Source organism: Leiobunum rupestre, chromosome 2 (assembly GCF_980474605.1).
Source record: "Leiobunum rupestre chromosome 2, qqLeiRupe1.1.hap1, whole genome shotgun sequence".
Lineage (NCBI taxonomy): Eukaryota > Metazoa > Arthropoda > Arachnida > Opiliones > Sclerosomatidae > Leiobunum > Leiobunum rupestre.
The window spans coordinates 78,078,148-78,139,095 of NC_143385.1; the positions used below are offsets into that span (position 1 = coordinate 78,078,148).

Consider the following 60,948-nt stretch of genomic DNA (forward strand, 5'->3'; position numbering starts at 1 on the left):
AGGCTGCTTAGCCTACCCTGCCTCAGGATTCAAGCATATTCTTTAGAAATTTCTTCATGTTTTCAATGTTAAAACTAAAAAAAAAAGGGTAATTGAACCACGCATCTTCCAAATGATGCATGATCGAGTTAATTTGTTCTAATGTTAAATTGACGAAATAGAGCCGAATTATATTATTGCTTCACTTTTTCAGCTATATGCTTATCATGGGTTGGCATACGGTGGGCTGGGTGGCCCAGATGCAGCAATATTTACGGTTTTAGGAGCAAAGGACCACTTCATAGCGATGATGCGCGAAGATGCTGAACATAATGTCATCGCTGAGCCACCAAAATATGTCTGTCACGAAATACCATTTCGTTATGCTCTCTCTGATGAATATCCAAGGAACAATGATTGGGAAGATATCCTTAAAACACTCGAAGAGAAATTTCATTATGCTAACAGTTTTATGGATTTACTAAAAAGTTTTTCAAAATTAGCAACTGATGAAGACTTTGTACAAGAACTATCTCGCATAAATATCATGTGGTCATCCAAAATCGAAACCTCATTCGATTCATAATTCTTGAATTTACTGCTAGTATTTAAGTCATAAAACTGTCATTTGATTGATTAAAATTTAATTTATAACTCTTGATTTCTAAATAACTTACTATGAAATATCTCCATTACTTCTCATGGTGGAATTTGTGCTGCTGAATAACTTGGCTGAAAATCAATTATTTGCAAAGATCTGAAATTTAAAACATGTATTTCCAAATCTATATTGATCAAAAACTGATAGGGATCTAACTTCATAAAATTTTTTACGAATTGATGTGATCGGAGACAACAACTACACAGAGAAGCATTTTCCATTAAGGTCTCAAGGAGCTTCATGGAAATGGTTTTCTACCATTCTCTATGGTAACTATGGAAATTTAGTAATTTGTATTAATTGGAATGAATGGAATGGTGTTGGCTTTTCCCTTGTTTTTTGGGTAAGTATGGTATGTTGAGGAAAAAATTATGAATAATTTTTTTTATTTAAAAAATTCGGAAAAATACATACTCCATAGTCATCCATGGCTTATATATACATACATGATAGGTAGTAATTTTAGTTGAATATAATTTTGTTTGTGCCAAATTAATCCTAATTATAAGTATAACTTCACACTTATAGTGCAAAAGTGTAATTAATATATTAGTTGCATTACTCCGACAAATGCCCACTATGATGATTGAAATTTGTTTAACCAAATCAAAGTGTGACTACATTATAACTCTATATGAACCGATCTTTGTTCTAAAACAGAAAGAGGTAGAAGGAATTATATGTGAAAAGGCTTGTTAATGCTTTTTGTTTAATTTTATTCAGAATTTTATTAAGGGTAGAAATCCATTGCCTTGGGAAATGAAATGAGAAAAATTATGTATGGACTAGGAATGGATGGAAATGGGAAGTCATGTACTGGTAATTAATGGAAGGCCAATATTTTAATGCGAATGGAAATTTTTATGGCTTCAAATGCAGCTCTAGTTCACTAGTCAAAAAAAACTAATTGCTTGAACCAGTTTAATAATTAAAAATATTTTAAACTATGGTGAAGATGGCTCTTTAATGTTAGTTTGCTATCAATTGTTAAAATGGCAGGAAACTCGCGCCCATTCCCCTGTAGCACAAAGAATCATTTTAGGGTCGGGCTTTGTTCGAAAAGTCGTTTTTTTGCCCCAGCCTAAATGCTGTCGCTAAAAGCCTTAAAAAGTTTGAGATCATTCCGCGTAAATATGTTTATCTCTTTTAAAGTCGATACAGTGACCTTACATTTTGGACCACTTGCCGACTAAAAAAAGACCTTACAATGTTTAACATTAATTTATAAGAGTAACGAAATTCTGATAATGAATGAGCACAAAAGAAAAGGCACCGTTTTAATTTATCAATAAAATTGAAGATATCATTGTCTCTATCATATTTCGTTTTTTCATGTAATTGTAAGAATTAAATAATTGTATGTATATGATACGTGAACTAGAAATAAAACAGCCCTCTGTTGAAAATTCAGTCTGTTTTATTTGTTATTCATGTATTATATGCTATTTAATCACTATTATATAATAGTCAGTTTTAAGTCGTAAATACGCAATTTTATACTACAGTCGGCCCGACAACGTTTAGGAGGAGGTTAACCATCACATTTATAGTCAGTATAGAGTCCCGTTTTGAAATTGGGCTGACTGTGGCTCAATGTCATAGGACATTTTGACTGTAAAACCCGAAGGTCAGCCGGCCTTGCCATTTGAGGGCTTTGGCCGTTGTCGGCCCAACTCCAATGTAGTACAGGGGTTTTCTCTATCCAGTGAATATATGTTTCATTTGTATAGCCTAGATGAATACTTCACTCGAAGGAGATAAATTATATACTTCTGCTTGTATGTAATTTAGTGTCAGGACCAAATTCTTAACAGTATATGAACTGAACAGTTATTTGTAGCCATCAATTATTTGAATCTTAGTATGTACAATACAGTATTAAAAAGTGTTAAAGTATTAAAAAAATTAGAGAAAATGAAGGACTACATCTTTTAATGGTTAACATACCCTAAATAACCAAAGACATATCCAATATTTAGGTATGGAAAAATTACACACTAGCGTGCAGTTACATTTACAAATGATGTCATATAAGATTATGACAAAAACTTCATTTAAAAATGAAAAATAATGATATAATGTACAGCAGTCACAAATGAGTCACCAAGAGAATGACTGAAATTGCATTGCTTCCAGATGGTAAACTGAAGCGGTATGATTTATATTAATACCCTGCATATTCAAATAGATGACTTATTGCCTTGGTTCAACTTCACTCAATAATTGCTTGCAAAACTAAAACAATACACTGCTGGTATACAATTAGTTTTCAAAGAACTATTTAAAAAAATTAGAAACAAAATTATGAAACCTAAATGTTAAATATTTGAATTGAATCAACTAAACTACATGAGGAAATAGAAAATATTTGTCTCAAATATAAATTTCAAAATATTTGTGCTTGTGCATCCTGCCAAGTTTTAAGTCACAAAATAATACATTATTTTTTAAAAGAAATGACACTATACACTATTTAATTTCATGTTCTTTGTGAATCTGGAATAATAATTTCAAACTGCCCAGCATCAAAACCAACTTCTGGTTCGCAGTGCATAAGTTCTACAACTTCAGTTACTGCTTGCTCATCTTCATTTTTATCACCTTCCTCATCATCTTCCCCTATCTCATCTTCATCTAAATCCTCGTCGTCATCAACCATTTCATCACCAAGGTCATCTTGCTCTTCCAAGAATTCTTCGTCTCCATTTTCACCTCCAATTACAACTTCTTCTTCTTCAACTTGATTTAATACATCCATATTTTCTGATGCACCACTAGATGATGGTTTATCAGATATAGTTCTGGTTTTTCTCATAAGACCATGAGGTGTTGGCAGTTTGAAGACAGACTGGCATACCCTATATGCAGTTTTACTGCAGCAGTACAGAGACAAAGCGAAATCTTTTGTGCAGTCCGCATATCTAGTGCATGTACTGCTTTTTCCAGGCTCTGAGCACAAAAGTAGTCTAAAGAGATCGTGGGCAGTTTCTGATAAATATGGTTTTGACGCCTTAATGACATTTTCTATGGTTTTTATAGGTTTTCCCCCTGCTTTAACTTGTTTCTGGAGAGAATCCACTTTTCCTTCTAATCTTTTTATTTTGGCTTTAAATGCTCTTGCAGCTTGGTTATACTTTTTACACCTCTGCTGCATAGCACTTATAAGAGGTGCGGTGTTATTGCTTCTAAATGTTTGACTTGGTGTTTGGGTTTGGGAATCTTTTTTCTTTTGTGCTGGTACCACTTTTGCCTGACCACTTAACGGTGCCTTACACTTTTCGCAAAGAGTACCTACCGCATTTGAGCAAGTAGTAGGGGCCACAGCTCTTACTTTACTGGAATAAGTTGTTCGGACAGGTTTAATTTGATTTGGCACAGGGATTGATCCCTGTATCAAAGCCGAACGAATATGAGTTCCACTATTTCTTATTTGGGTCTGAGTAACGTTAGGTCTAAGGCAGCTTGTCATAATTAATGGGGCACCTCCAAGAGCTGGAACAGTAGTCATATTTTGAACTTGAGGTAAACCTAAAAAACAAAAAATCAAATGACAGTACTAAAATGTAAATAAAAAGCAGCTACAAAACCTGTGGATGTAGTAGCATTGGGAATAAATATCAGCTGTGGAATTTGCATTCCTGATTGAGCTAAAATACAAAATAAATAATATTATTAAAATAAAAATAAAATTTTGAAGTAATATATAACTGTTCATATATAGTCATGCACTCAAAAAAGAAGAATGCCCATGTGACTGCAATTACAATTCGGCACAATAAACTTAAACCCCAATATGTAGCACAAAACTACCCTTCAATTCCTTTCATGGGTTTGATTTTCTACTTACGTCTTATTATGCACCTTTGAATGGAATTTGGAGAGAAATTTTGCGCATTTGGCGGAGGCAGTATGACAATTTTCTTTGGACCAGCTCCTTCAATAAAACGGGATAATAAAATTAATTTTTAAGTAATAAAACAGTGCAAAATCTAAAAAATGTTGATGAAAATCTTTTAAGTTAGTACTCACCCAAAAGGAATAAAGTGTTAAGTTAAGGGGTAAAACTAGTGGCTGGGGACATGGGATGCAAAACGTTGTTGGTGGAAGAAAATGTGCCTGCGAGGTAAGCGATTTTCTGAATTAACTAATTTCACCCCTTCCATGGAGAAAGCAAGAAATAAGCTAAAAAACAAGACAAAATTATGTTTGTGCTTAGTTATTGGGAACCTTCCGATCTATTGGCAGTGTTGACCTACTAACATTCTCCTGCCACCATGTGCCCAGGCACTTGCGTTGCCTTTTAACATTTGTGATAAAGAGATAATTTTAGGCATTTATTATTTATTATAATTTCTTGAAAAGTTACAAACGCACTGAATTTTATTTTTAAACTGTCTTTGAATTATGCTGCAGAACTGGCAAATTTATAACTTATTCCTCCGTTCTCACTCCTCATCATAAGGGGTGCTAGTGTGTTTCTCCCCTCACAAGGCTGGTGAATCCCTTTGAGCAAGTGCAAATTTCCTTACTTGACATAGCAATAATTTAGGATACTAATTGCAGTGATTTATTTAAACTAATTATTAGTGCTGAAAATTCTGTTAAACTTAAAATATACTCGCCCACCACTACCCAAAAATGCAGTTTAAAAAAAATGCCAAGCTCTACACATATATTAAATGAATTACAATTTTTTTTTAAACAGAGTTCTTTTCTGTTTGGAAATAAAAATTTCACACAAAAGAACATAACACAATGTTTATATTAAAAAAAACGTGTTTTGAAGCAGCCAGGAATACCAAAGACGTCTTTTTGATTTGAAAGAAACTAGATCTTAGAATCTAATACGCTGAACACTAAGGCCCAACACCAACAGTCATCGTGCAAGATAATCGACTGGCACACTCTATAATGAAGGGATAGAAATGCCTACCCAAGCCTGTAGCCAGACGTTTTGCGTTGTAGAATTTTTTTATTAATCTTTCATGCGCCTGAAGTTATTTTAATTCACGATCATTTTTATTTCCTTATTTGGGTGAATATCAACACACCAATGCATGTCTGATTTAAAAAAAAAATTTGAATACTTTAGACGATACTGAACATTTCTGTGTCGAAATTATTTTGCAAGAAATAAAATAAAGGAGTTACTAATTTTTGAAAGTATCATATTCAAAATTCGACTTAGAACTTATGAAATAATACGACGGAATTTTTACTATTGTTTAAATTTTAATTTAATACCGGACTCCCTTGTAAACCAGATCTTTTTAAGATAAGATCTGAACTGGAATATCCAATAAAAGCTTTTTTCTATTATTATTATAATTAAAATTAACGTTTTCTAGCGTTACTATTACGTTTGTGGTATAATAGGGTAATGCTAAAAAACGTTATTTTAAAAAATTAATATCACAGCGAATTGTAATTTCCGCAAAATAATTTTGACACTGAAATGTTCAGTATCGTCTAAAGTTTAAAAAAAATTAGACATGCGTTGGTGTGTTGATATTGTGCCCCTTATTTAAATCCTCATAAATATATTTTTTAGGTTTTTTTTCATCTAGAGTACTCTGACTTTTAATTATTCAATTGAAATTTATATTTATTGAACCATCTAAAGTTCCAAGATTCTTAAATCTGGCAAAGCAATTCATAATTTTCTGTTATTTCAATATACGCCATCTAAGTACAAACCATAGGAAGAAGGGGGATGCGGCCGAGATTTTACACAATGTATTCTCCAACCAAAAATTTATCCATGAGCTTGACATTTTTGGTTGGAGACAAGAAAATATGCTTTAACCCCTTTACTGGAAATATCTTTTAAAACACCTAAATTGCTACACATCTTCCCTAATGAATGTTTGGAGCATTCCCGGAATATTTATCTTGATGTACCTGTAACTCTTTTTCCTAGATGACTCACAAACTGGTACCCTGAAAGGTTCCGCCAGCGCCCCTCCCCCTATAATATCAAAAAAGTAGAAGCTACGAATACACTCCCTGAACTAAAGCAAGCAAGCACCTAATTTAATACCAATACACCAATGTGCAAAAGTGGTAAGACCAACAAAGAAACTTTATTCGAAAACAAAGTGAGAGAGTTTTTACAACCCATCCTCCTAAGAAACGGCTTGCCAGCTCTACCTTGAAGACCTGGATCTGGCTATGGCCCTACGTCTACTCAAACTTCAATGAAAGAGTGCTGTACATTTCTACACTTCAGCATACCAGTAGTTACTTTTTAATAAAATCATGGGCCAAATAATGATAAATCCAGGACATGACTATGCGAAAAACCCGTCCAACAGCGCTAACACCCGATCACTATTGCCCCCTATTGGGAAAAACGCGCGATCGCGGACCTACGTCATTTTGGGGGCAAATTTTTTAGGGACAGTTTTCAAAAATAATACACGTGGTCGTCGTAGTAAATATCCTGGAATATTTATTCACAGTTATCATATATAGTGTGGTTATTAAAGTAAGTACTTATTTTTATACGTACTAAGTTCATAATTAGTATAATATACATGTATATAATTATTTAATATTAAACATATACTTTCCTAGAATCGTTAAAATTTATCAAAAAATGAGGGGCCAAATATGGCAGGATTTTCGAATTACAACCGCCACTTATTTTCGAATTCCGACTCAGTCATGGAAACTTGCTTGATTTTACCCCCAATTTTTTTTTATTTTTCCTCCTTTTCCCCCCTACTAAAATGGCCGCCTGTGTCTTTTAGTGGACGGCCGATTTAGTACGCGTTAAGGTACCAGAGTCATGTCCTGGATTTATCATTATTTGGCCCATGATAAAATCACATTTCTTAGTTAAAAAGTCTTGAAAAGAAGTTCTTTGGAACCCACTTTATATGTTCAGATATTGAAAACTAAATCACTTACCTTTAGTTTGTGGAATAGCAACCATTGTTGCACCAGTCAACTGGTTAGGTAAAGTCACTGTTGGAATTTGCTGTCGTGTTCCTATGTTAATTGGTTTATTTCCTATAAAAAGTAAAACAAAAACATTTTAGATTACTTGTACGAATAATGATTAATAGTGAAATCTTTAACACTGAAATGGAAATAATTTTGAAGAGATTATATAAAAGACCATAGCACTTTAATACAAAAGGTTTCACTCTAACTCTCTTTCATACCTTTAGAAATGCTTGTTATGACATTTCTTGAGTAGATTACACCTTCAGCAATAAGAACAACGAATTGTGGTTTATAATAAAAGTAGTGAAGTCCGAAAGGTAGGAAGCACTAGCTGGTACTAAACTGGCTTTACATACTTGGAAATGAACATACCAGGAAATTAATTAAAGAACAGTCATTCTCTCATTTTATTTTTTGAAAATTAAAAAATTGGTTTACTAAATTTATTTAATTGCTTGTTAACTCAAGTGCTTAAGTGGGCAAAGAGGAAGGTCATCTTTATTGGAACCAAGCTAGCCAAGGCTTAATGATTTCAGTAATCAATGCTTACCAGGGGGGCACCATGTTCCCAATATGAGAGCCAGAGCAAGACTTTTCTATGAAGTCCAATAGACTTTTGTACATTTTTGGAAGTTAAATAATAAAACACAGATAATGTGATATTTAAAATAGCAAAATTATCCAAAGTTAAAGCTCTCCTGATCCACACAAAGCCCATTTATCTCTTTGACCTGTTAGTTTCCCAAAAGGTTGTGAGTATCTAAACCTACCAAAACTTCATTTTAAAATGGTCACCAGCAAACAAGTTCACTCAAATTGTTTACAGACAGTTTTTTCATTTCATGTTAGAACCAAATAGTATGTATGTTGATGTTAGAACCAAATAGTATGTATGTTGTTTACTCAATAGTGGACATACGTTCACAAATGCCTCACTCACTTGTCAGTGGCGCTGAAGTGGTGAATATTTACAATTTTGATGATTCTTTTCACTTTTTTCATTATACAATAATTTTCTTGGAAAGGAAATAATATCACAAAAAGAAAATCTAAATGTGAAAGGAGACAGGGTTGCCAGTTTTTTCACAATTAAATTCCCTGACTTTTCCAGGTTTTCCCTGACCAACATACGAAGATTTTCCCTGACTTATTTTGTGCCAAGATTTTGCATTTTTTTACCTATATAAAAGTAAAAGTTTCCTATTTGCAACGGAAATTAAATTCCCTGACTTTTGTCTGATTTTTTCCGGAATTCCAGGTACCGTGTCAACCCTGGGAGAGGAGAAAAGATTTGAATTTTAAGGAATGAAATCAGGATGAGCGAGAGAAAAGTGATTTTTATCAAAATTGCCCATCACTGGGTCACTATAGTAGTTTTTTTTTTTTAATTGTTATTGAACAGTAGCTGGTTATGATCTAGATGTGTCCCTACCTTTATTCTGATGATTCAATATGTAAGATTGGAGAATAGTTGTATTTGCTTGTTTAGGTTTGTGTTGTCCTCCAGTTTCTGACACTATCTGAATTTCAGGTTCATCCATTTTCTCTGCTGTAACAATTTCCTCAGATTCTTCTGGTACACTAAGCAAAGCATCTGCAGCATTATCATCATGAAGAGGAACTGCTACTTCATGTTCCATGATGGACACATTTTCCGAGACAGTTTCAGATTTTTTTTCAGATTCACTTTGATTCATATCAGAAACTGATACTTCAGAAGAATCAACATACGTTATAGTAACCATTTGTTCCTCTGCAGGCTGTGTATCTCCTACAGTTGTTACGATGATGGGTTCTGCAGTTGTACTACTGACAGTTGACTGTTCCTCAAATATTTTGTTTGTTACATTTTCTTCATTGGATGAGGAAATTCCTCCACCATCAAATATATTTTCTTTAATATCATTGGTGCTGTCAATGGTGATAGAATTGGCGCTAGTTATAGCTTCCATAAGAATCTCATTCGTGCTCGGCATTGCGCTGCTTATTTCTGTTTTTACTTCTTCCACTGGTAACAAAGATAAAGGCTATTAAAATAATTGTTTCTCCTAAACCAAATTTAAGGTAAGATGTGCGATCTATAAGGAGGTGCCAAGTTTAAAGTTTTAATTAACCTCTGTTTCACACCCTGTGCCAGGCCACTAGAGTTCCTATTGCCCTTTAAACCAAAATTTCCAATATTTTCAAAAAAAGAAAAAAAATTTGTAACAGTTAAAATCTTTTGTTTAAAAAATTTCAAATAGTGTAAGTATAAAAATGTAATTATACAAATTTAATAGTAAATATAATGTTTAAAAACAGTGATATTAAAAAATAGTTTCCAGAATTTTAGTCGAACTAAAATATATCAGTTTTGCAGCCTACCAATGGTGCTACACGCAGATAACTTTTGTGAAAAGTTAGAGCTTTTTTCCAGCCTTTCCATGGTTAAATCTTAGGGAAATAACTCCTTTTATTTTCCATGTACACAAGTTTAAGTTTTTCTCCCTGCGATGATAGGTAGGTAGCAACATTACTCATAGCTAAACTGACCCCCTTTACAGTACCAAAAAGATGGCGCTAGTTGCTTTGGAAAATCACTCCCAGAAATTAGATCATAGATTGTAGTTCGTTATGATTTCCATATTTCACATAGCGCATTAAACTTTATTTTACTATAGTTATTTTTTATTTTATTAAAAACAGTAACGGAACTATGAACTCCCCCCCCCCCCCCCCGTGAAAAACGACTTGGGGACCTTTTAATTAGCACCAATTTTATTCATAAAAGTTTGGGGGCCCCCCCGCGCCGCGGGGTCTGCGGGGCCGCTATTTACGCCACTGATTAAAAAGTTTTTCTAATTTTAAACATTTTCTCTGTTTTCCTGTCTACTTATATTCGTAACAAACTAAAACCATTCGCTCTTATAGCAATTTTTAAAATTATATGAAGTATATTTTTGACATTTTTATTAATAACCCTTTAAAGAATATTAGATAATATAAATTTTAGTTAAAGTCATAACATTTTCGGAAACTAATACTCTCTTTATATGCTTATATACGGTCCCATAAGATGATATAGCATGTTTTTAAGGAAAGATCACATCATTCAACATTTTAATTATCATAATCATGCTATGCTGCTTTTAACAAAACCACCGTGAAGCAAAGACAACATAACAAATATTGTAGGGATTAAAAAATGTCTGAAATTTTGAATTTTTAATTTATCCTCCATATATATTTATATCCTAGTTTTAGAAAGCTATCATTGATCCTCCTTGGCTTAGATGCTTAACAACAATAAACCACACCACATCACATCACATCACTAGGAAATTACAACGTTCTATATATATTTTTTTACATATTTTGAATTATATTTAATTTTAAACAAACATGTACTTACTGTTTCGATAAAACTTTTCCGCAATCAAAAATTACACACGAATGAAATTTAAAATAAACTCGTTATGCCTACTTTACAGCTTTCAAGAATTAGAAGTTCTGATAAATTTTTATCGAATGTGATTGGTTGATAGAAAAAAGACAATACTAAACAGGGCCTGAAAAAGACATGGAATACAGCCCTGTAAACTTTAACAATTATGTATTTTTTGCCTTTGATTCATTTTACATACAATCAAAGAGTAAGATAACCTGTGCTAGTACAATTGAAAACTGATTTTGGTTGATTAGTTGAATTTACTTACGTCTGATTAACGAAAAGTAAAGTTAGGGTCCATTAACCAAGGTACCAACATAGAATGAAAAAAAAAAGTGTCGTCTGCTACCTAACGTTTCCATTGAATTTTAAATTCTGGCAGATTTACGCAAGTGCCCACAAGCATGGTTTATGAAGCGTGGTTTTTTTAATTTTGCAGTTTAGAATTAGAAAGTTAAGTTTTTATTTAAAAATGCACACTCGAAATAAGTACAAAGAGCAACCTAATTTTGAGTTACTAGCCCTGCAAAATCCCGAATTTCGTAAATTTGTAATTAAAGATATTTCTGGCAGAGTAAAAGTGAATTTCAAGGATCCACATGCTTTGAGAAGTTTAACTAAGTGTTTGTTAAAAACAGATTTTGATCTTGAAGTTGACATTCCAGAAAACCATCTTGTGCCAACTGTGCCCCAAAGACTGAACTATTTACTATGGGTTGAGGATCTTATTAACTTATTGCCTTCAAGACAAGAAGCTGTACATCCTGTGGTTATTGATCTAGGTACGATTGTTGATCAGTCATAGATTTTTCACTTTTCATCTTCATTTAAAATTCCTGCTATTAAATTTCCTTTCTTTAGTGTTGTGTTTTTTGTCTTTAGTAGTAACATTGTAATTTTTACCTAAATTGAAAAGCTTAAAGCAACTGTCGGCTTGATCATTGTCACCTGTATTTTGAATAGGCCCTTGTTATTAGAGATGGCCAAAAATCAACCCTATTCTTCGGAAAAAAAAGCGACTTTAATGGAGACCATGGTGCTATCTATTAATGGCCAAGGAAGTTAAATTAAAAATAGCCAAATGATAACGTCTTCAGATAGCCATTGTAGAGTATTATAATTAGACAACTTATACCCTACTTAGTAGACTTTAACCTAAATTATATATCCCACATGAACTATATTGTTACCAATTGCTTTAATTTAAGTTATCGTCGTATTTGCAAACGAGCTAGGGTTACCTATAATTATTGCTTTTTGGGCCAAAATGTAGCTTAACTATCTTGTTTTGATGTTGACGATAGGACGTCAGTTAAAAAAACAGCTACTTCACGTCAAGCCGCGATCAGTTTCCGGAAATGAAGTTGAGCAAACCGTATTCAAGTGCAATAAAAAAGTGAAAGAGTTCAAAATATTACAGGATGTAATACCCATTACTTTGTCCCTTGTTATAGATAAAATATAAATTATTTGTTGTCACTTGTCAAACTTTTGCGGCCCCCTAATACGAGAAAATAACACTTAAAATATTTACAAATAAAATTGATTTTATACAATTTATTTTATAACATTTTAATATTTCTACTTTTTGGTCAATTCCTGTGCAAAATATGGTAGTAGGTAATCATAGTACGTCATACAAAGTTAAGCAAGCAAGATAGGCACAATAAAAGCAGCTTCTACATGTAAGTTTGCGAGCTTCGCGCCAAATTGGTGTGAAGAGACATCTCGATCGCAAAAATAACAGGAAAGCGCTCTGTTTATTTTGCGAGAGGTCTATGGCAGTCACTAGCCGCCGAAAAGCTTGCTAAAACAATGGCGGAGTGTAGTACGCAAAGAGCTCGGGGAAATAAATTGAGAAGTAAACGCTTTTTACCTACTTTAATAAGATAAATAATACAACATGATAGGACAGAATTTTTAAAATTATTAAAATTTTAGGTTCTAGCTCATTATCGCTATGTTTTTGTCAAATTATTACCAGAGCAAAGGCCTAACCACAATCACAATTTACGAAATACTGAAATAAGCCAGCCACTCTTAGCAACTTTGCAGGTAAGAGTAAATTATAAAAGGGAATCTTATAAATTACTACTTTGTGTGTGTTCTAAGCCTTGGTTTATTTATAGATCCTTATTTGCTGTTAGTGTATGCAGTGGGTTTATTTATTTAGTAAAGAAATCGGTAACGAAGCTAGCGTATGCTTATATGTGGCTGTACAGTGTATCACAATGGACGTATAGTTACAGGGTATTAATTTGAACAACAAAAACTTACAGAACAGAAATAAAAAGGGTATTTACGGTACGACGAGTTAAAAGGGTCATTCGAGACTAGAGTAAAACAGAAAGCACAGATTAGAGCATTATTATTATTATTATTATTGAGTGGGGTGGCAAGCCAAACACTTCGACCTAAGGTCCATTGTGCATCCCCAAACTGGTTGACTTAAGTAAGTCCTATTGCCGACATAAAGCTTAAAATCTGCCCGGCCGTGATATTAGAGACGTCATACGTCTCCAACCGATGCATACCCAAATGCTCAAACCTCTGGGCTGCATAGTAATCGCAGCTACAGAGTACATGTGAGGCAGTTTCCTCCTCAGCTAGACAAGATCTGCAAATCGGGTCATCACTGACCCCAATAAGCGTTAAATGTCTGTTAAGATGGCAGTGACCTGTAAGTAGGCCAGTAACAATCCTAATACTGGACCTAGAGAGCGAGAGTAATTCTCTAGCTCTCTCCCTAGATGGGCCAAGAGTGAACTCTTTGGCCTGCCTTTGACCCTCAATTTCAGACCATTGTCCATTGTCTGAGTTGACGATCCGACATAAACTTGGAGATTAAGCCGCGTACAAGTCCTCGGGAGATGGGGAGAGCAGGTTCTGGACCAATGAACCCAGCCCTCGCACCTTCCTTGGCCAAGGCGTCGGCCCTTTCGTTCCCAAGATGCCCCTTATGCCCAGGTACCCAACAAAGTTGAACTTTATTGAGCAACCCAAGAGCGCAGAGGAGATCTAAGCAGCTAAAAACCAGTTTAGAAATAATACTATACTGGCTGAGAGCTCTAAGAGCAGCCTGGCTATCTGAATAAATCTGGATAACCTTCCCATGATACCCCTGATTAGAGCATAAATAATGATATAATGGGGAAAACGTAAAAAAAAGGGAGTAAAAAGATAAAAGTTAAACTAGTTGGTCAAGTTTAGGTCGCACAATCTTGCGAAAAGAGTGTCGGAGAGCATAACGAGTGTCACAAGAGAGAACATCAGCTGGTAGAGTTCCACAGATCAATTGTTCGGTGGGAGAAATGCCATTGGCGCTGGGATGTGCTAGTCCTAGATTTAAAGATTTTAGCATCGTGCCCCCGGGTTCGACGTAGCAAGTCAAATCGAAAGAAGGAGTTTGGGTCAACTGATGAGGTACCATGCCACAGACTCCAAAGCTGTATGATATCGTTCACGACATGTCTGAGTTTGGGGGTATCAAGATGGAGTGCAGCGTTGTGGTCTTCTGGTGATAATTGTTCAAGGCTGCGAGTCAGTTTGGTAAATCGATTGTAAGCTTTCCTAAGGCTATCTTGATCGCCAAGTAGAGAAGGCCTCCACACTTCTGAGGCGAAGTTTATATGGGGAAGATCCAGCGACGTATATGTAGTGCGAATAAGTCATGGGGACTGAAAGAAGTTCAGTCTGGTGAGGCCCATGAGGGAATTGATCTTTTTTACAAACCTTGGAAGAATGGTAGCTATAGTTCAGGCTAGTGTACATCCAGATTCCTAGGTCCCGAACAGGAGAGTCAACCTTAGGAAGCGGGATACCATTTAGTGTAAAGGTGGTAGAGGGATTGGGTTTACTGAGATAGAGCACGCAACTCTTCTGGATGTTAAATAGCATGTGATGGTTAATAGTCCAAGTGGATATGGCATTAAGGTCTTCTTGGAGGAGAAGGTCATCTTGAGCCGTATCCGCCGGATGGGCTACTTTGGAGTCATCCGCAAAGAGGTACATACGAGAGTGTGCAACAACATCGGGCAAAGAATTGAGAAAAGAATTGGTCCTAAGACACTCCCTTGAGGAACCCCACTCATGGGAGTTAAGGCACATGACTAATGAGTCAGTAAGGACATGGTGAATTGGTTCAGTGTATCAAAGATCTTTAGCTATCAACCAGCGTTTATACCAATTTATCTACCAAGAAGAAACATTACCTCCGGTAGACTAGGAGTTGCGATAAAAGATGTATTGGAATATTCAAGTTTATTTGGCATGCATCAAGAGTTTACCGAGCCAATTTGTGAAGTGTTTGTCAGTTAATTGTACATGCTTATATCATTTGTTACAATTTATACCTTGTCTAGGCTATGTAAATGCCAGACAATTAGGTAGAACAACAACTTCTATCAAAAAGCAGGACCATGTAAATGCCAGACAATTAGGTAGAACAACAACTTCTATCAAAAAGCAGGACCATGTTTTTACGTGTGATCAATATAGGATATTCAGCTAGAAATTGCTTTAGACAATTAGCAATTTTTGTACACTCGTGAAATGGCTGTTTTTTATTTATTTTGTTAAGATATAAAGTTTAATTAACTTTGACAAATTAATGATAACGATTAACAAACTAATATGATGTTATTTATTCTATAGAAGATGTAAGATATTAGGTGTTGCTGGATTATGGTGGCATATAATGTAGTTGGAGTAATGTGTATAAGCTAATGGACCCATGTAGATTTTAGAGAACAGCTGAGTTAGTTAATGCGCACCCACTGAGGCATGAGCATGTTTAGTTCCCTTCTCCGCATGGAGTGTTTAGCAAGTTTAGCCTAACATAAGCCTGTTCTTTGTATATGATGTATTTATATTTTTAACTAGTTTTTAATTAAAACAATTAATTAATTCTTAGTCAAGCATCTTTTATAATTTCCCCAACATATTTATTTTATAACTAGATTTATTTTAATTGCTATCAGCTAAGTTTTGAAATAAATATTTTCCCAAAAGCCAAATGATATGGCTCATTTTCTAACAGAGAACTCTTTTCGGAAAATGTTGGCTTAAAACAGTAATGAATCTTATTTTCATTCGTTATTTTATTGGTGTACAAACCATATTATAAAAATTTATTTTTAAAATAACAAAACCATTAAAGTGTGTAATAAATGCAACCAATCTAATAAATAATAAGAGTAAGAAAATGATATAATTAGAGGGAACAAATTTTCATGCACTATTTTATTGCTTTAAAAAAGATTTTGGATAAACTCATTCCTCAGAAACTGATTTGCTGCCTTTCGTGACTATATTATATAATATTATTTTAATAAAATAACGAATTTATCTATAAAAATTATAAAACCTAATAATTAAATTAGAGTAAGAAAATTATTAATTAGAAGAGCCAGGCTTTCATCGTCAAAATGCAAGCTAACCATAACCATGTGATAGCTTTTTGCGTCAAAATCGAGCTCTCTTATAGGTCCGTGACTTTGGTATAAAAATTTGGAAAAATAACAGCGTCGATTGTGAGGATCGCAAAATAAACAGCTCGCTAAACTGAATCGCTAAATTGCGATCCTGTTAAAATTAACAGGAATCGCAAAACGTCTCTGCACCAGGCGCTAAGATTGTGCACTCATGAACCATGGCCTTTCTTCAAAAAGAGTACCAATTATCAAATACAAATTTTATACATTTGGAATGTATAATATAGTTTTACATACCTTGAATTTGAGTTGAGTAACATATTTACTGTCATCTAGTCTTACTAAAGCTGGTTACACAAACGCAGCCCATCCAAGTTTCTCCCACAACCTAGAATATTATTATATGTTTGCACTTTTAGATGGTTTATTTTAATATAATTTTCCCAATACCGTAATAATTATTGTTTCCTCTGTATACTTTTCAACACTTGGGTCAAAACTGTCAAATTACACCTTAATTTGAAGCCATGGGACTGTTGAATAAATATTTCTAAGTAATTATAGACTAGAAAAATGTTGGTTATTATTATTTATTATTATTATTATTATTATCTTTTTAAATACCTTAAGCACTTGACAATAATTTTTCTCTTGAAAATAACATAACTTGTGAATACACGATAACAAACAAGTTTCCGGAATTTCCGGTGTTGTACTAGATATGACAGATTAGTTTTTTCCCATTACTCTTCCCCATCATCTGGCAATATGTCTAACTTAATTCCACCGATAGGGAATAAGGTGGATTTGGTCTAGCCACGTACTGCTGATACCCTTATGATGTAAAAAAAATATTTTTGTAAGCCTAGTATCAAAAAAGTGGTTGGTCTTGCTTTATGATTTATGTTTGTAATTCATTAAATTGATGGAAGTTTGAGGATTTACATAAATTATTTTTTTATGGTAATAGTTACAGTACATGTAATTTTCTGAATCAAAATTTATTTCTATAAGTTGTAATAAAGTAGAAAGCTGTAGTTATTGCCAAGTTTACAGCAAAAGTTTTTGTTAGTAATAAAATCCCTGTTCACTAAGGAGGATTGCAAATTTATCGCCTTACACTGTTCTTAGATATATTTCTGTCATCTTGTGAGGCCCTAAATGGGTTAGAGTGTGCAATAAGTGGTGGCTTTACCAGGTATTCGGGGTCCGGCTCTTGTAACGCATAGGGGCGGTGGAGCACTGGGAGATATTAGCTCTGATCAAATGGTCTTATCTCCACCTCCAACTGGAAACTGAGTCTCTGCTCAGGCTAACGGAGAGGGTCCAGGCAAACTGGTCACCTCTGAGGATTGGGTAGCGTGCTGTGGGGGGGGGGGGGGCTCGCTATAAGGCACAGTGGTCCTGTTTCACGGCCTTTTGGAGCACACTGGGATCTCCGGTGCCAACTCTGCCAGATTATGTGGACCGCTGTGTGCCCTTTAGGAACCCTTTCTGAAGGGTATGACTCTTAACCTATGTAAGTAGGGTGTCAGCTGGAACTGCTATAGCATCCATTCTTAAACCCACTGCTGTATGCGAAGTGTGGGGGATGGTCGTCCCATTGTTGCACCTTCTGCTGGGTTGAGTGGCTTGCATCAAAGGTGTGACCATCAGTAGTAGGGTACTACTACCCATGCTGGATTTGTCACCTGTATGGGCTTGTGGACACTGGAATATGGCACTATGATGATAGACCTCCAGTGGTGTGACTTTCATCTTACCAGGTACACTGGGCTATAAATTCTGACACTAAGAAATTTTAGTCTCTATGGTTAATGAATAACATTTATTGCTGAATATTCCATGGGCAACTGCCTTTCAATTATTTTGTATTGAATGTTTTCTCATACATATATCTTCATGCATGACACGTACTATACATTCAATAAATTTCAATTCCAAGTTTGTGCTAGGGTAAGTCAGTTGGGTTGGTATACATACTAGTATAACATCACCTTTTTTTTCTTGTTCCAATTGCAAGACGAACTTTGACTGTATCCATTAGCCTTCCAACTAAAAAGCTTCTAAATTCATCCATTCGGGCAAATGGATAAAATTATATTTAATTGCTGATTTTTTTAGTCATCAGTAGTCTAGCTACTTTTTAACCTACCTGAATAATTATAATTTTCCAGCTGTAACAAACCAACCTAAAACTTCTCCAATCATCCTAGTCCTTATATAATTTTAGGGACTGGCCCTTGTTGCATATTTCCGTTACTAGGATGTAAAACTCAACACTGGGATTTTATAGCAACCGAAAGTAATGATGAAGGATACGAATGGGCCAAGAAAAATGTGGAAAAAAATGGATTAAATGAAAAAATCAGAGGTAAATATTAGATTTGTAAAAAGATAGCTGATTCTATAGAGGTAACTAAGTATAGCACCATCTTTCTTGGCTTTGCCCTTTAACCACAATAGCATATGTAACATAATTACTCATAAGTATGCCACTGTACCTTTATTCCATTCAAAAATATTATCTAACGGTTTGTTTCACCACGAACCAGTAAAAAGGTGGACTACGTTAGATTTAACCTTTTTATTCATCCTAGTAATTTTGGGAGTCACACTATTGGCTACTAACATAATTATTGAAGCCAATGGAAAACCTCTAAATTGAGAATTAATTTTTGCGTCGGAATTTTAGTCAGCCCAATGTAGCTTTATTGAAATTTATAAACTCGCTCGGTTTGTGCGAATGAAGTTAAATAAAGAGTAGTTCAGAAAAGAAAAGGTTGGGGAAAATGACCAATACGGTTCAGTTCAGAGATCGCTTTCCGAAAATGGAACAAGTCGTTGAAGTGGGATATTCTACCAGCGTTATTAAAACCCATACCAAGGAAGCCTAGAAGAATTAGGCCTAGGCTCAAAAGAATCTGCAAAGACTCCAACCTTGTAGATGCCCCAGAATAGCTCAACCTGAATTTCAACTATTTTTATTTAATTTAATTGCATTAACAGCACTTAATAGTAAATTTGTAGTTCATTTTAGTTCCTTAGCGTTGGTTATTCAAACCGGTTTGTTTACTAAAATAATGGAGATCTCTTAATCAGAAGTAGAGCTAATTGTGCGTTTGCAAAATTGGCATTTGAGATTTGATGACGTCAAATATTACGTAGGGTATGGATGATGCAATATCTGTGAAACAAACCGCTAGTGAAGAAATAGAGCTAGTGGCATACTTATGAGTAATTATGTTACATATGATAATAGTATTAAACTATTTAAATTTTTGTACACATCTTTTATCCTGTGAGGTAGGGGCTCAAAATGAACCTCATCGTAGAGCATGTCAGATGGATACTGAATCAAAAATAACTTTTAAAAATGATTACATTTAATATGGTGATAAAAAACATGAGCATATTTAATATTAGAGTATTACAAATTGGTGATTTTAAAAACTCCAATTACGAAATCTTAGTGCTCTCTCCTTCAAAACTGACCAAAATAGAAAGTTTACTGTGTATTTTAGAAGTACATAATTCAAGATGCGTAAAGGAAGTTTATAGTCCCTTTGAAAGACCAGTAGCGGCGCTAAGGTTTTTTCACAGGTGGGCTTATTATTTTGTGGCCCTTAGCGGGAACCTTGGATTGGCCATATTTCGCAAAAGTGGTGAAATCGAAAAAACCCAATATTTTCCAGCAAGCGACAAGTGCAAGGTCATTTTATTGTTGCGGCTCTCGTAGCGTTTACTGGACTCCTACTGACCTTGTATCTGACCTGGAGGTGCAACAAAATTTTTGAATTAAATAGAGTTATTGAAATAAGAGTCCTAATTTTATACGGGGAGGTAAAATAGTAGAATAACCCCTCCCTACGTTTGAGATAAAGTTGTGTGGGGCCCATTTCTTGGAACCCGCTCGGTCGGCGAAGATAAGAATCGCCTTTGTTGGTCGCCGTCCTAAGTGCTCCCCTTTCCCCCACGTAATTGCCATCAGGGAGCCCCCAACCTTTCTTTTTAATCCTTTCTTCCAAAAAAATACCGTGCCGATGGTCAAATCGCCAAATGTCTAAGTTTCTCGGGAAAAATATTTCACCTTGTGTGTTGACGAATTTATGACTTTGTTTTGAAAGTGTACGCTTAGGTTTTTGTGGGAATATTTTTGCTTGTCAGGGGATTTTACTTTTGATATAATTTATTAGTGTATTTTGGTGGGTTAGTAATTGGGGTAATTGCCAAGCCAACTGCCAAGCCATGATGAATAAGCCATAAAGCCATCTTCCGAATAACTTTTAAAATTTCTTAGTATCAGTTGTAAATCACAAATAATTGTAGAACTCTATTGTAACAACTCGTAATTTTTGGATTGGGTAGTATAAACTCCACCCATGGTCAGCGATTGGGTCACCCACACGTGACCCAAGATTCCCGGATGAACCTTGACATCAAAACCAGGGAACTCTGTGGAAAATGATGATTATTACCTTTACTTGTCTCTCAGTCCGGAATCTCAACTAAAGCTCAATTTACAGTGTTCCTGAAAATTAAAACCCTAGTATGGGGCTTGGACCTTAGGGTCAAATGTTCGTTTAAAAAGAGTTCGTAGTTGAACCATATAAATATCAGTTTTCGCTCGTAAGTCGCGCTATGCACAAACACCACCTGTCTCGTTGTCAGAGCCATTGTTCGTCGCTGCTATCTTCAATCGTCTAGTCTTCCTCTGTGGCCAACTGTACTCAACTCTTCAAATTCCGTTTCCGAAGGTGACGCATCGGCGGTCGGTACCAACAATTGTGATAAGTACAATTATAAGTTTTACATGGCTGGCTTGGCAAATAGTTTTTATAAGATTTTACTAGTATCGGTTTAATGGTTTTGTATAGTAGTAGTGTCGGGGTTTATTTTAATGAGGGTTTGGAATGATGATGCATGTGGGTTGGGATTGTCTGGGATTTGCACGTTATTTGTCAATATTGATTGAAATTGTTTAGGTGCTTAATATTGTATTTGTTTAAGAGTTTAATTTGTGTAATAAATGACCATTGGCATGGTAATTTCTCGCAAGTCATTTACCTCTTAACATTAGATAATTCGTGGTCGTCGATTAAATGACAGCGGTTAGCTTGGCGCACCAAGAGAGGTGAGTTTAAACCGTTGCAGAGGGGACACGTGCATGCCCGGGGTATTTCCCTAAATTCCCTTTTCTTTCTATTGGCCATTCAACTTTCTCTCAATTTCCGCTCCCTTCCTCCCGAATCTGTTTGTTAATGGTCTACTATCTTCTTGAGTAAACAAATTGATTTTGAAAGATTTGTTTTCCAGAAATACGTTTCTTAGCAATAATACAAATTTCTAGAGATAAAAAAAATTCATAAATTCAAATATGTGGCCCTTTTAATATAAATATGTGGCCCCTCTCAGAAATGCAGGGGGGCTAAAGCCCACTTCAGCCCACCCTTAGCGCCGCTACTGTGTAAGACACTTGTAGTTTCTCTTTCTACAATTGCTGACTCACGCTTCATTTTCTTTTACAGTTATTAAAGTTAATAAAGATTCTACCCTATTGCAATTGTTAGAAACGGAAGATGGAAATTTTGATGCTACAATGTGTAACCCACCTTTTTTCTGTGATGAAATTGATGCAAATTGGGAAAAAAAGTCCAGGTCAAAGAAACGCCCACCCCCAAACAGTGTTAATCCTGCTCATATTGAGGAAATTGTGTATGAAGGTGGAGAGGTGGCATTTGTTAAAAAAATAATTTCTGACAGTCAAGTTCTCAGAGATAAAGTTAGGTGAGTTTACTAATTAATTGTCATTTGATACAAAAATAATGTAATATTTTGACTTAAAGGCCCACATGGCACATACGTGAAGTCAGTCTACTTCCAGTTAAAATACAGAGTAAATCTAAAATCATGAACTTGTACTTGAAAGTTTTTAAAGATAATACAAGACTGCATTTATTTAGGGAGAATAACTATGTTGAGACGATTTTTAGCATTGTTTCCAATCTCCCACAGGCTCAAAAAAAAGGTAAGCTGCTTCCACTTCAAAAAATAAAATTAGGCTATTATCTCATTAGTTCCACAGAACTGATGTCTTCTGATATGCTTAAAAACACATGCCATTGATGTTTTAACTACCTCGTGCCATGCGTCTCTACATAGTCATCCTCCCTAAGTATAAATAAATGACTGATAAAGAATTGAGTGTATTACATATTTTCATAAAATATTTCGGTTTCTGAAGTTTTTGCATACAGTTTGTTAAATAAATAATTATTTCCCTTTTTTGAGCATTACCAAATATCATAAATATCTTACTTATTGTTAATGCATCACTTTGTTGCTATTCCATGAAAAGCCAAAGTGGTGCTTTCAGGAAACTACCCTAGCTTCAAGTGTTAAGTTTTTCAACAATGAAATGTTACCATGGTTTCAATCTTTTAGAATCTACACGACTATGCTGGGAAAGAAAAGTAGCATGAAGGAAATAAAGAAGTGCTTGTCTGAACAAAAGGTAATTATCTAGCATACTGTACTGTTGAGTATTGTAGTTATTTTACTCTTAAGCAGTAAGAGCCTTTGCAACGGTTGGCTTGATTCATAGTGCAAGCATTACATTATCACTCATGTCTTGGGACGTTAGGGGTGCTGCTCTTTGAAATTTCATATTTTAAATTATTTAGAGACAGATTTTGCTGCATAAGTATTAACGGGCTACAAAAGTGGTGGTTGGAATGGAGAAGACTATGTGGCAGAACTTTCTCAAACCGTACAGTGACACTGAAGCCTAATTCTTTTTCTATAACATGTTATGAAAAGCTAGTTCAATGAGTGTAATTTATCAATCTAGATCCTGCTCAAACCACTTTATAGTTCTTTTAATAAGCTGATTGAAAAAGTTTTGTTCAGTTTCAAATTTTACATTCAAGGTAATATTAAATATTGGTGTCATATAGTGTGACTATCACTTACATGATCTCTGAAAAATTGAATTGAGTCTATTCTTGTAGTATGTAACTTCCTCATCTGCTTATTAGACCAAATCATGTGTAACATAATCCCTCATAAGTATGCCTGTATAACATTTCCATAGAAAAAATTTCAATGAGACCTTGTTTCACATGGAACATGCAATAAGTGCAGGGTTGGCTGGTTTAAATCATGGTTTAAACTAAGTAATTTTTTTAAAAAGACCAATTGTTTTTTTAATTAACTAAAAATTATTCCAAAATGTTTGTACATTTCCTATATTTTAAATACCTTCCTATAAATTCAAAGAACAATCCGTACCCTTCTTCATCCTATATTTCACTTCATTTTAGCTACTGATTTTCGATTAGAATCCTTATTTTTGCTTATGGGTTTTCCTATATTTTCCTTAAAATTTTTTTCTTTAATATTTTAAAGGCATTTTCCTGGTCACCCTGCATTTATACAAATGTAAAAAAACGGTTTTTTACCCCAACCCTGAATAAGTGGATTGCAAGACACTAGCTTTAGATTGGCCAAGCCAGGCATACGCAAGCAGTTTTCACTAACTACCATTCCATCAGCAAACTCAATGACCCGTATTTTGTTCCAAATTTGGAAGTGATGTAATTTACGTCATACTTATGTTACATCTTGGCCAATATATAACACATTAACTGAACATTTTTTTTTAATTACAACAAAACTCAATGGTTTGCATCAAAATATACTTTTACTAAAAATGTGTTGGTTTTCCCATGCCTGACGAGAAATGGGAAAGCAAGTACAAACGCCTGAAGCTTAAGTAGCTGGGTGTGAACCTGTCCATAACTTTATCTTCATAAATGTATAATTTATCTCCATTAATAATTACCCTATTGGTGTCTGATGGACATCACCTTTCCATGCACGCTATTATTAGACTACCGGTGATAGGGGATGATATGATATCCTAGGTGCACTGGTATATAAAATATTGACGCAAAAGTTTGTGGCATACTTCCGGAAGGAGATCTGACTGGCGACCAGCGTAGCGAAATACGCTCACAGTTTTTCTGAAACTAATTATTAAAATTACATCATTAATTACTGCAAAAGACCTCGAAATAAGAACAAAACAATTAAATTTAGTACACTGTTCATTACTTTCTACACTAACTATGCCTGGCAATGATAAGCTAGTAACGGTGAGAAAAAGGCCTACAAACTAACAACATAATAAATCAAAACCATTTCTCGGAAATGAAGTAGACATACTGCGTCATGACAAGTACAAAGTCAAATGATTAACACTCGCTTTGAGTATGTATGAAATAATTTTCTTTTATTGACACTAAATTGTGTTATCTTTGGCATTGTTGTTTGTAAATTTTGAGGAATATCCCTCTGTAAAGTTTATTTATAATTAAATAGACTTGAACAGATTATTATTATTATTAAAGTAGTTACTGTCTTACCATTTATAATACGTTTCTCATTCTTTTTTATTTCTGTAGGTTTCCAATTTTACATTTACAGAATTTCATCAAGGAAAAACAATGAGGTGGGGTGTAGCCTGGTCATACATTCCCAACTTATCATTTCATAAAGTAAAGTATTTAAATGCATTTCTGTGAACAAAACTTAACTATCAAATAAAATTGTAGATTCTTAAAGCTGAACTTAAAGTAAAAAAGTCACTTCCAATATCATTTTTCATACCTACCAATGTGGCTAGTGTTGATTATTCTATTGATGCTGTTTCACAAAAACTTTCAACATATTTTGATGATTTAAAGGTTTGTGTAATTCAGTTTCAATTTACTCTTTAAGACATTTTGCATTTCATGGTTCTCAGAGTACATTCCAAAAGTAGTGCTTACCATGTAGGTGTGCAAAAAGAAATTACTTTTTAGTAAATTATATTTTCAATGTGTTTTTATAAAATATGGAAGGTCACTAGCTATAGTTATTGAAGATATAGAGCACACGCTGCAAGTCGATAAAGATTTTGGAATTTGAAGTTTACATGTGAAAAGTGCGTGCCAATGAAGTACTATAAAGCTTAAGCTCGTGGCGCAGAGAAAAACATTTTAAAGTTGAAATTTTTTGTTTTATTTTATGCAAACACCTATTCAACCATTGTTAAGAAAAAAGATACAATAGGTTGAACATCACTTCAATTAGATATAGTTAATACAATTATGAGTCATTTATTTTTAATTTTAATCCTATCATGAGAAAAAATAAGCTAATCCCAAGATTTCCCACTTACAAATTTTTAGTAATAACCCTAGAGGTTCATTGTATAATGAAAAGAAATTGTTAGTTGAAGTTAAATTCATCTTGAATTTCAAAATGTAGTTGAACTATGCCACTGTAAGTGTAAGTGAAGTTCAGAAAACATGGGAGTTAAGAGCGAATGAAAATACTTGGTCACATCAAAGAAGAAAGAGGAGAGAAATGGCGAGACTTGAACAAATTGCACAGACAGAAAAAGTTACATCTCTGTTCGAACAAGCTGGTACACCTCAGTCTAGCAGTGGAACTGGTGGAATTGAAACTTCTTGTGCCAATGGTTTAGAGTCAATTAAGAAGAGAAAGTTAAACATGCAGGATCAAATCACTAATTCTAAAAGAAATTGTTTAGATAAACCTCAAATGTCAAAAGACACAAATTTTTTACATTGTAAATTAACTTTAAAATTTGTTGCAAAAAATTTGGTTATTGAACTATTGGCAGAACCCGATATGTCAAACAAAGAAGTATTACAACAGATAATGCAATATTTTAAAAATAAACTTTCTTAAATGTTTTTCATTGCAATTATTTATTTCCTAATAAATCACAAGCATGTTGTTGCAATGAAGTGCAACATTGTATATTTACATTTGGAAAATTAGTTTGATTATCATCTTTGGGTGAAAACAATATTCCCAATAGTTAAGTGTTGCACGTACCCCTCCAGAACATATGGAATTATATTGAATTTTTTTATACAGACCTTCCACAAGCTCCTGAATAGTCACCACCAGATAAATCTTCCTCTAAGATAAAATTAGAGTTATTTATTAAAGCACAGTTTCAATGAGCGTTAATGAAAAACTCGTCAATGACAGATACAATAGGGATTTAGCTTCTTGGAATTTTTTGGCTTCTAACATAAACCAATGATGTGCAAAAATATTACTTATAAATAAAAAAAAATTCTGAAAGACTTGTTTTAAAGAATTTTTGCTTAAGGTTATTATTACTTTAATTGTATATTGATATAAAAATTAGATAAGCAATACCAATACTTTAAGATAGCGTACTGGCAGAACAGGATGTTTTTACCCCAAGAAGATTTATTACCTGACTTTAATCTGGATTATTTCTTAATACATAAATTCAATTTAATTGATAAGGTTCAAAAATTTAAAAAAATGGAAAGATAGACAAAAATAACAATTTTTTTTTTAAATTTATATCTGTAAATAATTTAAAAACAATAAAGCTAGTACACAGCTATCTTTTCTGTTTTGTGAAGTACAGTAGTGAGAGATCTGTTAAATTTTGGAGAAGCGAAAGAGTTCCTGTGATTTCAAAGCTTGACTATACACTATGCTTTTAAACGCCATTATATATCTAGTCAATTATCCCTGCCATGGTAGCAATGCTGCAGAAGTTGAAGTACAAAAGATCCATACCAAAATCAAGGGGCAGGCGGAGGCAGGGCTCCCACCAGGTCCCTAAAATACCTAAAAGCCCCTACTTTTTTTCGAAGTCCCTAAACCACCCTAAAATCTGAATTTGGTCCCTAAATCCCCCTATTTCTAGTAAATTTCCTGAAAAGTACCATCGGCTTATAATATTAAACCATAATTTTATCGATTCACGTTTATAGCTATAATTAACTAAATTAGGTGGCACCACGAGCTCTGCTAAATTGAAATATTCGGTAAAATTCATAATGAGCCTCCCTGTCTTAAAGTTGAACTATATCTGAGTATATCATTTTGAGTAAATAAATATTAACTGTATAAATTAACTAACTAATCTAACCTAACTAAAAAACCTATTGAAAAACTCATCTAACCTAACCCTAACACTAAAGCTAGCCGTGCCAGTGGCCCCTACGATTCATAAGTAATTACCCTGCAAAGCCTAAATCACACGTCATTCCTCTCGACAGGGGCATACGCGAGACCGTTAAAACAAGTTGTCCCAAGGTATGAAAATGGCCTATTAAAACTAAGTAAGTTTTAGAAATATCCTATTTTAAAAGTAATTTTTGTAAAAATTTAAGTTTAAATAATTCTCCATTTTTTTAATAAAATGGTCCCTATTTGGTTCCTACTTTTCAAAATTTTGTTCGTATTTCACCCTATTTCTGACCTGAAAAATCCCCTATTTCTCAATTTGTTTTCAGATTTTGGTGGGAGCCCTGCGGAGGATACCCTTGGAAATCCAGTGGTAATTATCAACAATGTTGTGAAATAAATGTAATCAGAATGTTCAAATTGGCTGAGATCAAGACTACAAAGAATTTGTTTGAGGATAAAAACACCCCTAAAAGCGTAGTAAATATCTTAAAGCGGATGACGGAATTCTTAAAAATGTTCTTAAATTTGAAAACTGGACGAATCTTGAATATTTGCCCATTAGTTTTTAATACATTAAAAAAAATTTTAATTTTATTGAAATAAAAAAACTTTTATAATTGAACTGACTCCAATAAGATTTAAATGTCTTAAGTTGGCTATGGCCTGTAAGTAGGTCTGTGACCAATCCAAAATAGCATTTTGCCCTTGATAATATATACAACATGAAGTTTCCATGTTAATAGGCGTCTCAATAAAAGCAGATCAGCGAGTCCCCAAGGAATAATCTTGCTAATCTTCAGAAAGTCCTAAACAGCGCTACGAAATTAATTGCCGGATTCCCAAAATTTTCGTCATTAACTGAAGCTCGTATTAATTCTATTGATTTTACCTATTGGCATAATCTCTTAATTTTTATGTATAAAATTAAAAAGAATCAAGTCCCTCGATATATCTTAGATAGATTCCTCCCCCCTCCCCATAATATTAATACAAGAGGAGCTAATGATAACTTCTATATAGAAAAAATTCTCAAAACATTTCGGACAAAAACTTCTAAAAGTGTTAAAATAGTAGGCTCCCAAAATTGGAACAAACTTCCAAATCTCTTAAAAAACGTTGAGAGCATTAATCTCTTCAAAAACCTAATCACCACCCATTATTTGACTTATATTAATTCGTCATTATGGTGATTTTAGTGACACTTGTTGGAAATTTCTCCTTCTTCTTAATTTTAATTTAATTTAATTAATGTGTAACTGGACTCTTATGTAAAGAAGTTGTAAACTTATTATTATTATTAATAGCACTGAGAGCGTAGAATGGAAAGCTGGGTTTTATTTAGTCCTTGTCTCTTGGTTTTGAAGCGGTGCCGAAACTAAGGCCACATTTTAGACGGTAAAAGTTGTATAAAAGTTAAAAAAAGATAATTTTACCTTTATATCATATAAAATTTATCATTTACTTCGACTAGGACGAACATGTGTGCCAAGGCTTGTCTCTTTTGTGAAAGCATGGTGAAAGTGAAACGCAAAATCTATTTTACAAGTCAGATTGAAGTTAGTTAGTTTTGTTGGTAACCAGTTGAATTGGCAACCCTGTTACCGCCCGACCGAAAATATTTCAGATCAGTGACTACGTCATGGGAAAAGCGAAAGGAGAGCGGCATTTATTGAGACAACCATTAGCCGTCAAGGATAACACTGAGGTATTTCAGCTCGGTGCTTTCCACTAGGTTAGTTCCAAAAAAGGAAATAACGTTAAATGATCCCCGAATCCTTTTACGAGTAATTCGAATCAGGACCGTCTAGCTAGGATTAAGCGTGAGTGGGACCTCCTTGCACCAGCAATCGACTGATGCTAGAGCTCTCCTCATTACATTCTTAATTGCCGTTGGGAATTTTCCTGTGACTATGATGGCAGTATCATCAGCGTAACAGATACAGCAACATCCCCCCCCCCCCCCTGTTCAGCCTCCGTAAGAGCTCATCCACCAATAGGCACAACCGCAGGGGAGAGATAACCCTGTGGACAGCCACAGCGGGTGGAGACCATAAGGGAGTCACCGAGCAGGGAGGATTTCACTATCTGGTCTGTCAACATGTATCTGATCCAAAGACACAATGCCTTCATTATGACTATGCTAGAGAGCTTATCAAAGGCCCCCCTCAATATCAAGAAAAACTGCTAATGAGATTTCCTTTGGATGCGTTTTTGCTTCGTCATCAGGGGTATAACCGGTTTACAAAATTCACAGACCTATATATAACCTACGTACTTTTTTATTTTAAAAAGTTTGTGCAAGTAACCAGTAATCTAACTTTATTAGTAACCTCTATCTCTATGAACTTGCCATAGCTGGGAGGTACTACTATACTGGGCAACATCTGTCTGTCTTGACATTGACTGACAGGTTACTACAAACTAACTAACACATTATCTAAGCACCCGCTAACCTGTACATTCTCTCAACTACACTAACTCATGGCGCCATCTATAATGAAAGATGATAAAGACATCAATATGGCAAAATTACCTAAAACATTCTAAGCCTTCAAATACTTTAGGAAATTGTTTAACAATAGCTAATGCTTCTGCATGGGCCCGCTGACTGGCTCTGTGATTGAAAGAAGGTGGGGTAAGGGAGTAGTTAGCCGGCCACATGTTTAATTATTATGACGGCTCCTTTTGATGTGAACTGTTTGGTGGACATTATGGATGGTAACCAATCCCAATGAAATTGAAGTCACGACTGATATCAAGGGTGTGACTTGTCCCTCTAATACTTTAAATTGTAGTGTATAGATACTATTTCCCATTGAGCATCGTAATCGGCATTTTCCCCAGTGGTATTAGAATTGATCCACCGTATAAGCGTAACTGGGCTGATGATGGCATTAATGGAGGATTGCCATGAAATCAAAGTATGAAATAATGTTACAGGTGTTGCGCCTGTGTCTATTTGGCACTGAAGTGACGTAGGCGGCAATTCTAGTTCATGCACATAGCGCCGTAAAAATTTGTTGGCTGACCAGGTTTTACAATTGTTGCAATGCCTCTGACTTCAAATAATTCTTCACCTTGCTGACCATGAAAAAAAGAAGATTGATACGATGGTCCTGAAGTCTTAATCCTGGTGGGCCCTATTATGATTAATGAGATGGATCTCTGTTATAGTTGATCGCACTTTAATTTTTCAGCCAATTAGCGTTAAATTATGCACTATTATAGTATTCGCTGTGTTGTCAGATTGCTGGTAGTCCAAATCGATTGACTTGCCCTGAAATGTCCTCGTCTAAATTGAGTGGTCCGATTACGTTGAATTTGGTGAACCAAATTAGTCTTCTTGTGAATGATTGGTTTTGGCTGCCTGAGAATATAATTATCGACGTTGAGCTTTCACTAGCTCTGTTGTCATGATCGTCTCTTCTTTGCACAGTTTATCCCTGGTTTTCAAGTCAGTTGTATTCATCACAAGCTTGTCCATGACTCTTGGCAGTTAACTCGGAAAACATCGGATAATCTTCATAACTCTCCCAAAAATTCTTTAAGGGTTGCGTGAGATATCCGGTCATGAGCATTGGTTTCGTGGAACAGGTCTCGAGGCTCCATGATCAAGGCACTGTGAACAAAACGTCAACGAGGTAAACCAGCCTTGGCAATGAAACGGCCTCAGAAGCTAACTATGCATGGGTGGAGTAAATTAGATTCCGAGGGAATTGGCTCACTGCTCGAATGGAATGGTTTATTCGCATCCAACCTCTTCTAACACCATGTTTATGTAGTGATTTAATGAAGTATCTTGACTAGTACGCGTGTAGCCATCAATCCTCTAATGATAATAATAATAATCAGCTAGGCTAATACCCAGGGCACCACCTTAGGCCTAAGTCATCGAGCGACTTTTGAAGCCATTAATTCAGGTGGCCGGGTTACAATGCATAGGAGTGTGGTGACAAGCCCTGCATGCCACGCGTTCGCGCCAACAGCTCCCTACACTTACTATTACCGTTAACCTCAACAAGTTTTTATGGAAGGGGCAACCGAAGATCTCGGGGGAAAACCCCTTAAACCAGAGGGAAGAGAACTTGCAAACTCTACGCAGGAGTTGTTCCAAGTTTTCACCCAGTGCCACAAGCTGGGATAAAACCCGGCTCCTCTTGCTGCAAGGCGAAAGTGCTAACCACTCCGCCAACCAGCTTACCTACATTATCAGGTATCCCCGCTGGTGCAACGCTATCAAAACCCTCTAGCGGCATCCCTCAATAGTTTTTAAATTAGTTTTCAGTATAAGTAACATAATGACAGTAAGTATGTCAATTAGCAAAAATTATTACCAACTGATGTCTACATATGCCTAAGGCGAAATATACTACCATTACGAATAATATACCACTCAGTTCGGGTGCAAGTTCACATTGAAGCTGAGTGAGAATGTCAATATCTAAAAAAGGTTGACTTTCTAATTTTTGGACCAGAGCAACAATAGACGCTAAAATAAAAAGGGGGGAAATTTTTAACCGTTGCTGCTACTTTAAAACCTGAGGCTAGCTAGGGAGGGAACTCGTGATTGGTTGAAATCTTGGTATGCGCAAAGACCGTTTTTCAACCAAAATAGAAATGCATTCTGGGTTCTCCTAAGTTTTTCCCAGTTTGTTCACAACTTTGCAAGCCATGGAAAAAAACAGGTGAGGACTTAAGAATGCTATTTAAATAAGCTCACGACTAATTTATATTGTTATTTACAGGGAAACGTTAACTAATGTTATAAATTTACCTAAATGTAAATGGTCAAAACAGAAGTTCATTCAGTCTGGTTTTTGTGAACAAAAATAAATCAATATCAATCATCCAAGAATAGCCGAAAACATAAAAAGGGTTACTGTATGTTCAAATCTAAACGTGTCAGAAATGTATATATATCATTTGAAAAGGAAAAATCAGTAACCAATATTTAACCAAAAGTTCCCGCCTCATACAAAGTAGGAAAGGTGTATTCAGTACAATTGTCCTTAAGTCAGATAGCAAACAACACCACCCTTTAAATGCATTGTATGTTAAATAACTTTGTAGTCCTCGTACCAAAAATATTTAGGTCTTTAACTCGAGGATATAAACCAACGATTGTAATCAACGAATAAAAAAATTAGCCTTGAACTTCTTTTTTAAGTCACTAGATGGAAGCTCCGTCGATAAAAAGGGTGTTTCCCCCCACTCCAAAAAACCTTCCTAGGCGCGGGAACCGTTGGAATTTATTTTAGCGTCTATTGCAGCTGTCGCGAGTCATTATTCAGTGAATATTTAACTATGAAACTGGTCAATATGACCAAGATTTACGGTAATAATAATTAATTTATTGCCATTTTTGCCAGTGGCGTAGACCAAAATAAGCTGGGCTTTATTCAATTCCTAAGAGTACTACTTGCATGGTAATATAATATATGTATAGTCTGGTATGAAGTTTGAAAGTGCACCTGCCAATTTTAAAATACCATAAAATAAAAATCTTATTTTGGTAAATATTTTTATTAAGGTACATGGAAACATTTTCTGACTTTAGTACCACCAGTAAATGTACATCAAAGACAGCTGCTAGAAGGGAAACTCCAATAAATAAAACTGACCATAACAAAGAAGGATGTTCATATTAAGTTAGTTAACAAGAGAAGGATCACATCTATAAACGCGTATGTTATAAACCGTGTAATTACAAACTTGTAAGATATTAGTTTTCATTAAAGTTACTTTTTAACATTTAGCATGCTGCTTAATTGCAAATTACTCCTAGTAAATTTTAAAATATACTTAGATTACACTGCACCATTGGAAAGAAAAGCATTAACATCTACTTACGATGATGGTATGGGTAGCTAAAAATACATAATTATTCTAGGTTTGCATTATCTACATCAAATACATGCTGAAGATGATTAGTTTTGACAATTGGTTAAGAATGTCCCATATTATGATAAGGAGAGTTCAGAAGGTGCACTGGTTAAGGATTTTCTTTAATTTACAAACTAATTTGAACTACGAACTATCTTAGTATACTTTACTATTTCCTAAAAATTTTGAAGTAAAAGTACCATTTCAGGGTAAATCGAATGATGTAAAAAAATAACAAATTTTTTGTAATATTTTGAATGAAACATTTCCTCAACCTTGATAAAAATTCTTTGTAAACAGAATATTTAAGATCAATTTTTAACAAAAACAACTAATAATGGCAAGTTTATTTATTAAATTATATCACCAAAAATTTTAAGCAATATAGTATTAATATTTATCTATCAATTTGGTACCGTAACAGTATTTTGTATTTGAAATTGCTGTTAATGTATGGCTGAAGAAATAATTTTGGGTCTAGCAATATAATTTACAAAGAATAGATAAGGGATTAAAAACTTAAAAGTTAAGATTATAAACATGTCTACAAAGGAAACATTGTAGAATAATTTACTCAAAACTGCTAAACTTAAAATATTTTTTTTAACAATTCGAGGTTTAGTTTTGACCACCTTGGAGTACCATGCCTTAAGTTCTTCATTTAAAGCAATGCTGTAAATAAAGACTATAATAGTAAATATTAGAAAAGCTATTTACAAAAATCTTACGTTTTGTTGCCTAACAGAATCATTTCAAACCAAGAGTGTACAAGCGCGACAACAACAAAAAAATACCAATAATATGGAGCTAAAGGAACAAACAGTAAGGTTTTTGACTAACGAAATTGTTCTCAGCCAAGGGCTAAAATTTAAATTACGTTCCTCAGATACTCCATTTGGATAATTTTTTCACTTCATTTTTTAATATTCTAATTTTTACACAAATGTGTTAACGACATTCCCATATCTTCACTGTTTGGTCCACACTTCCAGTCACAACATACGGAGATACCCGATGGAAATCTACAGAAAAATAAAAAAATAATAAATTGAAGTAATAACTTGAGCAGTAATGTAGATGCGTTTATTTTTTATTCAAAATTTAACATTGTTATCTTAAATAATGAGCATAGGAATAATTTTCCTCATTATGCTAAAGCCAAATAGTAGTCCTAAATTAAAGATGTATGAAAAGTATATTTTAAATCAGTTTCCTAGCCAATGCAAGTAATATTTTAAGGTTCACATTTAGATTTCTTAGCTGCTGAAACGAAGTTTGGAAACAAGTTGTGTAACTTTCTCACTAGCTATAGAAAGGTTTTCAATAAGGATTCACATTCAGTGTTTTCTTCAATTAAATAGAGAAATCTCATTTTTGAAGGAGCATCTGTAATAAATTGTTATTTGACCAAGACTCATTATTTTTTTCATTTTATGTAGTTATAAAATTGGTATCAGTAAATCTACATGGAAATAACTGCAAAATGTTTACCATGTTAAACACTAATATTTCAAATACTTATAATAATCTGCTAGGCTAGTAACCAAGGCATCACCAAAGGCCCAAGTCAGCACTAATACCTTAGTGTTAACCTCAACAAAATTTTATAGAAAGGGGAAGCTAAAGAACTCTGAGGAAAACCCCTTTAAAGGGAATATAACTTGCAAAGCGTTCTTTATGGAAGACCCCTTCAATTTTAAAAATAAACCTGTATAGTGGTGCCAAACATTTCTAAAGCCAAAGACAAGAGCGGCCAGAGCTGCAAACGTTAATGTTCCACACCAAATACCTGAGGTTATATTCCCTTTAACCATAACCCCCTTTAATTATAAACATTTCTTACCAACTGATGTACAAAAGTGGTTATGAGCTTCCAGAGTTTTGCAGCATCTTTTGTTTTTAACATCCCAAATTCTTAAAGTCTTATCATCTGAGGCGCTGACTATAAATTTACCACCAGGATGAAATTTGACACCTCGCACCCAGTTATCGTGACCAACCTACAGAAATAATTTTTTTTTAAAACATTGAAAACTATTTGACTAACATATTCACCACATTTTTTCATTACCAAGTGCTTTAAATGTGGGTAAGGTATTGGAGTTATCCAAAACTCTTAAATTATTGAGGAAAAAATACTGGAGTGAGTCGGTTGTAGTGTGCAGTATTAGATTAAAAGCTTTTGTCAATGGCATGAAGAAAATAAGGGTTGAATCATTAGGCTTCAAAAACATATTTGCTCATTGACAGGCAACAAAAAATAATCTCCCATCACTGGATCACAAAAGTACCTTTTGCCATTGACAACAAGTGTTCTACCATCGCTGGCTCATGTGAGTACTTTTCCTTATTAATAGTATGTGGAAAATTGGGGATCCCATAATCGAATCCCAAAAGGTACATTTCCCAACATCAGCATGTCCAAAGTAGATGCACCATCATTGGGTCAGTAAGAAATTCTCCCTGTGGCCCTCTTGAAAAAATAGTACCATATTGCCCACTGCATATACACCCAAAAATAAGTTACTGGTAATCATTTTTAAGAATAATGGTCAGGAGGCAAGCTGGGCTGCTAAAATTTTACCATAGGGATGTATATACTTAAGTTCCACTACACTTACAAGGAGACTACCTGTGGTGGTTATCACAGATTTTGTTGAAACTCTGGGGTTCTGTACACCTTATGGTAGTATGAAAACTCCCAAAGGGAAAAGTTGCAATGGCAACCAAAAACGTTTTTCACCTCTCAAAACCAAAAATAAACTCCATTTAGAAAAGCATGGGCTTTTCTCGGTTTTACACTGTGAAGATTCTTCAAATTTTTTTAAGAATTTTCACAGGTACTTAAGTGTGAAACCAAGAAAATTCCATCCTTTTTTTAATTGGAGATTTTTTTGATTGCCATGGGAAAAGTAAAGCCCATTGCAACTTTTCCCTTTGGGAATTTTCATACTACCATAAGGTCTACCTAACCCCAGAGTTTCAACACAATCGTTGCTAACCACCATCGGTAGTCTCCTTGTTAGTTACGCCCAGAGCCGCAAGACTTCTAAGCACAGCCTTGATTCTGGTCTAAAATAACCGAGTAGTTGAGAAATAGTCAAATTTATGAAATTGTTCAGCGTCAAATGTTTTAATTTTTTGTCTAATATTAATTTAAACAACTATAATCACTCACCAATGTAAATAGGCAAAGTCCAGTGCTAACATCCCATATCTTAATAGTTTTATCTCGAGATCCTGATACTAAGAATGGGCCAGTTCTTGCACCTCGCTTGTTCTAAAAGCAAAATTTCATTAAAGAAAACTCTTCAAAATAAATGTAATGTACTTACATCAGCTCCTACAGCTTCATTAATAACAGGTGCTGCTGAATCTGGCGCCCAAGCGATACATTCAACCACATGATCATGCTCACGAAGCTCCAGCTTACATTCTTTTGTGGCCACTACCCAAACTCTCACTGTCTGAAATTCAAAACAATAATAAAAAACTGATGCCAATTAAAAGAAAATGAAGTTTATAAAGAATAAGCAATATTAAACTTAGAAGAGAAAATAAAACTTGAAAGATACAGGTTTAGACTTTTTTCATAATGATAGTGTCACACTCATTTACAGGGAGACTACCCGAGGTGTAACACACCGATTTTGTTCAAACTCGGAAGTTATGTAGGCCTTAATGAATCATGAAAATTCGCAAAATGAAAAGTTTCAACAGGCATTAGTTTTGCCATGGCAACCAAAAATGTTTTTGACAACACAAAATGGATAATTTCTTACCAAAAATAACATGGGATTTTGTAAATTTCTAAGGAAAATTTTCCAAAAAATTAATTTTTTAAAATGCAAAAAGCTAGAAAAAATTGACGAAAAAAATTAAATTGATACAATTTTTTCAATTTGATGAAAATGGGTAAAAATGCAAATGATTTGATAGAAAATTAATAAAAATAGATTTTATTGATAAAAAAATCTTAAATGTGATAAAAATCAATTGTTTATAAAATTGGTGAAGTGAACTACAGCAGCCTCATTGAATTTTATATTAATTTTGGTTGCGCCTGATAGACCTTGTCACGTAGATGCCGAGGGTATTTTTGATTTTGGCCGCAACCCTTATTTAATTTTTAAGTGAAACAAAGCACTTAAAAATTAAATAAGGGTTAAATTTCATGTTTTCCATCATCACTATTTCTTTAATAACTTTACAACCACAAATCCGATTTGAAAAATGAAATCAGATTTGGTTTCCGAATATTATATATTTTTATCACATTTACGATTTTTTTAACAATAAAATCCATTTTTATAAATTTTCTATCAAATCATTTGCATTTTAAATTTTTTTATTTTTTTTCGAAAATTTTCAAAATCCCATGTTATTTTTGGTAAGGAATTTTCCATTTTGTGTTGTCAAAAATATTTTCGGTTGCCATGGCAATACTAATGCCCGTTGAAACTTTTCCTTTTGGGAATTTTCATGATTCATTAAGGCCTACTTAACCGCCTAGTCTGAATAAAATCGGTGTGTTACACCTCAGGTAGTCTCCTTGTTAGTGAAGCTTAAAAAATAATACTGTACTTAGAGATTTAAAAAAGCACCCCTAGAGCCATATAGGCAGCTCTCTTGAAAATGCACTGTTCTCAGAAACATTCACAGCTTTAACAATGTCAAGTCAATAAATCAGCAAATGGGGGTCACTTGAAGCTGAGATCCCCAAAAGTGAAGAAACAAAAATCTTATTTAACAGTAGAGGGGAGTGCAGGCCACGATGCCCAGCTGTACACTTCGACATGAGAACCATTGTGAAACGTTTAACTAGTTATTTATGAATACTGTAATATCGTACCATTATTTTTATGTATTTATTTATATTATTTATAATTTTCACATAAATGTACCTCTACTATGGTTTACAAAACTGGATACTAAAAATAATTACTTGATCATTAGAGCATGTAGCAATTATAGACCCATCTGGATGTACTCTGACCATCCTGACCCAATCTCGATGCCCAGTAAATGACTTCACACAATACCTATAGTGAAATGGCATTAAAAAAGTTACATTAAATTAGACAAAATTTACATTAAATTTAATGAAAATGCAGTACTTCATGTAATCATTTATTGTACCATGTTAAATTTAAGGTAGGTTTCTAGAATATAATACCTGAAAACTATTATAGTTTTCAAGTGATTAAAATCCCTCATTAGTGCTAATTTATAGGTACAAAGTGATCAACATTGACAAAGATAAATAGTATACATTGAAAAATAATTTAGAGGAGAAATAGGAGAAAATTCTACTTCAAACATTATAATACAGTTATCATAAACATATAGTTGTAGATACAATTCAATTTTTTGTTGTTTGCTTCAATTGTGTGCCCCACAAACCAAAATCCTACACTACTGCCTCTTAACATGGTGAAGAGAAACCATCACCTTCCAAAAATGGGCTTTAAAATTCTAACAATTTTACCTAAAAAATATTATGCATTATTAGTGTTAGAAGTCGGAAAACTTCCCTCTCGGAAAATTTTCCGGAAAATTACCGAGGCCTTTTTTACAGGAAAATTTTCCGTATTTTTCCGAAAAATATTTAAAACGTTTTCATTCCCTGATTTGTCTAATATATTTGCAAATTTAAATAAAGCGGCATTTTCACCTCATTTTTCTAATCTAAAAGTAAAACTAAACCTATAGACTAGTTTAAACTGGTTGAAATGTAACACTTAATGTTTTGTAGTATGTTTACTGATATTAGTCATTTTAAATCGATAAAAAGTTTAAAACATTAAAAACCCTTGAAAAGTAATTTATGTTTAAATTTTTAATTCGGAAAATTTTCTGGAAATTTTTCCGCATTTTATTTTTCCGGAAAATAAACAACCCTACATTATTGATTGGTATTATGCAATACTAATTGATTCTTTAGGTGGAAATTTATTAAAATTATTGTATAACAAATGAACTTAAATTATTTGTAATAACAGTAATAAGTGTATGAAACTTAATGCAAAAATAAAAGGGTTACTGCTAAATTCAAGAAGCTTAGTAACATTATCATTTACACGCTTGAAATGGAAATATGGCACTCTAAGAATTGTTCTAAAAATCACTTGAAAATTCATCAATCAAATCAATTTAATATTGCTACATTTTACACCTTAGTATTAATCTGTGAAGAACTAGATTTTTTGTGCCATCACTGACAAAATTCAGTTTCAGAATGCAAACCTGCCCTGCTGCTTGAAACTAGGTGCCACCAACGAATCTTTAGTAATTACTTTATTATTACAAATTTAAATATTTTTTCACTCTTATCTTTTAAATAGTCCCAATACATACACCCATTTCACTTTTCAATTCGTATTTTTTTTTAGAAATCTGATAATCAACTGGAAAATCCTGAAATCTGAACAAATAGGTAAAACAATCTTGAAACAAAAAAAGAACCCTGAAATTCAGCACAAAAATTTTACATTCACAATCTCATATATACAAAAACTACAATGTCCAACCACATATACCCCGCAGCTTTAAACCAATAAAATTTCGTTACAACTGCAACACTCATTTATGTAACTAGTAAGCTGAAGGGTATAGGACAAACATTACAAACAAAAATAAGGTTTAAGAAAATTAAAGTTTGTATCGAATTTCAATAACAAATAATTACCCTGTTGCAACTTCCCACATTTTTATCGTTTTATCTCTGGAACAAGATAATATATGATCTCCACTCGGCATAAAACAGACTGATGAAACATTATGATCATGGCCTATTAATGAACAACATAAAAGTGTAAAGTCAGTGCAAGACTATAAGAAATAAACAAAATAGCTGGGTACCCTGCATAGTTCTAATGCATTCATATAGCTGGAAGTCCCAGAGCTTCACTGTCATATCAGCGGAGCAAGAAACTAAAAGTTTCATTTTATTAGTTTAACGTTAGATATGATATCAATGTATTATAGCTTTACCAAGCCATTTTCCAGTGTGATCAAAGGCAATATCTTGAATGGAATCCGTGTGTCCCTTTAACGTTTTCTCGAAATCCCCAGTTTCATAATCCCAAACTTTTACAGTCGCATCTTCACTAGAGGAAACAACCAAACTAAAAATGGGGTGGAAGATAACCTTTGTCACTGGTGCACGATGTCCAGTTAAAGAATATCTTTCAGGAGGTCGAGGTATCCATTCAGTGGGAGACCTTTTGTCTCTTGTTGGGGCACCAGTAATGTACTCTTTTTCAGCCTCAGCCAATTTAGCTTCCAAATCCATTACCTATTCAAACAAAAAGGTTTTATTTTTTTACTTTCAATGATAATATTCTCTAAAATTATTTATAGGATCAGTGATTTCCATTCTACAGGCAGGCAATGTTGAAAAAAATTTAACATTGCTACATTATGTAACTGAACTACTTCTATCAGATTTAGCAAAACTTTTAGAATAGAATTTTCCCATTGGCCATACTTTTTTAGACAGGGGGGGTTAAGAGTTTAAACAAATAAAAAACAACGATATCCTATTTATGATAACGTAAAATGAAAAGGAACATTCGGATATGCAAACTTTTTTCTTGAAAAATTAGAAAAAAATGGTATGACAGTACACTAAACCGTCTTTAATGATTTTATCATATACACTACTGTTATGATGGATAAATAAATAAATAAGTGCTTCATTCGGATCATCGGCAAAATTGCACTACAGCGGCCTCATGAAATTTCGTTTTTTCTTTGGTGGAGAATGTAGCACTTGACGCGTAGATTACGAAACGTTTTTGGGCCGCAAATGATAATTAAATTAATTAACTTAATTTTAAAAATTTAGTAATTTTAGGGAATTAGTGTTTTTGTATTTTATTGTGGCGGAGAATGTAGCACTTGACGCGTAGATTACTAAACCAATTTTTTTGCGGCCGCAAATGATAATTTTTTAATCAACAAAAATATTTTCGTTGTGTAAACTCCCCGTATTGGCGCCTGACGCACTTTGAGATTCCCCGTATTGGCGCCTGACTGTAATAGATTTGATAAAGTACGGGAATATCACTTTGTGGCCCAAAAATACAAAACACCGAGAAAATGAACAAAAACTGTAATTGATTTTATAAAAAAAGGGAATATCACGTGGAATTCATTAGGACACCGAAACTGTGGTGTCGGCGAACACACGACGGAAATAAGTACAACGAAACACGTGAAAATGCCCAAAAATTAGAAATTTAAAATTACATTAAAAAACTAAATAATCACTTGCGGCCAAAATAAAAATTACCCTCGGCACCTACATGACAAGGTCTATCAGGCGCAACCAAAATTAATATAAAATTCAATGTAAATGAGAAATTTTTAAAATAAATTAATTAAATTAAACAAATACAAATTTGCGGCCAAAATAAAAATTACCCTCGGCATCTACGTGACAAGGTCTATCAGGTACAACCAAAATTAATATAAAATTCAATGAAAATGAGAAATTTTTAAAATTAAAAAAATTAAATTAAACAATTATTTTCGGCCATAATAAAAATACCCTCGTCATCTACGTGACAAAGTCTATCAGGCGCAACCTAAATTAATATAAAATTCTATGAGGCCACTGTAGTGCACTTCACCCGGATCATCCATTCAGTACGAACTGGTTTTCAAAAGAGTCCATATAATTTAATTAAGTTACACAATGAAAAAAATAAAAATAAGTACTAGTCATTAAAATACGTTAACATTTTGTTTCTGAAAGAGATGGTCTTGTCTTAAAAACTTTTTAGACTAATCCTAAGCATTAATTAAATTTAAAAATAATAACCACTGTTGCGTAGTGAACAAATTAATGTATTTAATTAAACATATAAATACAGTTTAACACAACTAGTTTCAAAACCATTCGGTTCCATCGTCAATATTTGAGGAGCCCAGTTTTGTGATATGACTAGCTTCAAGGTATTTCTTCATATTCGGCGATATGATCATATACTGAGTTTTTGCAGTGTTCATTAGTAGACCTTTGGATAAAAGGGTGTGCTTTAAAGAGAGTAGATCATGATCGGCGTTTGCGACTAATGTATCAAGGTCTGAATTTGAGGAAAGTGTGGCGTTATCATCGGCGTACTCACTGGCTTCTGAGTTTTGGAGGCAGTTATATATGTTACTTGTATAAACATTAAAAAGTAATGGGCCAAGTACACTACCCTGTGGAACTCCGTGTAACTAAGTTTTTTTGAATAATAATTATTAGTATAGACTGATTTCTTTCATCGAGGTAGGATTTGAACCACTTCAAAGCTTTTTCATTGAAACCCATGGATTTGAGGTCTTGCAAAAGAAGTTGACGATTTACAGTGTCGAAAGCCTTAGTAAGGTCAATAAACACCAAACAGATAAAATGTCCCAATTCAAGAAGATTCAATATAGATTCATAAAGGTTAAAAATCCCAGTTACAATTGAATGTAAAGGTCTAAAGCCAGATTGCGATTTATATAACAGCCCATTTTCGTTAACATGTTAAACGTTTGTTTGTTTATTACTTTTTCAGTTATTGTCAAGAAACTTGGTAAGACTGATAAGGGCCAATAATTTTCGGGATTTTCTTAGTCGCCTTTTTTATACAGTGGAATTACTTTCGCAATTTTCCAGGAATCAGGGAAGATTCCTGTTTTTAATGATAAATTAATTATTTTGGTTAAAAATGGTGCAACAATTGCAGCAAGGTTTTTAATTACTGTTGGGGGAATTTCTCAATGCCTTCTGCTTTATGATTTTTAATATTCTTTATAATAAGATTTCCACTTCCGAAATTTCTTGGAATTCACTGAAACTGGGAGCACCGAGTCTATTTACCAATATAGGGTCAGGTGTGTGGTTTGCTATGTCAACGCCAAGGGTCTTTAAAAGGTTATCCGCGGCTGTTACAAAATAGTTATTAAAATATTTGAAATATCACTTGTATTTTCTTGTATTACACCATCTACAGTTAGTGATTTGATTTCTCTTGCTCTCTTAGATTTTAAATATGGCTTGAGTGAGTTCCAAATATTGTTGGTAGACTTATTGTTATTATCAACAAGTAGTTTGTCAAAATGTTGTTGTCTGGCTTTTCGTAATGTGTTCGTAACCAAATTTCTATATTTTTTATAAGTTTCATAGTGATCTTCTTGAGAGGGACCATATATGGAGCTTTTAGATTTGAAATTATCTCGTTGATGCATTAGGTGTTTAATTTATGAGGTTATCCATGGTTAACTGTTTATAGCCACAAAACGTTGCACTCTTGGTACATACTTGTCCAAATTCGAAAGTATTGTATTAGTAAGATATGTTACCCCTATGACTGGGTCTGTTGTATTATGTATTTCGTTATCAAGGGAGCTTTTCACTAATTTAACAAATTCAACTGAATCTAGTTGCCTGTAATTTCTAATTGTTTTTGGAACTTTCACAATTTTATGGCCTTTTCTTTCCCTTACAGTCAGAACCATATAGTGATCCGAGATACCGAGTTTTATGACCTCAGTTTTATGTAATCGCTCAGGTAGGTTAGCATATATTTGGTCTATCAAGGTACTGGTTTTTAAAGTCACTCTAGTTGGTTCAGTAACTAGTTGTTTAAAATTTAGTAAAACAGTCAAAAGTTTTTAAAATGAGGCGGTAGTTGTTTGGGTAACAGGTCACAATTAATATCACCCATTATTACTATTTCCTTATATCCGGTATCTTTAATTTTCTTGATATATTCGTTTAGATAATTAAAAGATTCATCATTGGTTTGGCTTGGGGAAATATATAAATTTACAAGGGGCGAGTTCGAATCCAATTCTTTCACGCAGAACGCAAGTCAAGATTTCAAAAATCTGGTTATGATTTATTTGAATTGGTTTTGCGCAGGTAGTAAGCTTGTCTTTAGCATAAACACACAGACCTCTACCAAAGTCGTCATGGTCATCTCATTTTTTCAATATTACCTTTCAAACTGTTCCTCGGGTACAACAAAGGATGACGTGGAAGAACACCTAGAAACCTTAGGATTAAATGATATGAAAGTCACGTCCAATAAAGCGATACACCATTGGAAAACTTCATTTATTATCAACTCTCCAACAAATCAAGATGGCATTATCCTCAACTTAGAAAATTGGCCAAATCCCCTACGTATCATGAAATACAGAAAACCACGACCTCAAGTTACCCTGGAAAAGGATGAAGTCTGACCAGAACTCTCTGCATCAGAAAAACTAATCGTCAACACTAATGAGGAAACAACTGAAATTAAGACACTCCCCCGTGGACTTAAAGTTGGTCATATAAATATACACAGCCTGCTACCACATCTGGATGACGTTATCCTTCTTTTAAACGACTATGATTTTGATATTATGTGCATCACGGAATCATGGCTAGACGACTCTCCCTGACTGACAACTTATTACATATCAATGGCTACAATCTTCTTCGAAAGGACTGACCTAGAAATCGTTGGGGCGGTCTATGTATTTACGCAAAGGAAAAGCTCAACCTACAGCCCTGGTCCTCCCCAAATATTGTCAACTTTCCAAATGACTCGCACATTGAAATGTTTTGGTGTCAATTGACATTTCTTAAAACCCTACCTATCCTCATTGGGGTTTGTTATTGTCCGCCAAACATTCCAGTTCAACATTTTAACAATTTTCGACCACATATTGAATTGATTTTAACTAATGCTCCTGGTGAAATTGTCCTGTTGGGAGATTTCAATTGCGACCTTAGACCGCGATCTAAGTCCAACAACACTTAAGTTCTCCAAGTAGCCACTGCAACTTTAAAACAAGTAATTAAAGAAGTTACACGACCAATATCCGGAACATTAATCGACCATATTTATATAAGTCACCCGTCTCGAATCATTGATAGTGGCGTGCTTCCTTTCTGCGCCTCTGATCATTTACCTGTATACTGCGTTCGAAAAATTACCCTATCTAAACAGCCAACTAAATTTGTCAAGACCCGGCACTTATCGCTGATAAATCCTGAAAACTTTGTTGTCACCTTACAAAGTCAACTAAAAAACAAAGATAAATCTAAATCTCTGTTGGGATCTTCAATCCGCAGTAACTGACACCTTAGATATTTGCGCTCCACAAAGATCTATTCGGGTGCACGTTGGTCTCCCACCGTGGATCAACGACGAAATAAAGGAACTAATGCACCTAAGAAATCACCATGGCCACCGAAGAAATCCTAATGATAATAATCAACATAATGATCTTTATAAAATCTTTCGAAACCAAGTGACTAACCAACTACGTTCTGCTAAAAAATCATATTTTAAAAATGAAATTAATAAAAGCAAAGGAAATAATGCTAAAACTTGGAAAGTCTTAAATCGACACACCAAGCTTAGATCAAAGCGTAACATAACTGAAATCAAGGACCAAAGTGGAAACTTATACACTTCACCCGTACAAATAGCAAATACTCTCAACTTACACTTTACTACGGTTGCGGAAAGATGTCTGTTAAACGAAGTCTCGACAATTACTACAATTATCCCAACCACAGTTCTAAGCAACAATGTAACATTTACCTTTAATGAAATTGACATGCAGACAGTGATTAAACTACTGAAGCGTATCGCCCCTAATAAAGCAACTGGACCCGATTGGATTCCCCCAAGATTATTGAAGGCAATGGGTCCGATATTAGCCCCTTTTCTTCTTTCTATAATAAACAATTCTTTTAAAACCTCAAGCTACCCTGAGGAATGGAAGCTTGGACGGGTGATTCCACTTCATAAGGGAGGAGATTCTACGGATCCAGATAATTATCGCCCAATCGTTATCCCCCCTGTGCCTCAAAATTTTGGAATGGGCTGCGTTAGAGCAAGTTCTCTCGTTTTTAACAAGGAATAAATAACTTTACAAGCATCAATCTGGCTTTCGCCCAGGCTACTCGACTATAACTTGTGCGACATTCTTATTAGAATACATCGTTACTAGAATACTTATGAAAAAGTAAATAAAAGGTCTTGGATTATTCGATCTTTACGACCAAGCCTTGATGTAGCAACATTAAAAATGCTATTTAATTCTATTATACAACCAATTTATGACTATGGTGATGTGCTGTATGGTTCTGCCTCATCAAAAAAACTAGAAAAACTACAAATACAACAAAATAATATATGTAAAATTATTAACGGTCAGCCTCGACGATCTTCCGCTACTATGGCCCGAAACCAATTATCAATTCTTCCTCTTGATCAGCAAAGGTATCTACATCTTACGGTCTTTATGTACCTAATATTTAATGATCTGGTCCCAGACTATATTTCTGAACTTTTTCACAAACCAAATTCAATTCATCATCACAAAACCAGAGGTAGCCAGCGTAATTTTTATGTTGAAGAACTAGATACGAAACTTCGTAATATTTCCCTCAAGAGCAGAGGCATAACACTATGGAATAAGCTTCCTTCATTTATACAAGAGATCAAGGGAACTAATTTGTTTAAAAAAACAATTAACGCAACTATCACAAACTGATTGTGTGTATACTTTGTAAAACATCTAATTTAATAATGTATAAATGTAAATGTAAAATAGTTCTGGACCCCCTTGGAAATCAGTTCGCTGAAGGGGATATCCAAAATAAAGACTTCAATAATAATAATAATAATAATAATAATAAAGTCAGATTTGATCGGTGATAACAAAGTTTCAGAAAGTCCAAGGATATCCATGTCATATTTAATCAGTAGATATTGAACACTATCAAGGTGCTTAAATAGACTACGTATATTTAAATGCTCTAACTTTAGGCCTTTTATAGTTTTTGTTTTTAAAGAATTAGTCGGGATGAAGTGTCCACTGTTTTCTTTAGTTTCAGGCAGTCATTTGTCCTCTATTTGCTTATCGAAATGGTAGTGGCCAATTATCAAGGTTCAGAATTATGTCGTCCTGATTTGATTGCGTTTCAATAACGAAAGATGTCTTCCAGTTGTAAGGTGTATTACTTATGGATATATTGCACCCCATGACTTCTAAACTTTTTAAATGATCTTCAAAATCTTCAGTAGCAGTATCGATGGGACAGTTAGAAAGGTAGTATTTAAAAGATGGAATATTTGATAGTAGAGAGGCTACATCATTATTTAGACCAATGATTTTGGTATTATATTCAGTTAAATGCGTTAGCTTATGGCCCGTAGTCCTTACAGGCCAAAGGGTTGGATTTATCCCTTACCAAAAAATAAGTTGGCTTTTAGTTTGTATTTAGTTGGTTTTAAGTTGTCAGCATTTTTCAATAAACTAGTTAAAGGGGTAATAAGTGGATATTAAGTTGGCAGTATGGTTTTAGTTGGTAATAAGTTGTTTTTATGTATGGTTTTAGTTAGTATTTAGTTGGTATTTGTCCCAAATACAAATTTAAAACCAAGTTCCTAGACCACTTAATTTTTGGTAAGGGTAGGACTTAGTCTTCACTGGAGGTAGTATGAAGTATGTAGCACTTTATGACATTTTTAGGGTCTGTTGATTTTTTCATATATCGAATTCCAGATACATCAATGTTTTTATCAGTAGTGGTTACTGTTGCATAATTTCCTAGAAAAAAGTCTCTAAAAGTCCATGGTGCCAAATTTACTTCTGAATTTATTGTTAGCTAGGTTTTTCAATTTGGAGTGTGAAACTACGTTCTTATTTAATGGTTTGTTAGCGATCTTTCTGGTAGCGTCCTTATTTTGGAGGCCATGTAGGCTTTTAGAGGTTGCAGACAGGTAAGGGTATTTACATAGTTCTTTTGGGTTTATGTTTCCTATTAAAGGCTTGTCAGATTTTGTTAGCTCATCGTCAACTTGTACTTGACTTGGAAACTGGGTTTATGATTTACTCCATGTCACTTGTCCCCCTTCCAATCTCTCTTCAATTTCCACCAATTGTTTTGTATTTTCGTTAATTTTTTCATTACTTCCTTGTATACAATTCTCTACACTAACAATTTGGTCGGTTAGTAGCATTACTGCAGGATCCAAACCATTTTTTTTTCTGGGCAATCAGAGTTTCAGATATCTCGGTAATAGTTTTGGCGCTCTCCAGTAGGCTAACTTGTACATCATTAATTTCCTGATTTAATTGTTTTAAGTCTTTTTTAAGTTTGTCCAATTCTTTTCTGTCAGAGGTCGGTTGAGACTCAGTAGAGGTGATTTGGTTCTTAAGCCTTAACTGTAAGAATGACTCTCTGCACACAGTACAGCAGTAAAAACGTGTGACCCGAGCTGCCTTTATATTGATAACTGTTAATATTGACTGATATTACCGGCGATATATCAGTTGATATTATCAGCCACAAATATCCGATATATTGGCTATACCCATATCGGTGCATCCCTAGTAGCAGTGGCCTGTTAGTAGGCCAACGAACCTGATATTGGACTTAAAAAGAGCAGCTCTTTTGCTCTATGCCTAGATGGGACGTTTGAGAAACTCTTTAGCCGGCCTTTGGCCGTCCATCTCATAGAATTTGAGATAAGGCCACACACTATGCTAGTGGGGGATAGGAACCAATACCAAAATATAAGTTGGATTTTAATTTGTATACACATTATTAGTTTATATTCACTTGGTGTTAAGTAGGCTTAAGTTGTCAGCATATTTCAAGTTACTATTTAAAGGGGTAATAAGTTGTTATTCAGTTGGTAGGAAAATAGTTTTTTAAGTTTGAAATTAGTTGGTTTTTAGTAGTCAGAAAATTATATATTTTAAAGTTCATTTTAAGTAGTTAAATGTAAGGGGTTGATTCTGGTCTAGTTGGAAATAAGTTGGTTATTAAAGATGATTTAAGTTATTTTTAATTATGCATTTGTCCCAAATACAAACTTAAAACAAAGTTGAAATAATAGTTGTTTTAGGTGGTTTTGAGCCAACTTATTTTTTGGTGAGGGAACAGCAGTTTCAGAACCAAAGAACCCAGCCTCTGCCATCTTGGCCAAGACATCGGCCTTCTCATTGCCCCCCGATGGTCAGCCAAACTTTATTGTTTATTTCTAGCTCTGAGAGGAGATTCAAACAGAAATAGAATAGACTATCCAAATAAGTTTGTATAACCTTGCTATGAAGCTTCTTTTTAAGACAAAAGTCAACAAAGAAGCAAATAGCGGCAATTTCTGCCTGAAAAACGCTAGCATAAACACCAAGGCCAAGATTGCTAGTAAGGCATACCTTTCCAAACCTGCCCCAGAATGAGTCTTAGACCCATAGGTAAACCAGACCATTTATCCTCTGGCTCCAAGGGTTTTGTGATTAGACCACTCCATGGGGCTTGGGAAATAAGTATTAAAAGGTTTACTAAAATGTAATTTAGTAGCCATAATATCCGAACCCATTAAAAAGACAGGTAATATCCCTTACCAAAAAATAAGTTGGCTAAACTACTTAAAGCAACTATTTCAAATTAAAAATAATATTTAATTTTCTGACTACTAAAACCAACTAATTTCAAACTTAAAAAAAAAGGATTTTCCTACCAACTGAATAACAACTAATTACCCCTTTAACTAGTAACTTGAAATATGATGACAACTTGAGCCTACTCAACACCAAGTTAATATTAACTAATAATGTGTATACAAACTAAAATCCAACTTATTTTTAGGTATGGAAAATGACTGGAGATTTCATGGTAAATATTCGTGTGGCTATTATTCAAAATATTAGCCCTCCACCAACCATTCTGGTGGAGCCGATATTCTCCCATAGGCCATAGCACCAGCTTCCTCCATGAAAAGATGAAGAGGAAGAATTTTCAGGAGAATTTCTAGAGAAGCGCTTGGGGTTGTTTTCGAAGCTCCTGTGATGCTGACACAAGCCAGCCTTTGTAGGGCGCGCAGATCGCTCTGCACAGTCTTAATTCGGACTCTAGGCCACCAGACCACTGCAGCATAAGAGAGCAATGGTCTGATGATCATGGTGTACAGCCAGAAGACCACTTTAGGGCTAAGCCCCAATGACCTGCTAACTGCACTTCTGGTTCTCCAAAGTAACATCTTAACCTTCTTAACTATAGAGTCAAGGTGAGGCTTCCACGTTAAGTTTGCTGTCAAGAATAACACCAAGGTACTTCACCTCCGTGCTTTCGCTCAAGATAGTCTCAAATAAGGAGTTATCATTAAAAGATTTTTGCAACCTTTTACAATAGGATAAACCGCAACATTATGGTTTCTAGTAGAAAGGCTGCACAAGTGATCGTAGAGTGGCCAGGTCGAAAGCCGGATTGGTATTTGTATAGGTATTTGTTTGTAGTTAGGTATGGTATTAGCTGGTCATGTGAAGCCCATTCCAGGGTCTTAGAAGCAATCGGTTGGTAGTTGTCTGGATTGGTAGGGTCCCCACTCTTGTAGATAGGGATAACACGTCCACATTTCCATTCTTCAGGGTAAGTTGTCTCTTTCATTTACTGTCAATGTAGGCTCGAATATTTTAATTGTTGGGCAATATCGTAATTTAACAGATTAAGATTTAGAATTTACCAATACTAATTATTTAACAGATATTGGAGATTCAGGAAATGGTTACCGATAGCAATACCCGACTGATAATTACCAATCTCTCTGATGCAACAAACCTAATAATGCTTTCACTGACATCCACAGAATAATAAATAGCTTTTTAGATTCATTGTATTAAATACGCAGCTTATCTTTCCATCTCTCACATTGATTTTTAAATATCATCCTTCTTAATTTCTCTTAACTTTCTTTTGAGGAGCTATTACATAGCTTTACAGGACGCGTGAAATAATCTCGGTCATGAGATAACTGAATTAGCAATACCAAGGTCTGCCTGGTTTTTGATAAAATCGGTTTTAAAATATCAGGAAAAAATTGGTAACAGTGCTTTATAAATCAGTAATTTACACCTGAACCGATTAATCGGGAAAATCGCTATATCAGTAGCCAATAACAATTACAGATTTAACATTTTAGGAATCTTGGGAATTAAAGTTTAAAATGAGTTTCCGAATAGATGGCACAATGGAAACTGTACATTTTACCAAATCAAGGACCTATAATCTAATTGTTTGCAAATTTTCCACTTTTTTCGAATTATTATGATTATTTTTATTAGTTTTAATTTTTGTTAAATATAGGTTCAAAAAGTACTTAAATTTAACGTACCCATACTGACCAACATTTTAAGTCAGCAAACCTTCGTAAATTTGACTTTGAATCTATCAAATTGTAATATGACAAAAATGAGGAGCATACCTTCTTCTGTAACCTTATCACAGATGTCCATTTTTTCTCTAGAAGTCCTGAATATTTTTTGTCTATTTCTCCAGGCTATTAAAAAAGGAGGGTAAAGCAATTATTAAATGTATAAATAAAAATTACATTATATACAATAATAAATTGACACTCAAACTTAGCAGTTCTGAATTAACCCCTTACACAATAAAACTATTTCCATAAATGATTTTTAATACAGTTTGCGGGCAATAGTTTTAAACCTTTGTTGAATGTGGCTTCAGATTTTTGATAAATTTTTTAAAATCACTTTAGGTTGTCAGAGTGCAGATTACATCAAAGCTATGCTTAGTCTACACTCCTACAAGGTTCACCTATGTTTCCTTAGAGAGGGTTAACTTCTGTTAAATTAAGGCTAGCACAGAAAGAAATTCTACTTAGTATTTTAGAGATTTTGCATCTATTAAACCAGAAAAATATGTAATCATGGAACTAATTAACGCTAGTGATGTTTCGCAAGCATAGATTTTACTTTATCTCCTTGAAGAACAATCATTGATAAACCTACCTGCTTTTTATGTTACCCTACCAGTATTTGGTGATTCCATATGGAACTAGACTTAACGCGTTTTTCCTCTCCCTTCAAAATACAATCACTTTTTCATGGTTGCAACAAAACCCTTCCCTAGAATGAGTTTGTCAACTAACATTCTTCACTTTTTCTCGCCTGCAAAACCATCTTGATCTTTAATTGTAGCATACACATGGAATGCTTAAATGGTTAAATTCCAAATAAGAATCCTGGGGTGTTTTTACGTTAGGCTACGGCCTTAAGTTTCTTGGTATTTTTCGCCTCCTTTTCAAAATAAAGCCAATTTTGGGAAGTACATTTTACATATCCAGGAACATTAGAGCCAATAGGTTTTTAAAATTAATTTTCCAGTAAGTCTACTTTTAAATTACACGTTATTCACTTCCGCCGGCCAAAAACAGCAGTGGAGCTTGCAGCCAAATTAATTTGAAAACAAGAGATGCATGTAATATTTGATGATGTTTAAGAACTACCTTTTTTTTTCAAAATTGAAATCAGGGTGACTATGGACATTCTACGTATATACATTTATATTTCCTGGTTTAAAACTTTTACCTCCTGATTACGTATCAAAAGCAAATATAAAAATACCATATCTGTGTCTTTCTTGAAGGATTCCAAAGATTCCACATAGCCACTTGAAGCAAGATAGTCAGCAATGGCTTTATTTCTGTAAATAGACCGAAAGATAAAATTTAATTTCTCAGAGGTGCTTAACTTCCATAATATGTACTTACAGTTCTTCACGCTGTCTTTGGGACAACACCATTTTCATGCTTTTAAATAAGATTAAAAGAGTAAAATAACACCAGTCCCAGCCTGGCACAAATGGAAATAGTTTAAGCAAGCTGTCACTATTGACAGATTATGAACCAATATTATTTAAAATTTTGGATAGAAACCATCGTTTTCCTTGAAAAAAAATTATAAACGTTAATTACAGTTGCAATTTTACTGCCTAAAGCGCTTAACTTATGTTCAATGAAAACTATCCTAATCTACATAAAATCAACCTAACCAAAGAACGACTTATTTTGTGCCAAAATTTTGATTTTTTAACCTATATTTTAGTAAAAGTTTCCTATTTGCAACCAAAATTAAATTCCCTGATTTTATTACTTTTCCCTGATTTTTATACCCATATTCAAAGTCCCTGACTTTTCCAGGAATTCCAGGTACTGTGGCAACCCTGGGTTATCATAATATTTTGTACAAATCAAAATAGAATAATGTTAAGTAGAATGTTAAACAGAAGAACAAGTGGCAATAAGAGGAAACTCTCCCAGATATAAGATTGAAAACTTGACTATCTCAGCAAACATTTCCCTTCAATATAGTCAGCTAAAAACATCAACAGCCCCAAAAATATATAATATTTTATAATAGTTTGCATCTTAAAATGCAACATGTGAAGCCGAATATTTTATAGGCAGGGTTGTCTGAATTCAATTAAGTGATTTAAAAAAAACACACATTCCAATCACGTAGTATACTTCAATGTATTTATGAAAATGTACATAAATAGGCTCTTTAGAAATTTCAATTAAGAGGAAATGCAATAAAATTTTATTATTAATTAATAATTCAATGTAATAAAGATTAAATTATAATATAATACGTTATCGCTGCACTCAAATAATTTATAAATTTGTCAAGAAAAAATAAATACATTTTTTTTATCAACAACCCTTCGCCATCCTAGTAATACAGGCTGTAAATTGTTTTGATGTGTTGAAATATCATGTGATTATATAAGAAATAACTTAAGTTTACTTGAACAAATTGCGCAACTAGTGCTCATGGTTATGAAAAACTCTTAACTACTTGTTCGTGTGGACATAAAGCATAAAGAATTAAACATCTCACAACTAAATTTAAATTGCGAAAGAATAAAAATTAATTAACCCTTGGATAATTAAAAAACTTTGTGATCAGGATTTTCCTTGAGTTTTTATCCAGTTTAATCTAACCAGACCGTATATTTTTCCTCCAACATCTACACAAATTGTGTCATATAATATAGCTGAGATTAGATCTGACAAATACAGCTTTGATTATGAGCATACATAGTAACTTGACCTTCTTCTGACATTGCTCAATTCAACCTTACCCAGAAAGCACGCAAATATACACTTAATTTTTCATTAATCCATCACTTGTAAGAAAAAGCACCAATCTGGTAGTTCTCAACTAACAAGGAGAGTACCCGAGGTGTTTATTGCCGATTTTGTTCAAAGTCGGGCGTAATGTAGGCCTATATGAGATATGAAATTTCCCAAAAGGACGCATTGCACTACCCATTCAAATTGCCATGGCAACCGAAAATGTTTTTGACCACTTAACACAAAAGTAAGATTTTTCCTTATTTTACCCAAAACGTTTTACAATTTTACCCGAAAAAGGTTCCAATTTACCCAAACTTGACGAAATTTATCTATATGTGGTCCAAATTACCCATTTCAAGATTTTCAAATTAAAAAAAAGAATTCGTAGGAAGTATCCTTAAATGGAGATTTTTTGTTTTAAGTGGTCAAAAACATTTTCTGTTGCCATGGCAAATCGAATGGGTAGTGCAAGGTCCCCATTTGGGAAATTTCAAATCTCAAATAGGTCTACATTACTTTGAACAAAATCGGCAATAAACACCCCAGGTACTCTCCTTGTAAGCGTGAATCTCCCAACAATATTCATTCAACAACTCTATCGGGATGTTTATAACACGTAAAATGGTGTTTCGAATGTTCGAATAACACCCTTATGAGAAAAAATTTCCAGAAAGAGCATAATGTACATTGTTAATATTTATTTAGAAATTAAACAATGAAAAAGTGTAAGAGTCAGCATGAACTCTGGAAACCTTGTTTCGAAACAAATATCTTCAACTGCTACTATGGTAGTGCTAAAAAAAGATATTCCAATGAAGAAGCTCATACATGGTTTCCATCATTCTTCTAATGTTGTCATTTCATTGATAAAAAAATGCACTCTATACAGTGATATATATTCACCCAAGGTTAGCTTAGGTATCAATTTGAGTGGAATGATTTACAATTAAATTTTTTGACTAGAAACGTTATTGGGGAAGATAGAAGTGAAAGTAGGTAATGGAATGAGCCATAGCGTAAAACGAAAATACCCAATAGCACTATCCGGATGATGTTATTTTCAACCAGTGATCAATGAAACCAAAATCGTAGTTCCACTATGAAAGACTTAACTATGCGTTTTATACTTAAATACTAAACAACAAAATGTCAGTACGACAATGTCAAACAAAAAAGGTTAAGCCTTGTCAATTCAAACTTTGGGTGATACTATTACCATGATATGACTCACAATATCAATGGCTACAGTGATAGCAGCTGCCGAACATGGACTAGCAAGCATATCGAGTAGGCCCATCCCGAAAAATATGTAAAATTTACATACCGGTAAGAAGTAAATAAAGCAAACGATATTTTCGTTAACGGTCGATATTGCAAAATGACATGGAGAACGTTCGAATAATTAAGCAAAAGCAGGTCACAAAATAAACAGTCCAATGCGATGTCAATCTTCTCTATAGACGACACTAACTTGCTTAAAGGTAAGTAATTTAGAGCCAAGGCAGATAAATCAAATTCAGGCCTATACATAAGCACTAGCAACTAGGTGCCATTGTTGGGCTTTACAACCATACAAACAAGGAACATAGTAATTTAACAGAACGAATAAAATTAAATACTCTGAAACCTTTAAGAAATTTAAAAATTAATGATGTTAAATTGGTAACCGTTAACACTTTCACATGCACAACCGGTTGAAATTAAACTATTTTATATTTTTAAACATTTTAATGAGCACGGCCTTTCACGACTCTCAATTTTTTTAAGAACAGGTGTTTCCTTAAAATAAAACAATAATAGATAAAATGGGTTTCTCTATGTCACGAGCTTAAGCTTCTTAGTACTTTGTTGGCACGCGCGTTTCACACGTGAACATCAAATTCCAAAATCTTTATCGACTCGAGCACGAGCTCTCTATCTTCAATAACTACAGCTAGAGACGTAGAAAAAACATTTACACATGGCCTCCCATATTTTATAGAAACACTTACAGCCTTGGAGATTAGAAAAGAGAGCGCCATCTACTTTAATACCTGTTAAGTAAATGTGTGAAGAAATAGCAGACGACTTTTCAATATGAATGTTCTTTAACTCGGTGAAATTTCTAGGAACCTTGGCTACGTTGCCGGGAGTAGTGGCGTACTACTCTAATCCCAAGCGTCTGGGAGGCAGAGTTTGTGGATGGCCGTGTGAGGACGACCACTAATCCCCCAACGGGTGGTTGTCATACTTCCGCCACGGGTGTCCCAACCCTATCCCCAAGTATCCTCCCGTTGGCATGGCCATAACACATATCACGCAACTGATTAATCAAATGGACGAGCGGACTGAATTGTCCCACCCGTCACAATCGCTCATAACGAGCTTCTAAAAAAAAAAGAAAAAAAAACCCTTGGCTACGTTCAGTGAAGCTTAACGGTCTTATACCGTTTTACGTTTGCGTTGATTCCGTTGAGACTTTTTATCCTGGCCTGTTGAAAGCTTTTTTACGATTGTTGTAATTTTTATAAAATATCGTCTGTTGGGTCGTCCGCAGACCGCAGCTAGCCTTCCCACGTGCTGTGACGTCACGATTCCGTTTAACAACGAAGAAACCGGCTGGAAAAGGTTCAAATGTTTCAGCAACGCTACGTCACACCGGAAATGGAAAAAAGCGTACAGTAGACAACCGGTTCCAAAATCCTGCAACGTTTAATTTGTTGCAAGCTACTGAACGTAGCCATAGTTTTTAACTGAAACGTTCAGCTTTTATATCGAAAGAATTTTGAATGAACAGACAGCGTTCACACATTCGTTTTAAAAGTCAGTCCGTATGCGGTGATTCTTCTGACCACAGTTTAAGCTACTGCTAAGCAAACGATTTACCATTTTAAAACACCAAGAGTCTGTTTGACAAGCATTGGTCACTAGTTAATTATCCAGACAAATATTTGGGAGTGGGGCATCAAATTGATATTGGCCTAGCCAGGGAAGTGATTGGAGCTTTCTTCTCATACAGCTTCATATATATCTTCAGCGTTTTGGAGGGGCATGGCGAATTTTCTTTGTACTAATCAACCTCCATTAAAGGGGTCCCTCACTCACAACAGGGGAAGGTATAGGGGTCACAAAAAACTGGTTTTGAAGCACACTACAAGTCTGGATTTTATGTTACCACTATGCCTCCCTAGCTGTTGTGAGTGATGAATCCCTTTAAAGGGCACCGCAATTAAGTTACAGGTTACTTTCCTATTCATTCCCCTCTGCAGAATTTGAAATTTTTCTACCTATAACAATAGATAGATGGCGACTTGTTTCCTGAAACTGATTAAAAAGTGTGTTACACTATTTTTAATTCAAGCTCCCAGCAATTTACTTTCACCGATAACGATTATCTCCTTCCTGGGCCTGAGCACTGCCACTTGCGTTGTCCTTTAAACTAGAAGGTAAACGCAAGCGTCTTACTTTTGCATAAGGCGGTAGGAATAGGCACTCTGACGGATTCACTCATACTAAAAGCATAAGTAACATAATACCCCTAAGTATGACACTTGTAGCCTTGCTCCTGCAGTTTTTATTACTACATCCTTTCTTCACCAACGTTAAATCAGAAAAACGACTAGCAACTCTGTAACCCGGAAGTTTACTACTCTTTGGGATTTTATTTTTTTTATTGGTCATCGAAAAGCGGTCAGAGTTCAAATTTAGCCAATCATATAGCGCTACAAAATATTATGAGGTACGAAATGTAAGAAATAAAATGACCGTTATGGTAGTCGGCTTATTAGGCCAAAGATAATATAACTAAGTACCTTAGATTCGAAATCAAGCTCCTTGCACGTAACGCAGGCTCTTACTGAGTCTACTGAGTTCCCGGCGGAAGTCGGAAAAAACTGCCTCCATGGAGCTGGCAGTGCTACCGACATCTAGTTAAAACCAAGAATGTATTTATTTATACTCAGGGAGAATGAATATGTCGAGACTATCGACGGACACGTTGAGCCCCTAACCCCGTCACGTTAAGGGGGTGGGGGGGGGGGGAAAGGAGGCGGTCTTATTTTTTGCGTCCTCGCAGCAGCGTTAATCGCGTCGAAAAACGTAATTTTTAAGAACCAATGAGCAGCGCCGGCCCTAGGGTAGAGCAAGCGGAGCGGTCACTCTAGGCGCCAGGACAGCGGCCAGGTGGAAAGGGGCGCCAAAATTCCTTTTGGGAGGCGTGGGGCGGCGTGGCAACAATCTAAAAACAATCTCGCTCTACCCTGACCAAGGGCTAGGGCCGGCGCTGCCAATGAGATTGCAGTATTATTTGATTTTATTAAAGCGGAGCAGCATACTGGGGGGCCCAACGGGTGGAATTGGAGAAACGCTAAAAATAATCTCGACACATTCATTCTCCCTGAGTATAAATAAATACATTCTTGTTAAAACGTAAAGTTTTAGTGAAAATTGCGCCGTGGTTTTTGACTTGTGGTTTTCAAGATACCAGATATTTTTGCATTATATTGTTTTAATACAATAATGGATCATGCCTGTAGCTCTAAAAATGTTTATAAACGAAAGAAAACTAAAGGTGAGTAATATAATCATGGGTTATCTATTGAAATTCCTTATTTCTCACCCTGCTATGGAGCCCGATTTTTCCGACTTCCGGCGCGAACTCAGTAAAAGCAAAGATAATTTAAACTCGTACCCTAGATTCGAATACTGAAAGCTTTCCCATTGACGTTTTTGTTACGAAGCGTTTACCCTTTTCCGGCAAGTGACCTCAGAAAAATCGGGCTCCATCATGCATCAGCCTTGGAAATAAGGTTTTATTTTAAACTGGTCCTTATGACCAGTGACCCCCTAGCATATGAATTATTAAATTGGTCCTTATGACCAGTGACCCCCTAGCTTATGAATTATTAAATTGGTCTTATATAAAATGTTCTATTGTCATTTATAAGCCTAAAAAAACCTATACTACATGTTTAGAAGTTAGATTATGTTGGTAACATTAACTTTACACGTATTAAAAATAGTTAACTTTATTTTATGAGTACCACAAGAATAGTACAATATAGTACTATCTCACCATTGCCCCCTGGATTAAGAGAAGGCCTAGAAATCGTTTTTCTACAGGGGGCGGCAAACATTTTTTACACGCTTGCGAAACAATCAGTAGATGGCGCGATTTCCAACCTTTATATCGAGACGATGAAGGCGGGAATTTTAAATATTATCGCATAAGCCAATGCCCTTAAGCAATAGCAGCCGATCTTTCGCTGTCAGCCTGACTTGATGACGTCAAAATGGAAAGATCTAGGGCCATCTTTCGGCCAACAGAGGCATAAACCTAAAATTGATTTGGCCATTTTCAAAAATTCAACACCTGCCCATTTCTAGGCCTTCTCTTAATCCAGGGGGCAATGATCTCACCTAAGACTGCTACGATAGCCTAGAAGACCCTCGTAATTTACCGTATTATCTCTCTTTCTCTAGGCCCCGTTACTCCAGAGTCTCCGGTCCGTTACCGCGTAGCCAGGTAGCCTACCGTACTCCTGGACCAGGGAAAGCGAGACTAGAGGATTGAGGGTTTGAGGCCCGAGGGGGGTTAGACAATTTGACTCGTTCGAGAGATGCGAGCGAAGGGACTCTACATAAAACCTCGACGTGCGGCCGCGGCGGTAGTAAGCGGAGTCGCTGTATTCCAATGAATAGGGAAATCAAAATTGATATAAACCTTAAATTAATAGGTCATCTCCCATTATTTGGAATTATTAAACTGGTCACCTTCTGTTTTTTCTTATTATTTCGAATTAATAAACTGGACACGGTGACCAGTGACCCCCCAAATTTTGAATAAATAAACTGGTCTGAGCAATTAATTAACTGGTCTTTGACCACCTGACCACCGTTATTTCCAAGGCTGTCATGCATCGGTTGCGGTAAGGCGCAAACCATGGAGCAAATTTTTTCTGAGTTCCCGCGGGAAGTGGGTAAACGCTATCGGCGAGAAAGTGATTTGGAATCTAGGGTACGAGTTTAAATTACCTTTGGTAAAAGACTCACGAGAAAACGCGCTATCGAGAAACGCCGTGATTTCGAATCTAGGGTACGTAGTTATATATTATCTTTGAAGAGGCCTAACTCTATCGGAAAATTATACCTAAATACTAAATATTATTAGGGTCATTTTCAAAGTCTTAACTGAAAACAAAATTATTGCGTAATTAGCAATTGTAAAAGTTCTTCCAGAAGTTTGAAAAAGGTTAATTCTCACATTTTAATTCATCAATTCATTTTTATTTTGATCACAGCGGACAAAACCAGGCATTCATCCAGGTACAAAATACAAGTATATTCAAATTATAATAGTAAAAATCTGAAAGAAATTGTTATAAAATATTCGTAAACTAAATGAGAAAGCATTTTATATTAAAAACGTAACAAGCTGAAGGTTTTTTAACGTCTACAGTATTTGGTGCATAACATTGATTAACATCAATGCGATTCATCTTCTAAATATACTACACAATATATAAAGATTTAATATTGTTCGGGAAAATACATACAATTTCTTTAATTTCTTCCGTTGTTAAAGTTTCCACGTCGAAAACGAAATTAGTGCGTCTATACGCCTTAAGCCTAAAAATGACTGTTTTCAAAACCGCGGGAATCACGTTCCCG

At 34.6% G+C, this 60,948-nt stretch overlaps 4 protein-coding genes across 5 annotated transcripts in view; 2 read left to right on the forward strand and 2 right to left on the reverse strand.

The window, feature by feature from the left end:
- The window catches only part of LOC149959077 (uncharacterized), a 15,385-nt gene extending 14,781 nt beyond the window's left edge, over positions 1–604 (forward strand). Inside the window, exon 4 of the mRNA XM_090166408.1 lies at positions 194–604. Coding sequence (XP_090022534.1) covers positions 194–565 — 372 coding nt within the window. The 3' untranslated portion in view covers positions 566–604. The remainder of the gene's footprint in view (positions 1–193) is intronic.
- Positions 605–2,557: 1,953 nt separating this feature from the next.
- Positions 2,558–11,133, reverse strand: LOC149959079 (uncharacterized). 2 transcript variants are annotated; one of them, XM_090166411.1, is made up of 6 exons: positions 10,983–11,133; positions 9,024–9,599; positions 7,553–7,654; positions 4,488–4,574; positions 4,228–4,287; positions 2,558–4,168 (listed from the first exon to the last, which is right to left on the reverse strand). In XM_090166411.1, coding segments are annotated over exons 1-6 (1,875 nt in total). In that variant the 5' UTR covers positions 10,984–11,133; the 3' UTR covers positions 2,558–3,119. The 2 variants fall into 2 exon arrangements, with proteins under 2 accessions (XP_090022537.1, XP_090022538.1); XM_090166412.1 differs by lacking the exon at positions 10,983–11,133 and adding an exon at positions 9,706–9,816.
- A 244-nt stretch (positions 11,134–11,377) lies between these two features.
- LOC149959080 (RNA N(6)-adenosine-methyltransferase mettl16) lies at positions 11,378–26,209 on the forward strand. The gene is made up of 8 exons (XM_090166413.1): positions 11,378–11,560; positions 11,684–11,800; positions 18,684–18,824; positions 21,979–22,237; positions 22,895–22,964; positions 24,916–25,008; positions 25,066–25,197; positions 25,763–26,209. Exons 1-8 carry the CDS (start codon positions 11,491–11,493, stop codon positions 26,207–26,209), a joined length of 1,329 nt encoding a protein of 442 aa, XP_090022539.1. The 5' UTR covers positions 11,378–11,490.
- Positions 26,210–32,991: 6,782 nt separating this feature from the next.
- Positions 32,992–55,779, reverse strand: Lis-1 (LisH and WD40 domain-containing Lis-1). The gene is made up of 12 exons (XM_090166414.1): positions 55,625–55,779; positions 52,933–53,107; positions 52,787–52,865; positions 51,625–51,699; positions 40,361–40,664; positions 40,229–40,300; positions 40,056–40,158; positions 38,313–38,409; positions 36,703–36,834; positions 36,546–36,647; positions 35,211–35,367; positions 32,992–34,389 (listed from the first exon to the last, which is right to left on the reverse strand). Exons 2-12 carry the CDS (start codon positions 52,968–52,970, stop codon positions 34,316–34,318), a joined length of 1,233 nt encoding a protein of 410 aa, XP_090022540.1. The 5' UTR covers positions 52,971–53,107; positions 55,625–55,779; the 3' UTR covers positions 32,992–34,315.
- Between the last annotated feature and the right edge of the window lie 5,169 nt (positions 55,780–60,948).

Excerpts from the sequence above, each read along its gene's own strand:
- LOC149959079 (XM_090166411.1), bottom strand. Across the intron at positions 7,655-9,023 it reads ATTGAATCATCAGAATAAAG|GAAATAAACCAATTAACATA; the intron begins GTAGGGACACAT and ends TACTTTTTATAG. Across the intron at positions 4,575-7,552 it reads TGCTATTCCACAAACTAAAG|GAGCTGGTCCAAAGAAAATT; the intron begins GTAAGTGATTTA and ends GTTTTATTGAAG.
- LOC149959080 (XM_090166413.1), top strand. The coding sequence starts at position 11,491 with ATGCACACTCGAAATAAGTACAAAGAGCAACCTAATTTTGAGTTACTA. Across the intron at positions 11,801-18,683 it reads TCCTGTGGTTATTGATCTAG|GGACTGGCCCTTGTTGCATA; the intron begins GTACGATTGTTG and ends ATATAATTTTAG. Across the intron at positions 18,825-21,978 it reads ATTAAATGAAAAAATCAGAG|TTATTAAAGTTAATAAAGAT; the intron begins GTAAATATTAGA and ends TTTCTTTTACAG.
- Lis-1 (XM_090166414.1), bottom strand. The coding sequence starts at position 52,970 with ATGAAAATGGTGTTGTCCCAAAGACAGCGTGAAGAACT. Across the intron at positions 40,665-51,624 it reads TGATAAGGTTACAGAAGAAG|GTAATGGATTTGGAAGCTAA; the intron begins GTATGCTCCTCA and ends TTGTTTGAATAG. Across the intron at positions 34,390-35,210 it reads CCACTTTTGTACATCAGTTG|ATTTCCATCGGGTATCTCCG; the intron begins GTAAGAAATGTT and ends ATTTTTCTGTAG.